Source organism: Agelaius tricolor, unplaced genomic scaffold (genome assembly GCF_023055355.1).
Source record: "Agelaius tricolor isolate 1412-34295 unplaced genomic scaffold, bAgeTri1.0.p SCAF_5, whole genome shotgun sequence".
NCBI lineage: Eukaryota > Metazoa > Chordata > Aves > Passeriformes > Icteridae > Agelaius > Agelaius tricolor.
In genome coordinates, this window is record NW_027269265.1 from 43,498,670 (window position 1) to 43,570,343 (window position 71,674).

Genomic DNA, 71,674 nt, shown 5'->3' on the forward strand with positions numbered 1-71,674 from the left:
TGCCAAGCCAGAGGAGGAGTGGAGAGAGGCTGCTGCTGCCCTCTGAAGGCATCACCAGCTCTGTGAGTCAATCAGCTAACCACCACAGTTAATCAGGAAAAAAAAAAAGAAAAGAGATGAGAGAGGTCCAGATCTTGAACAATTTCCTCTCTTGTAAACCCCAGGCAAGGAAGGACAGCTATGTTGATGCAGACAAACAGTGGATTAGATTAAGCATTGGATAAAGCCAAAGAAATAAGCTTTTGAAAATGGGCTTTTTTGTTTGTTTGCCTGATAAGTGTGGGTGTCTTGTTCACAGCAGCTCATACATTTCAATAAGCTAGGAGGAGGCTCATGAGAAATGCTCTCAGGTCTCATTTACTGCAGCATTTACTTTGATTTCAAAGAGCAGGACTTTTTTAACATCTACAGGACACTCTCTGACAGAGGAATAGCTGAATGGTGGCAACTCCTTTTCCCTGAAGTTGTTAAGGAAACTTTCCTGTCTCACCATTCAGGAGTCACTCTGGCAGTCACACTCCCACCACTCCAGACTGTCCCTGCTGGGAACAAAGTCCCTTCCCAGTGGGTGGCTCCAGTAACCCCGTGGGTGCCCCTCTTGGCTTGCTGCACAGCTCACACTCACAGTCAGAGAAAAGGGTTCCTCACCAGCTCAGGTCTGGGTTTCCCACAGCCCAGGGGATAGGAGTGTGACTGCCAGAGCAGCTCCTGGATGGTCAGACAGGAAAGGTTCCTTGACACAGTGCTGTTGAGGAGGAGCCACTGCATTTAACCAGGACTGTGGGTCCCACATCTCCAGGCTGCTGCAGGGCTTCCAGGGAAGAGAGGTGTTGAACATTTAAGAGCCAGAAGAGACTGATGACATTCAGTGACAGGCTGAATGGAGGAGCTGCATCTGCACTACCAAACACAGCCATGCTCAGCACGTAATCACCATCCACTGCTGTCTTCTGAAAAAAGCAACAGGATGGGGGAAAATCACAAGAAATCCTCTACATTCACTCAAACTTCTAATGGGCAGTGGTTCTGAATCTCTGAGATTCAAAGTTCCAAATGCACATCAGAACTCTTCTCTCATTCCCACAAAAAAAAATATTAGAAGAGTTTTTTTTTGTAGATGTGGTGTGCATATACCACTTAAGAAGCACTTTTCACACATACTGTCAGTTCTCTCCTGCAGAACAGCTTCTCTCATCTCTTATATCCAACCACACAGCAAATACACAATCCATCAGCCTGAGATGTACCTGAAGAAAGACAGGTTTAGCACTTGTCATAGTGAAGCCATGAGACAAATACACAGGGGACAAAAGTGAACAAGTTTCTACTCTAACAACCATTGATATGTTAGTCAATAAGCCTTTCGTGTGAAGAGGATTAAAAATCCCCAGTGGAAAAGAGGGCTGGCTTACTAGGGATGGGTGTAAATCAGTTTCAGAGGCCTGCAGGGCAGGTGATTTGTGGCACAGTCTGTGGTTTCTAACTGACATTTAATATAAATAAATTCTGCCACTTTCTAGGTAGTCCTGTTGCAGTACTGACTTGAAGACTGAGTGTCTTGTAACTGGTCTGTCTTTGAGAAGCCCAAGCAATTCTAACAGAACTCACTCTCTCAGGTTAAAAAAAAAAAAGAAAGAGAAAATAAAAAAGTTTTTTAAAAAGTTTAAAAAAAAACCCAACAAACAGAAACAACTCAACAACCACAGAAAAGTCCTGTGTGTGAGCCAATACAGCTGTCCTCATAAATTTCAAGGTCAGAAAGAATTATTCTCTGACTCCAATCTATTTTCCAATGTAACAGAAGTTGTTAACTGCACAGTCTATAATAATTATGCCACAAGAATTATCAAGTAGCTCTTGGCATAAGTGGGAATTAGCTTTGAAGCCAAATGAGAGACACTTCAAACAGCAACTCCCTGAATACTCTTGGAATTCACAGCTACTGAAAATCTGCTCTGTGCTATGGCAGGAGTTCAGGATAGGTAGGACCCTTCAAGCCATTATCTTTTTGTTTAATGAGTCTGCTTTTCTTTTGCTTATTGCAAAGTCTGGTGATCAAACTACAATTAAGCCTCTACCTTCTGTTATACCAATTATTTAGGTGAAGATTAATCTAGCCAGCTATTTCCTTTACCTGCATATAACTGTTCTTTACTGCTCTCTCCCACACAGGTGAGTCTCCTGTACACAAGTCCATATTTGTGGCCCCAAGAGTGTGTTGCCATGCACAGCAAGCAACTGTTGATAAATAATGACAATTTTCAGTTCACTTACTTATGCACTGGAGTTGTCACTTCTTTTCATCATTTGGTCTGGAGAAATGTATCCAAACTACTCAAACATCTGAGCTGCCACTCCTTGTGGACTTAGGACAGCTTTCACAAGACCTGAAGAAGGGCTTGGGGCAGGATTAGCCCCCTGGAAGGGGGAACTCACACAAAGGAGAGATGTAAACTGGCACAACAGTGATACAGCACTTGCTCTCCCAGGTGGAAATAACTAAGAAGGGTACTCCAGGTAATTTCAGATGCAAGTAATGAATAAAAGGCAGCCAATTCTCAGGTGGCATGTGGCACTTATTTGCAGCATACCATTTCGAGCACCACATTGATGAGAATGAGCTGTACCTTTGCTGGAAAGTTGCTTTAAAAGCTGCTACCTCTGCTTTAAAGCTTTTGTTTATGTAGCTGAATGCTTGGTGCCCTTACCTGGAGCTGTTGGGATAGCAGGGGGAAGAGAAAGCCCTCTCCAAACGTGTGGGCAAGCAAGAATATCCCATTTAACCTATTTTTGTCCTGCCAGTTCCACTTTCCATATTTGAAATATGAACAGGATGACTAATTACCTCCTCTTTGCTCAAGGAAATACCAAATACCCTGCCCTTCACACTTTTAATTAACAGGAAAATTTGCAGTGACTTTCCTACAGAGAATGTTGACCGTGGGCTGAATTTCCAGCTCAGGTACCCCTGGGAAACTCCCTGGGCACTGTGGGGAATCTGTGCCAGGGTGGGTCTCGTTTTCTCACCTGCTTTCCTGAGTGGGAAGTGGTGCTGGCTCTGTGCAGACCTGTCCCAGCTGGGGAAGGGGCAGCCAGGGAAGCAGCCAGCCTGGCACTTTTAGGAGCTCAGACACCCTTTTGGGGGCTTTGTCTAACACACAACTTTCCTTCAGGGTGAGGGAGCTGCACTCTGCCAGGCCCAGGAGTCCTGCTGCTGCCATGGGGAAGGAGCCAGGCTGGGAAGGAACAGGGAATCCAGTTAGGAAGGTTCCCTACTCTGAGACTACAGCAAAATTAAGAAGTTTGCATAACTAAGCACACCATAAATACCACAATTGGTCTCTCACTAGACCTGCAGTTTGTCCTCTGGAGGTCACAGGCTGCCTCTAAAGAGCCAAATATTTTCCATCTGCTGACTCAGTGGCAAATGCCAAAAGGCCTTCCAGGTGAACCTGGACCTAAAAAGAAAAGGCAACCCAAGCCCTGCAGTGTTCACCCTGCTCCCATCAGTGCCAGCAAGATATACTGCAAGTTCTCTGATTGATAAAAAATTAAAAAATAAACCAAGTTGCTGTTCATGTGGCTAGGACCAAAAGCAGCTCTGCTTCCTGACAATAAAACCATGTGCTTGGCTATGGGGAATATCAGGGAAAAGGCCTGTGGTACTAAGAATAGCCCCATCAATAAGTTTATGACAGAATTGCATGGACACAGAATAAATCACTTACCTTAAGAAGGAGACAGAGTGAAAAGGGAAGACAGATTCAGTGTGATGAGAAGTGGCTCAGTCTAGGTCATTACTGAAGTAGAAGGTAACAGACTTCAGAAGGTGGTGAGAGAAATTCCTTCTTCCTGTTCTGACAGCTCCTCCAGGAGGCTTTCTCAAGTTGGTGACCACAAGGGTAGAAAAGATCCACCCTGTGGCCCTGTCACAGCCATGTGACATGGTCAGCAACCACAGTGCAAGCCCAAATCAGAACCCTGTATCCAAAATGCAAGTGTTCCTCATGCTGCAGCTCTGGCATGGGGACAGGGTCTTTGCTTCCAGAGAACTGGAAGCTTCCTCAGCACTGCTCAGCACTGCTCCTCAGAGCTGCTCCCAGGGCCCTTCCAGGCCAGCCTCACACTGCCACCATGGCACAGCTTGCCAGCCACCTTCAGCTTCACCCAGCCTGTAAAAGAAAAGCACTTGCAGAGACTTGGGCAACCTCACATGGCTGTAAATGTGGTGGTCATGACCATAAACTCAGTGTGGTTTACAGAACAGGTTGTGTTTACTTCAGTTCACAAAGTAAAGCCACCAGCTTTAATTCTCCATAAAAACAAAACAATGGGGCAAGTGCATGATTCAGAGGGCTTGGTGCAAATTTTTGCAAAGTAACAGATACAAAACCAAAATAATTAAAATCATACATACGTGTAAAACAAAAGAAATTCAAGTTAAAACCAGGACTAATTCCTATTAGCCCTAGAGATGATCCAAGAATATGTCAGGAAATAAATACATTGTTCTAGTTTTCACCATAAAAGAGGGTGCTGCTCTCTGATCAAAATGGTTTGGGTATTTACAGAAGGCAAATGGGTCACAGGAGAAACAGAAGGAAGAAAAGCATTCATGAGAGTGAACTGAAATACTGCAGGGTGACCACTTCCCCACACACCTCGGTGTGACTAAGAGAAGACTCAGTCCCAGCAAGGGCTGAAGAAATTAACTGTGAGCAGGACATCATCATCTGCCCCACGCTGGAGGGACTGTGCCAAGGTGAGGCCAGCATGGTGTGGCTGCCACCACAGGGATTCTGCAGCTCCACCACAATCCATGGCTGCCCTGGGGCAGATGGCACTAAGCTGGCCTGGTCAGTCCCATTTATGAACAGGAGAGCAATTTATCCTACAATCCACCTGAAGGGAATGCTGCTTAAAGGCATATCTTCCTGGCCTCTGCTGGACTGTGGGTGCTCTGAGGAAGAGGAGGCAGCCAGCACCACTGAACCTCTTCTCCTGATGTGGAAAGCACAGTTGGTGATCCAGCCACTGTTTCTTTCCCCAAAGGCCAAGAGCTCCCGTGACAGAAGGAAAAGGAGGCTCTTCTAAGTACCTGTCTCAACATTGCAAAGCACAGCAGACAAAGCAACAGCCTCGTTTACCAAGGCAGCATGGCTTGTGCTCATAGCTGGTATTTCTGATGCTTTTTGCCATATAATAATCAGCTCTCCTTTTGCTGCATGTGCTACTAATGCCAAATCCTGGCAGGTTCAGAGCTGTGCTCCAGTGCAGCCAGGGGAGCAGAAGATGTTTAATGCCTAACACAAGCATGGAAAATTCTGCAGTTAATGTCATAGCATGCAAAAAAATAACCCAAAGGCTCATCCTAACTTTCTGTTTCCTTGTCAAGACATACTTATTTACCAAGTACCACTTGGAGTAGATTCAAGTGGTAGTTGTGTTGTGTCCATATTTTCAATGGGATTTGACATTTAAGGCAGCACTGCAGTTCACCTCTAAGCCTATAATAACACTTGCAAATCTGCTTAGCAAGACATCAGCAGAGCAGCCCAGGGACAGCTCAAACAGATTGGCTCTGTCCCCAGAGAAGCAGCACTGGAGTACCAAGTGATGCTACAAAGCAGACACTGCAGGCTGCAGTGCCTGACACAAACATCTGCAAACTGGACCCACTCCTAATCTTCACAACAAAAACAAAACCAAAGACTGCAAAGAGCCCTCACTTTATCTTAAAAGCAATACTGCACTGAGTCAGATACCACTGGAGGTCAGGAGCACTTCATGAATACACTGAGCCAGGACTCCTTTCCACACCCTGCTGATTATCCTCAGTCTCATGAAATCCACAAGTGCTACAAGTACCAGGGTAGGCCCAGGATGAAATACTGATCATCACCTCCTGACCTGGAGTCACAATGGCCCAGTGTTGAGAAGCACCTTTACATCTCCTACCCTTTTGATTTTCTCTTTCATCATAGCCCTATCACCACTGAAGTTTTGAGAGCAAATTGATGCCAAATGCCAGGATGCTCAGTATATTTTGCACCCAATTTACACACCCCAGCCATCCTTTGCACTCAATTTATACCAGAACCCCCAGAATATGACTGGAACCAAATAAACTACATATGAAATACTCAGCTCAGATTCCACATGTGCTCGGTTCTCTTCGGGCCTGGGAAAAAAAAGTCTGATCAATTCTGATTTGGACTTTTCATCCATGCCCATGGGAAGCAAAATGAAGGATCTTCTCTCATAAGCCACCTCAGCAGATCCTCCTGCAGGATGCAAATGGCTTCAACCCTGAGTTCAACTTTAAAAGAGAAATGAAGTGCTCAGCATTCACCACAAAGCACCAGAAGCAAAAGGAACACTGAGCACAGAGGCCTCCACTGCAGGGACAAAGAACAAAGAAGCAGCACAATTGGGAAAGATGGAGAAAAGCAGAAAGAACTCAATTTGTATCATACCAAAGAAAAAGAAGGAAACCTGACACAAAAAAAGTTTATACTAATAGAGAGAGAAAGCTTACAGAAGGCAGACTGTGCTGTTCAACAGCAAAACCTTTGCCGCCCTCAGTGGTCACTTGGAGCAGCCTGGTACCTCCATCAACAATGATCCCAGGCTGGTAAAAGAACATATCTAGATACCATTCTCAGCCATATGAACCCTCGAGCTCGTTTCAATGACATGAGCAAAATTCCTATTTTTCTCTTTTTTTCCCAGCAGGGATGACACAGCCCTTTGTCCAGCGTGGTGCACGCAGCTCTCCACCCTCAGGCAGCCTCCTCCTAGCAGACAGAGGTGCAGTTGAGCTCAGCAGGGTCCTGCCTGCCGGCTGCAGGCGCAGCTGCCTCGGGGCCGTCGGCGATGCTGGGCTCGCTGGAGCACTGCCGGTGCCCGAAGCAGCTGGGCTGCAGCAGCAGGCACTTGTCAGGAGTGTCCTGCTCCTCCACCACCATGCCCGTGTGCATCATGGAGGCCATGGCCAGCAGCTGGAGGTCCGAGTGAGCGTTGGCCACCGTGTGCCGACGGATGCTCCCGCACTTCTCCAGGTAAGCCTCGCCCTCCTGCTCCGTCAGTGGGGTCAAGGCCTTAGGGCAGGATCTGGAGTACCTTCTCTCTGGAAGGGAAAGAGGCAGCAGGAATGGTCAACAGCACGCAAACAGAGAGCTGCTCACACTGCCGGGCTGGCCTGGGGAACAGAGAGAATTCAGTGTGCAGCTACAGTGCCCCACTTCATTACCACTGGAAAGCAGTCAGGAGCTCACCAGCTCATACTGCTAGGTGTTGGGAAAGGAGATCTGCCTCTGCCTCAGAGCAGGGAGACTTCCCATCCTGCTACAGGGGCTGCTGCCTGTGAGAGAAGTGAGCCAAAATGTCACCATGCAGCCAAGGGACTCTCTTTAGCTTCCTCAGAGTCTTCCCTTTTATCAAGGGGTGAAGACCAAGTAGGTACTCTCACATGCAGGTTCACTAAAGAAAGTGACACTAAAGTGGCACAAGTCCCCCAAAAAAAACATTCAGTGGGGATTTGAATTGCCATCCCTGTCTCTGAAGAATTTCTCTCAGGAAGTGCCATTAGCTGTTGTCAATGTGAAATTCCTGATGCTTACATTGCACTGTCTCTACATCTGCCTAGGAACAGGCCATTCTGTTGGCATTATCCCACCATATTTTTTAAAGATCATGCCAGAAAAAGGACATTTCATCCACTTTGCAACACATCTGGTTTGGAGGCTGGACACAGAAAACACCTAAGAGTGCACAGGAACAGTCCACGGCAGCCTGGGAAAAGGGGCACAAGGGAAAGGCAGGATTTGTGCTGAGGAGGAGAGGCAGTGGCACAGAATGGCTGGGTGTGGGCTGTACAATCTGCTCAGCAAAATGTTAAGGAGGAAAATTGCCAGGTCTAAAGCACAGCCCCAAGGTGCAGTCCCCAGTGCAGTACCATGAAGCACATGCCAATTCTGACTCTGAAAGCCTGAAGGAAGACAGGGGTCAGAGTTTTGCCTTGGCTCACTGAAATCCCACCCCAGCAGGTTGAATCAGACACTGTTACTGTTCCCCTGCTGGCCTCCACCTCCTGCAATGGTCCATGTGGTTTTGGACACCTCCTGTGGGTCTATCCCTGCAGCAGTTGATGGAGCCATTCCCTATGTGTCCCTCTGTTTCTCACAAACTTCACTGAAGTGCAGGGTTTCATTTCATAAAGTCAGAAGCCTTTGAACCATATAAAAGGCTTCCAACCAAGACTGCAGAAGATAAGAGTAACAAAATGCAAAGCAAAGCACTCATCACTGAAGGTTATAAGAGTTTTGGAAGTTTGTATCAGGAAGAAAAGCAGAAAACAAACTATTTGTTGCAGGGAGGAACAGGTGAGCAGCCTTCACCCTGTTACTGCCAGTAATTCATCAATTCAAAATGGTTCATTCACAATTAAGAGTATGCAAAAATCACTTCTGAGGCTGGTTACAGCAAATACATTCTCTAGGTTTCAGCTGCAGCTCAAGCCACAGCAAGCTGTAGTGTTAAAGGGCATTAGGATATGACTCTTTTGAGAAAAAAATTAGGTGAAATTAGTCTAAACTCTGAACATGCATTTATTGCTTTACTTTTCCCCATTTACTTTCTTGGCCACAAAAGACAGTCTTCTTAAGGGAGTTGTTCTGCATAGCTCAACCAGAAATTTTATTTTTATTTTGGTGCCTTATGACCAGGAATATAAACTGGGAGGAGTTTTTCTGGGACTATTTTGCAAGCAACCTCACATCAGCAGTGATGTGTGGCTGTTTTATCTTCTGTCCTATCCCCAGTATAAACCCTGTTTCTTAGCCAGCTGGATCCCTTTGGCACACTGCATTCTTACCATGCAGGGTATGGCTAATTCACACAGGCAAAGCAAAAGGATGCTAACAGACCAGATGGAAATGCTGCCATCAACAATTCCCCTCTGTGAGGGGTCCTGTCCCTTTCACACCTCTCTGCTTTAAATCAGCTTAAGATACAGCAGCCTTGCAGGCTGAAGCCTTATGCATACTCCCAGCTGGGAGCAGACACCTTCAGGCACATTTCCCAACATTCATTTACCCTGAAGGCTCCAGTCCAGAGGGCAGTCTGGCCTTCAGAGCAGCTGTGTAGAATGCAAGCACATCCAAAGACCAACTGCACCCCTCCCAAAAGCTATTATGGGGAACCTACTGGGCTTCACCATCATTACAGGCTGCCCAGTGAGAGAAGAAACTGGTTCTGAGAAAGCAAAATGATGACTGAGAGAGGGAGAGGGAAGAGAAAGAAGTCTGATTACAAATGAAAGGAAGAGAAGCCCCCTCCACAGCAGCACTGTGAAAATACCAAGATTACTTGTAGAAAAGTGCAGTTTTGCAGTCCCTGTCTTGTACTGCAAACAGAAATTCCTTCTTTCCTCATGATCAGCAAAGGGTGGAGCAAGGGTAAAAGGCCACCTTGGAAATATACACAAATAAATGACAGCTAAAAATCAAAGTAAGTTCAATTATTTTAAGGCATATAAGCTTTCAAGGCCAGCTTTTGTAGGTTTTCTTTTTTTTTTTTTTTTTAATGGCACAAATGCTTTGTTCAGCTGGCAGAAATCCAGGATGGCTAGAAACTTCAGCACAGGTCAGGCAGCTGCCTTTCAAACCATCCCAGCAGCATGCAGCTGTCCATAAACAGCAAAGCAATCAAATCTGTCAAAGTCCAACTTTTACAGGGGATTTTGGTCCACACTGAGCCCTAGGATCAGATCTGCAAATCCATGCTGAACTATACAACCATGCTCACTTGCACAGAAGATATCTGATTGCCCAGCAACCACAAGAACAAAAATCTTGAGCCACAGTTTTCCTAAAGCAATGCTATGGGTTTATTACAGGCATAGGCTGTCTGAGTTCCAATAAGTTCTCCTACCACAAGACCCTCTTTACCCATATGCTCCTAAGTGTACTACAAGGCAGGCTGTGGGTCTCCAGCTTGCTACAATTTTGCATCAAAGCAAAGGCTAAAGGTAGTAAAAGCAGAGGGAGACTGGAGCTTTCTTCACTTGTTCTATTTAAATTTCTTGACCATCAAATCAGTAACACTATGCCCATTAGCTAGCCAACCTCTTCTGGCTGGCCACATGTGTGAGCAGGGCTCCTGCATCATTTGAAGAAGATTATTCCCAGAATAATCATGCTCTTCCTTAAGTGAGGTGCCCATTCTCTCACCTGGACATGTTTATCCATACTTTAAACACAGAATTTTAATTTGGGGGTTTTTTTTAAACAGAATCCTCAGATGGAAGGAAGACTTCATGCAAAATCCCTGTCATCCCTCAGAATTAATATGCAACAGCTCTGCAGTTTGGAAAAGCTGATTGATTCAGCAGCTGATGCATGCTAGCAAGCAGGCAGCAAAGGACCAGGTACTGCTCTCACTGTGGTGAAAGCAGTACACCAAGCATGGACAAAAGGGTTTTAAAATCCATTTCATGTCCAGAGAGAGGGGAGACTTTTTGGGGGTCTGTGTGCAGTGATAGTGAACTAATAGCTCATTAGGTCATGGACAAGAAAAAGCCTGTCACAAAAACTTGTATACAGAAACATTAATCAGGGCCTTTTCAAGGGTGTTTTAGCCTTTGTTTTCTGTCTCTCATGGAGTCATGCACTGTTTCCTTTTCCAGCACAAATGCCCCCCATTACCCAACCTGTGTACCCCAATAATAGCTTCAGTACAACGAGCATGTCTTACCAAGCAAGCAGGTGCTACCAGAGGAGCTGTGATCCTCACACAAACCTAAGAATGGTGATACCACCTGCTTGACCAGCTCTTCCAGCTGTAGATAGCCCTCAGTAGGGCCAGTAGGCTCATGGACACTCTGAAAATCAAACACAAAAGGTCAAATCACCTCTAAAAGATTTTGGAATAAAGCCTGGGGTCTGTCAACTGTGCCAGTAAAGCTTTTGGAGGTGATGGAGGTTTGGTTGCCTTTCAGGTCAATCTCCTTGTTGAAGTTACAGCCACACCCTAGGGCCACATTGGGCAGAGAGTTCTTTTTACTGAGCAAGTGACAGGAAGGTATGAGGTGTGCTCACACTGAGGATGTGCACAGTGCACTGCAGCAGTGTCAGTATGCCAGGGTGGTTGTACCAGAAAACAAACACCACTTTGTAGAAAAGCCTTAACACACCCTGGGCAAAGCACTGCTCTTTCCCTAGGCAGGACTGCAGGCAAAGCACCCTCTGTGGTTCAGCTTATAGCTGTGAAGATGGTAGATAACACCAACCAATTTAACAGCAATTTCAGAAACCATTCAGACTTAACTTCCTGCAAAGCCTCAATAAGCTTTTTTCCTCAAATGCATTGCTTTGAGATTCTCTTTGCTCTCAAGAGTCTTGTATTAAAAACATTCAGGGAAATTGAGCTAGCACTCTAGTATCACCTGCTGTTCCAGTCTGGGTCACTGGAACATCAGAACAGTGAGAGTTCATACAGAACTACCAGCTTAGCCACTTTGCAACTCTGGTTGTGCTTCATAAAGTTTAATTCTCAGACACCCATTATGTAGGAGAAGAAATAAAAGTCACCAGACTGTGTGGTATGTTGAAGGGAAGGGATGCCATCCAGAGAGACTTTGAAAGGCTCAAGATATGGGCCTGTGCAAACCTCATGATAATCAACAAGGTCAAATGAAAGGTCCTGCACATGGTTCAGAGGAAGGCTGGATGGAGCTCTGAACAGCCTGGTCTAGTGGAAGGTGTCCCTGCCCATGGCAGGGAGGCTGGAACTATATGATCCCCTCCAACCCAAACCATTCTATGACTCTATCAACTCTAACATGTTAGATGGCATTTTTCAGCACTGTTGGGCTGGGCAATATGAGAAAAAACCAAAACTGGCTGTATTTGGAATGCTTGGGAAGTATTCTGTTGAGACCTGGATAAAGAGGATAGTCACCACAGATGCTCTAGATCTCTTGGGAGAGGCCTTTGAAAGATGGCCTCTCATTTTGCCTGCTGCCAAAAGGTATTTCTCCTCTAATGGGCATAGTCAGCATCCCAGCCAGCCATGGTGCTGGTGTCAAGCAGCCAGAGCCACAGTCCATTCAAATTCCATTATCTGCTGTGATGGAGACTTGCCCTGTCCTTGCAAAGCTGAGAAATCAGGAAAATTAGGGCACAAAGAGGCATTCAGACAAGCTAGAAGATGAAAATTTGTGTGAAAAAGAGAGTCCTGACATTGTTCCTAGATGGGGAGGAGAGGTATCAAAAAAAAAAAACCAACAAACAAAAAACAACCACAAAACCCAGCCCTTTCAAGGCAACATCTTTACCTGTTCCCAGGAAAGCTCAGGGCATCCAAATTCAGCTCTCATTTTAACACTGACCACTCCCATAAGCACATATCACATCCCCTTCATCACACCCTCTACTCTCCCCAGTGTTTGTATGATTTCAACGATTTTTCCTCCAGTGTTTGTATGATTTCAACGAGGTCAAGATACCCAAGTGAGTCAGATGAAGAAGAGTAGAGGTTCCCCACCTGCAGAATTAACAGCATCTGGACAATGGAAGCTGGAACCTTTGTCTGGACCAGGGGAAGGATTTCTTCCAACTTTACTTTTAGCAAGACCAAGTCTCTGAAGCCAAGAAGAGCAATCTGACGGATAGTCAACTCCTGGCCCTAAAAAAACAAAGGCAAAATCCAAATGTAGATAAAGGGACATGTGAGCATCATACCAGCATGTGGGCACACAGACAGGAGGGTTTATTCTGCCCATTGCTGCTGTGGCAGAACACCCCCAGTCATTCATGCTGAGGATTCATGATACTCTTTAATTTTTTCCCTCTCAGTCTCACACAAATTCTGAAGTGGGCATTGCCTCATCTGTGGCACCACTAGGTTTGGAGTGAAGCCAGAAATGGGCCTGTAGTTCACCAAATGACTGACTATGTATGTATTCATAAAACCTACTTGCCTTCCAATTTGTTCACAAAAAAACCCAGGCTGGATGTAGCTTGTGCTTCTGGCACTTGGAGATGAAAAAGCAGAGAAGATTTGGTAGGGAACAAAGTTGTTTCAGAATATTTCTTAACTAAACCTACCTCTGACCTATACTGTACCCTCTTTTTGCTCAACATCTGCACTTGCTGATATGACAAAAATCTGCAAGTTTGTCCATTACAGATTTTAGGATTTAGGCTAGAGCAAAGCTAGCAAGACTGCTTGAACCAAACATAATTTTAAAAAGCAATAGCTTTAATATCCTCTGCAAGGCATTCCTATTTTACATCAACAACATAAGTGAGCAGGCTTAACAGATGATATAATATTTCTCAGCACTTTTAAACACAGTCTAACTCCATTTGGCATTCTTGTGTTACCATCTTCACCTCTGCTATGTTCAATATCTGCATGACTTTCTCTTGCCCCACTGCAACTCAGTAGCAGAAATTTTTCTCCCAGCTCTGCCTAGCACTTTCCAGCCTGAAAAGTTTGCTTTGTTCTTCTCAGTATGTTAATCTCTGCCCCATGGTCTGCTTGGGAATCATTTTATGATCTCCATAACACACTCATAACATAGCAAATATTTAGCACTCATAACATAGCAAATATTTAGCTAGAAGAAATTAACAGCAGGTAATCATTAATTCATAACAGGTTGCAGGTCATAATTAACAGCATTATCAATATGTAAATATGAATTAAAACCAATAGTATGGAGGAGAGCTTGGCCATAAAAAAACCAGTTTGCTGTTTTAAACCATCATTGTGTAGGGGAAAAAACGTGCAGGAAAGACCAATACCTATCTTGAAACTATATCTCAGCAGCTGCAAACTTTTTATTTATATTATGCAGTTTAGTCCCATTAACTTCATACCCCATTTCAAAATGCAAATACGTTTCTGTGCCAAGCAAAACAAGATTTGCTATTCTTTTTTCCACACCAATAGTCACATCAACAGCTGCAACTATACGAAAGCCAGTGAGTGACCTGTTTACATAGTTTCCCTCTGTACAGCAATTTAACCAACTTGGCTGCTTAAAGGTCATATTTCTGCAAGAGCTACGAGCCTTGGGGTTAAACTTAGCTGAGATACGAGGCTGCGTGAGTTACTGCCTTTGGTAACATACACTCACGCATGTGGCTGACTCAGTTTCATTCTGAATGGGTCATTGCTGGCATCACAGAAGAGCACAACTAAAAAAATCCTGCTGGTATTTGCAGGAAAGGATAGGGAATTGAGAACAAATTGACTTTCCCATCTACCAGAGCAGTGTACAAAGAATTGCAGCGTGATGGAAGGCACTCACTGGATGAGCTCTCCTCTCATGCTGTGACACACCACATCAGTGGTTACATGCAGTTCCCTATTTCTAGGAAAAGCCCAATCTTGTTATTAGGACACTGGCCTGGCATAAGAGCCATTTCTATTTCTTGCTGCACCAGCAACTCTCTCTCTGGTAGCCTAGAGCAGCTCACTCTGAGTTAAATTCTTGGATGTATTTAGGCAGCTTAATCCATCCATAGATACAGTTTAGTACTGAGGTGCCTACAAAGCTTTAAATATCCTGCCTGTTTACCTTTCAGTTCCTCATTCAGAAAGTGGCTATACTTCCCAAATTTTACAACTTTGCTCATATATTTTGGGTGATTCAGATATTGCAATAAGACAAACACAGCTCAATAATTATGCTTTCAAAGAATCTCAACACCCCATAGTCACCCTTTCACCACTAAGTTAATTCCAAAAGCTTTACCCACAGTGGTGTAACTTCTGCCCCATTTCTCATCACAGACATTTAATAGCAGAGCAGTAGATTTTTGTGTTAAGTGGCAGAATTATCAGCATCAGTGGGTATGACACAGTCAGCTCACAGTTTCCACAGTACACAGGTAGCTGCAGTGCAGACAAACCCCTGCCTAAATAGGTCACTCCCTCACTGAGAGTTAGCTGCAAAAGGAGAGAAGGGGAGGGTATTATAGTTGCACAGTTTTACCTGTCAAACACCTACCTCCAAGCATCTGGAGCAAGGAAAGAACAAAAATAAACACAGTAGAAAGGTTAGTGTCTGTCTTTGCAGAAGTCCTTTCTCTTTTAGGAAATGCCAGCTTTAAGAGGATTAGAGGAAAAGGGCAACCTTTGAGCTTTACCTGCTGCCTTTCAAATAATACAAGGGAAAAATAATTTTAAAAGGTTCTGGAAATAATATCTTCCAGAAGAGGCAAAAGTCAAGGGGAGGAGGCTAGCATTTCCAAGAACATCATTCTCCACATGAGGTACATTTTTCTTTTTCTCTGATGGCAGAAAAGTCAAAATAGGCTGGGAAGGTAATTAGACTGCTCATATAGAAACTCTGAGTAAAACTACATTAAAAAATGATACAGCTCAACACTTCTGATGGGATACTCAGCCTTCAAAATACCCAGTGTAAAAGGTTTTGCATAAAATGTTCATTCTTCCTCTACTCATAGACTTACACGTCCCCATACTGAAGCTTCAAAAACCTAACTGAGGATTTCCCAAAGGCACAAATGGGATATAAGCCCTTCAAAAGTCATTAAGGTGAGTTAATCACATTTTCTCCTGAGCTAGTCTTCAGATTTATACCTCTAAGACAAGCTGTCAGTGCTGTCATCTGCACCAACAGTCACAGCTATTTAAAAAAGAATGAATGACAAATACAAATAGCCCAGAGCTTCAGTCTAGACAAGGCACAGTCCAACAGTTTCAGTGTGCAATTTTAGCTAAGCACAGAGAGTAGACAATTGGGAGTAAATTCAGTTAACTCACCAAAACACCATGCTTGTCCAGTAGATTTTAGCAGTCCTTCTTATAGTTAATACTTGGATAAACTCTACTTTCTCCAAGATTTAGTTTAAAGGTTTTGATGTGTATTTAGCCACTGGCCAAACAGTGCTGCTGGCAGAGAAGTTGTAACCTGCCATTAGCAGGCATTGCAGTCACTTTGCTTCACCTGAGTGAACTGTAATTAGGATTACCTGGACTGGGTAGAATATTGCCTGGAGTGTAGGAAGAGTCTCTGTAAAATAGTGATCCCAGATTTCAGACAGGACATCAATGCGATCCTCACCTATGAAAACAGAGATTGGAGCAAGAGCTTTAGTGACAGGGACAATAAAAGCAAGTTGGATTTTCCAAGTACTCCCTAATTCCCCAGGCAAGAGACTTCATTTCTGCAGTTTCTGCCCAAAACTGGACATCACCCAGCTAAGCTTCCCCTTAACCAACAGAGACTGTGACCTTTTCTGTGCAAAACATGAGACCAATTCCAACAAAAGAGGCAAGCCCCTCTTGAACCAGAGGCTTTAACTCTACAGCCCAGGATTGTGCAATGGCACAGCTCACAGTTAACATGCTCAGCTAGCACAGGAGAGACCACACAAAACCAGCTGAATCTGAGAACCAGCAGGTCACAGCCAACAGCAGCTGATACTCCAACATCATCCTGCAACAAGGTCAGGGAGAGCATTCAGAAGACCTGAGCCCCCTCCAGCATCCACTCAGTACCAAGCAGCAGTCAGTACCTGTCAGGAATCCCAACAAAGGCACTAATGACAAATGAGGCACTTGTGAAGGTTCCCAAATGAAATCCACGTGTGGCCAACCCTAATATGACTCTAATTCAAACAAACATCCCCAAATGTAGGTGGGTATTTAAAACCAAGGCAGACTAAGCTATGAATCTTGGGATTCCCATAACAGGAATACAATCGTGACCAAATTATGCTCATAGGTTTGACTTACAGAGCTGGGCACTCCTCAGCATCTGGGCCCAAAGCCTCTAAGTTCTTTAGCTTAAGGTTTGCAATGTTTATTTCAAGTCTTAGAGCAACCCCTGGAAATCTCAGGTGCAAACAGACTCAGGGTTAAAACCACAAGTTTCTGACAAAAGGATTTTCCGGGATACCTCTCAGGAGCTCAGAAGCAGTCTAGACTCAAGGAGCAGTAATGGAAGATGGTCATTCAAGACAGGTTTGAAGACTCATCCTCAAGGTCACTAAAGGCCCAACATGAGGAACTGGAATACATGTAAAATTGCAACTCAAAGGAGCCTTATGACTCTGTACTGAAGTGCTTTCCTCATCTGCAGACTTCCACACAGACTTTCACTCTGCTTGCCCATGGCTTGTGCTTCTTAGGACACAGCCAGAGAGCAGAGAGCCAGCAGGGCTAGATCCTGCAGACATTTCCCTTTGAGCAGAGAGCCAGCCCACTAGCAACCACAGAAAATTTCAAAGAGATGCTTCACTGTGTCAGGTATGACTATGGTTTCAAATCTGGAACTGCAGGCAGACAAGAAAAGACCCAAAACCCCCACAACAGCTACCCATTACCACAACAGCCAAGTGCAAGCGAAAAAGACAACAGGAAACAGATTAATTGAATGTTTAAAATTTTCCCTCCTCTGCCTCCTACCCAGGACTACAATGCTTTGCTGTCTGGAGACACAATGAAATGTCAAAGATCACTTCTCCTTCTGAAGGGGAAGCAGGAATGGTTTGTTTCTTCAAGAAATCATAAATCCTGCAGGCATTGAAAGAGATTCTGACAGACTGTATAAAGAAAAATCACGTTAAAGAGGGTGTGATTGAAAAATAGACACAGATGAAACATTGCCATGCCCTGCAGCCACTCTGTCTGGGTGCAGGGGCAGGGTAAGTTTTCCAGGAAGACAGAACTAACCAGAAGCATGTACAAGAAATCCTCATTGCTGTGACCACAAGACCTGCCACAAGCCCACACATTATAAATGAAAGGTGTCCATGAGTCATCTCCTGCAGTGATGCCAGCCTGCACAGCAAAGTGGCTCCAGTGTCACTTCAAGCTAGGGACAGAAAAATGAGGCATAGAAGGTGTTTTTCTGTCTGCCTGGGAAACTTCATCTGACCCAAACTACCTGAGCACCTGCAACATACTCTTGGGCAGCTCTCAGCTTATTACAGACTCAAACTAAATTTTCATAATGCTAAAGCAAACCCTGGAATAGTGTTATATGAATACAGAAACCAAAGTCTCTGGTAAGCTGTGCAGCATTCACTCTGAAGAGCTGGCAGTGGCAAGGCAGGTACCCACATTTGGAAATGCAGAATTCTGCCTTTTTTCCACATCTTGGAAAATACAGGAGTCTGCCCTTTTTCCTCCCTCACAGGGTCAATGCTGAAGAAGCACACCCCAAGCAGAAGGCTGGCAACCCCTTACTCCTTTGGGGCCCAAATCCTACAGCCTGCCAGCTGGGTGAAGTCACTTGGTGCACGCTGGTGCAGAGGAATCCAGGCCCAGCAATGACGTGAGATTATCAGCATCTATTGGCATTTAATGACCCACATACAACACTCTGGTGATTAGCAAGAGATCTTCCCTGCAGGCTAGAAAACTGGGTCAAACCAAACAGCAGCTTGGTTTTGAATAAAGATGTGCTGGCTTCGCTTGAGCAAACGGTCACTAAATGTGAGCAGCTCCCCACAGGTCCAGCAATGCCTGGCCACACCACACTTACCTTGGCCCACAGGCTCTGCAGCAGTAGTTTGAACACAGCTCCATGTGTGATCAACTTCTTTCCTGAAGGATTTCATTCTCACCCAAAAGACTGTTCTTTTCTTTAAATTTACACAAAGCTTGATAGTTCAGCTCTCAATGGCATGACAGAGAAACCAAAATTACGCTTACATCAAGCTGCAAATCGCATTGAGAAGTGAAAGGCAGAAGGCAGCTCCAAGCAGTTTCACAACAGGATCCATGTCCAGACCAGAAGTGCCATGAGCCCAGGTTCAGCTGCCACAGGAGAGCCACACTGCTGCTTTTGTGGTGCAGTTATGGCTGGTGGGAGCATCGTGGCTCTGGGGCCATCCCAACAGCCCACCCTCTCTTCAGCCTCACAGGGCTCCCAAGGGGCTGTGTGACACCCCAGGACAGCACCAGACAGGGCTGTTTGCTTTTCAGACAGGCAAATCATCTCATCTGACCAAACATCAAAGCACAGCTTCCAGAACAGGTTTCCTACTATACTTACCTTCACACAGCTTGACCTTCTCCTCCATAAACAGCAAGCCTTTCGCAAGGAGCTGGTTCTGACAAGGGAAAAGAGAGACGTGCATTTGCCTTTTATTTATTTATAATGAACATGGAAGAATGCATTTTTGTCAGATACTACCCACTTTGCATGCATTAATCTTCAGATTAGTCATGTTGCAGTACCTTTTTCCAGCACTGGTCTCAGTGTGAGTGCTAGGCATTCCTTAACCCCTTCTTGTTCAGCTAGACATGAGAATGCAACAGACACAGCAGTTGAAACATCTCCCAGAAATGGGAAGGGTCACAGGGAGGGAGTCAAGAAAATAAAATGGTTCTTACCATAATGGTGCACCCACATATGCTATAACTCAATTACAGGATGGAGGTGATCAAAGAGTCAAATGCCATGAAAAGGTCCCACTCTCTTCTTCTTTTTGCACTTGCTTATTGCTTGTCTAACTGCACAGCAGGCCAAGTTCAGCTTCCTAACATCTACTTCTCTACTCCTACCTATTGTCTTTCCATGAGGTCATTCTTTTTGTATTGAGAAGCTGGATGATCTCAGTGTGCAGTGTCAAGCTGCAGAAGAACTGGCAGGACCTGGTCTTTCTAGATAAACTTAACTCTCATGGACCAGACAGATCAAGATATCAATAAGCCTGTTTGCAGTCCATGACATCCAAATACCTGATTAGCTTTTTGTTCCCACTTCCCCAAATGTAAGAATGGTGCAAAAACAACACCTATCTTTTTGTTCTCCCACCAGCACCAGGTGAATCAGTTATTCTGAAAAGCTTTGAGAATGCCAGAGAAAGGCACTGCAATCCCACATAACACAATATTACTGCATCCTAAAAAAGGTACAGAGATCACACTGATAGAGAATATAGGCCTTCTGCCTCTCTGAAAGGATTCACTATCAGGGTAGCCCACAACAGTCAGAGATGACTCCCCCACTGTTCAGTTTCTGGTTTTAATGGGAACCAGGTCAAGGCTGCACTTTTGAACCTTCCATCAGCCAAGGAGCAAGGCACATCTCTGTCATTCCCAGTGGACACCACCACAGCCTCCTGATGAGCTGCCATAGTGCATCCTGCCCTGGTGCTCCTGCTCTGCATTGCAAGCCTGCCTCTGGAACCACACGCCAGCCTGGCTCAGCCCTGACACAGAGACAGGCATCTCTGGAAGCACCCCAAGCCAAGAGAGCAGCACACCTCTGCATCCTCCCTCCAACAAGAAGCTATCACAAAGCTGGGTATAAAAAGGAGGAGACAATCCTCTGTGACATCCTCAGGATGGGAGATATTTCTCACTTGGGCACCGACAACAGGAATTAGCAATCTGGATAAATATGGTCACATAATAAAAAAAACCTACAACATCTCCAAATGTTAGCAAAGAGTGGAAGGTGACAGTTTTATGAAGATCCTCTAGCAGGAACATGGGCTTTGGAGGGAAATACCAAGTTGCCAGGCTGTCCATTCAAATTTTAGATTTATTCAACAGAAATAAATGGCTAGACATATCATGATATGGACAACAACAAAAAAACTTTCCAGGAAAAACCAACAGTGTGAAAAAGGAGGGAGAAAGAAATCTGTAATGAAAAAAACCATAAGGGGAAATAAGTGAAACCCACTTACACTAGAAATATTTTTCTGCTTGAACAATAGATGTTGGAGTGATATGGCACGTTAATCCTGCTTTCAGTTCATTTAAAAAAGTACTGAACTTCTTTATTTTTCAACCTGTAGCTCAAGGCAATTACTTCTCATATACTGCAGGGGAAATTTAGAGCTGGTCTTTAATACTGTATTATTTTAAACTGCTTTGTAATATAAAGGTGTGTATATATACATATATACACACATGAGGACGTGATTCTTGTTTTCTTGTGTTTCTCTCAAGAAATATGAATTCCTTCTCTATCTGCCATAGAATGTTAGATTTCATTTTACATATGTTTCCCACTCTGGATACAATTTTCCAGGTACTTTGCCTCAAAGTTAATATTATTGATATTTTTTGCTTCCAGGGGTTGTTTGGTTCTTTTTGCAACTCAGTCAGCAACAAAAGAACACATTTGTACATGCTAGTGGACAGCACAGCTGTATCTATTGCAAAATAGATATATAAATCATTACTCTGTGGTAACAAATTTATAATGCTCCTATGAATGTACTATAGCAATTCCATGTGCTAAAGAGATTGCATAATCTCACTCTAAAGGTTTCCTTAAAGAAGAGATTAGGGCTATATAGTTACTGTAGTTAGTGCAGACTTTTCACTTATCCTCTCAGATTTTTCCTTTTCCTGTGGAAGAGACTTAAAAAAAAAAAAAAGTAAAAATCAACCACACTTTATTTCCTTTCTCCCTGTCCTGAAAATATCTGGAAATATTACTTTTTCCTAATTTTCTGCAAGAAGTCACAGGCTTAGGAATTCATTCAATCCAAATATTAATCCCACAGAGCAAGCTGGACAGGCAAATTGTCCTTACCAAACCCTACAGGCTCTGCTGACAAATCAATACAAGCTACTCCAGCTGCAGTGGAGGTCTGTTTCAGACCTTGTCTAGATTATAAATCTCATTTTGCTGCTGCATCCCTTGCATGCTTGCCAGAAGCATAGAGCTAAGAGGAAAAATAAATCTTCTATTTAAAGCAAGACCAGATAGAGACTCATACCAAGTAAGCTTGAAAGGTACATTTATTTGAAAAAGTTCAGCTGCCACCTTCCATCTCTTTGCAATTACAGCTGAGCAGGGATGGGAGCTTGGGGGAGCAGGGATTCCCTTCCCTCCCCAAATGAGCTTTTCCTGGTTCCCCAGGCTGTTCTCCTCACCCTCTGCTGGGACACCACGGGATGCTTAATGCTCATTGTGGGAGGTGCAAACCTGCCTTTACTCTTTGCTACTCTGCTGTGCAGAGAAACAAAGTCCCAACTTCAAAACATGTACATGCAGTTGAGAAATCTGGAGAGAGATCTGTTTTGCAGCAGATAGAAGTGACCTTGTGAAATCTCACAGGCTGACCCCTTTTCTGAGAGCAGAAAACCAAAATAGCTGACTCAGATACACCGGTAAGAAAGGCAGCTAAAAGAAAGCTCTTAAGTAAATTTTTAGATGCCCTAAGTTTCTAAAGGCAGGATTCAAAGGGAAAATAATCACTTTTCATTTGTTCCTCAGTGAAGAGCTTCTCACAACATGTCTGTATTTGCTACTCTTTAAAGTCATCCTCAAACCATTTGGAATAAAAAAAAAAATTGAAGGCAGTCAGCCACCACCTTATAAAACCCATACAATTCCTTCCTTTTTTCTGGCACAGGTATTTTCCTCTTTGCCTTCCCCGATAGAGAAATTGAGGCAAATGTCTCCATGCACGCCCAATGGAGTAATACCAGCGCCACCATCCTCCCAGGAGGTGAAAGCTGTCCCAGGCACAACAGCTGGGGCTCCCCTCTCAAACCAGCAGAGCCTGCAGTGCCCAGCACCTTCTCCCTCCCTCCCTCCCTCCCACTGCAGGATCTGGGCATTCCCTTCCTGTGCACAGCCCCAGTTCCCCTGGGCAGAATGGTGCCCATCGGACTGTGCCCGAGGCAAATCAGATGCTGCCCGTCAGAAGCACTCAGCCAGCACCCTGGGTGTGGTGCCAGCCCCCAGACAGAGCCAACAGGAAGGATTTCGGGGTGACAGCCATGCCACCAGCACAGCTTGCTCGGCTGTGAGTGCTACATGCAAGCAGAAGGCTGGTGGAAAACAGCTGAGTAACTTTGGCTGCAACTCCACAGAAATCATCAAGGAGGCTCAAGGCATCCCAGGCAACTTCACATCTTGCCTAAATGCCATGTCTGCAGTACAGCAAAGTACAAATTAATCCCCCTGCTAATAACAAATAAGTCATTACCTTTGAGGGAAAAAGGTTTACACAAACATCCATTTAATTATGGATAAATTCTGCTTTCCCTTAATGTCTCCAAGCCAAACATGGCTAGTATGCCTTTTAAAAGCCACCTTCAAATTAACAAATTAATATTAGTTCATCAAACAACATAAGCTTGAAACAGAAGTAAACTGATCCAGAACATACTCAAATTAATTGACCTCATTTTGCTGGGCAGAAAAAAAAATTTTCTACAGAAAGCTACAGCGTTTCTTAAATGCACCCTGTTTTATAGGCAGCTGGGGCTTTGTGTTCTAGTGCTAAACCACACTTTTACAGGCTCTACAAGCACATAGCCACTGCTTTGTGGATAATCTGATGCAAATTTGAGAGAAAAAGCATCACCCAAACTTACTTGCCAAGTATTTTCTACAAAGTTATTGCCAGCTGCACACAAACACCTACCTAATTCTTGGCAGTGTTTCACAAAATACAAATTTGTGTGAGCTGCAGCATCTCATATCTAGAGCACCCTCCCACCCCCAGCTTTTTTTCTTTAACAGGAGGGGAAACACTGACAGAAGCAGAGAGATCACTTCGATCCTACACAGGGGAGAAACTGCAAGATAAATATGAAATCACATCCTAAAATGACTCTTCCTAGAGCTGGTTTTGTTCACAACAGATAAAAGAGAAAGCCCACTGGAAGAGATGGAAGTGAGGCAAGGAGGGTAAGAAGGGGAGCAGACCAAGTAGGCAGCACTGCAATGATCCAGACCACAAGGAGGCAGGCAGCAGCTCTGGGAAAACCCCACAGCCAGGGCCCCTGGCTTCACCCTGGTTATCCCTGCTCCAGGGGGGATCCTGCTCAGCCAGGCCAGGGCACCCTGACCATGCTCTGAGTGGGAGCAACTTGGCTCCCTTTGGAAGGATTTACACACATCTACAGTCCTGGGGCCTGAAAGGAGGTGTCCCTGCTGCCACCCAGGACTAGTGCTGAGCTGCTGAGGGATTCCATCCATGATAACAAACTTGGACAGTTGCCATAGAGTCTCTGGAGCTGCTCCATCAAAGCTGCTCTAGAAAGTGCCGGATGAAGCAGAAATAATTAGCAGACCTGCAAGAACAGAGGTTCCCAGCCAAACAGAGGTTCCCAGACAAATACAATAATAAAGCCCAGCTTGACCCAAAAGAGTATTGCAGACACACAGCTGAGCTCTGCAAATCACACAAGTGTGAATTCTGTTCCCTGTGCAGCAGCCGAGCTGCTGCAGCCCCTGGCAGCAGGCACAAGACAGCACTTGGCCAGAGAAAAGCTGGTGCTGCCTGTATCCAGCAGTAACCATCACTGCAAGAGCCTACACAATTATTTCCTTGCCTTGCTGTGAAACAGGTAGACAGAGAAACCTGGCATCACACCCCCTGTATTTTTCTCTTTGGCTAAGCAGCCACATGGCCTTTTCAGCTGTTAGCTAGGCTTCACAAAGCAGCCTTTCAAAGGAGCGAGCAAACATCATGAGAGATGCTGGAGTCATCTCTCCAGGCTGGAGTTCCAGGAAAACATGCAGTGGGGACCTTAAAAAAAGATCTTTATGGTGCCACAAGAGAGGGAGGGGAGCAGGTTTCCCCCTATCACTGCAGCCACCGTGCACAGCTGCGGAGCCTACAGCGAGAGAAACTCTGACCACAGAAAGGTTCCCCAGCACCACTACTGACTGCTCTAAAGGCAGAAGATAAAATCAGTTTTGGTTGGGACCCAGGCTCGCCTCATTGCTGACACCACTTGCTTTTCAGCTATTTATTATCATCTTGCTGCCTGGACTTAGCTTGACACCTCAGCAATGCGTGCTCTCACAAGCTGCAGCCTCTGCAGCTTCGCACAAACAGAAAGCTGGGTCTAATTCTGAGTCAGGACTTGCCACCTGCGGCGGCTCTCCATTGCAGCAGGCTGGAAATTATGTAACAGCGGCCCTCTGGTTTTGAGACATCAAAGATCTCATTGGATTAGATGAGGAAACACAGTCCACTTGCCATTCCCAGTGCAGGAGTGGACATCAGGCATCAGTTCTGGGCATTTGACTTTCTGCATTTGCAGCCTATGGGTTCTGGGAGAGGTTACAGTGCCTGGGAAGGGACCAGGTCTCTCTGCCTTGGGAGGAGACAGTTTGGAGTTAACAGACACAAATGCATTTCCATTTTGCCCCCCATGAGTTTCAAGATTAACAAGACTATACAGAGCAAAAAGACACAATTCATCCCTTCCAGAGGTTTTGTTTCAGGCTGTTGCAGAATGAGGCAGATAATGCATCAATTTATCAACACTTGCTGATTTTATATTTAAAATTTTTTCTCCACCAACACGAGGGCCAGACAGTAGGAAAATGAAGGCAGCTTATCTGAAAAATCACAGAGCTGCACCAGAGAAGTCCCAACTGCCAGTACACTCTGTTTCTCCAAATCCCAGCCTCTTACCTTCCATGGTCATAGGATTTCCACCCTATTGTAGTTCAGCTGACCACCAGCAAACCAACCCAGCAGTGAGAGCAAATGGTGCCCTGCTCTGTTATTGAGCAGAGAGGTAGGTACAAATGCCCCTTTTCAGGAAATTCTAGAATCAGTTCATGGGCAAAGTCAGTCCTGAAAAGCCTGAGCATGAAGCACTGCTTTAAGGTAGATCTGCAGCAAACTCTGCAAACCCCAACTATCTGGCATTTTCCCTCAGGCTTCAATCCAAGGAGAGGGGTTGTATATACAGTAGGATTGCTAAAGCGGCAGATTTATAAACACAACTTTCCTTCAGAATCAAACATCTGAGTTTGCACTGCAGCCCTTATGGGAATTATATTTCTCTTTCAAAGACAAAACAGACTCATTAACTCTGGTATGATGATGGCTTGGTAGCAGAAAAAGACTGCGTAAACTCCAAGCATTTCCTAAACATTCCTTCAGCAATTTCAGGAGCTAAAAACTGTTAATTTGCATGAGTGCTGATGAAAAGGACTTGTGAGTAATTAAGTCAAGTTGATCACAAAGGTAGCTTTGTCTCACTATAAAAGCTCTGTTCCATTTTAGTCTTGAATATTCAATGCTTATAAAAAAGTGTGCATGTGTGAGTGTATAAAATTTACATAATGTAAAATCCCCAACTCTTACAACAAGTGTGATTTTAAAGTTCCTCTTAGTGGCTCCAGTTATAAGTGCCATGGCATAAGAAATGGAAAACGTTCAAGTCAGTTTATCATATCTAAATATTACATGATCCCGTTAGTTGCTCTAATTGCTGCTAGGATATTTAAAACTGCCTGGCTACACAGAGAGCATATTCTTCAGGGTCCATTTCAATGCAGGAGGACAGAAAACGTGGTTCTTGGAATAGTTTTCAATGAGCTTTAACAGATGTCAGGGGAAGTCATTGCCAAAAGATGCACTTCCACTCCGCTCCGCATCCTGGTGACCCACTCCCAGCACCTCCCCCATGTCAGAGGTGATGACCACAACACGTCAAAGGAAGTAGTTGGAAACATTGGTTTTTTTCTTTCAAGGTTATTTTTCAGCCAAATCAGCAGCTTGATTCAACTCTGCTCATCTTGGTGGCACCAGTACTGCCATAATTCAGCTGGCATCAGCAGTGAAACAGAACCCACAGACAAATGAAATAATGCTGTCAGCCCTTCTTTGGCACATGAACAGTCTTTCCCCACTCCATGGCCCTAGGATTTCTGAGGAAAGAGGATTTCTGAGGAAAGACATTCAGGAGGGAGTGGTAACTTTTATCATGGCCATATGCCGTTAGTCTAGAATCAGAAATAAGTCTGCATCTTAGCTCACAGAGGGAAAAGTATCACTTCTGACAATAGCCTTTATCTCACAGTTTGTCCCACAACTTGCCTGCACCAAGAGTTTTACCTCAGGCTAAGTCTGACAGATGCCAAGTTGCTCCTTTTGACACTGAGCAAAAATACCCCAGAAATTAAATGTGAGTGCTGGTGGCTGCCACCCCACTCAGGGTCTAGGAAACATCCTGCCTTGTGCCGCCAGCAGCTGCCTCTGCAGTAAACAACTTGTGCAGAGAGGGGCTGAGGAAGTGAAACATAACTACCCCTGGGGCAGGAGTTTTCTTCTCACTTGATAGCACAGCAGGGGGATTTTTTAAAGCCATGTAATCTAATAAATCACGTAATCTGATAGGAAACAACACTAGTCTTCTTTTTCCTCTTTCAAGCTGTTAGCACGCACACAGCAGCATCAGCCGCTTCAGAAAGTACAGAATTTTTCTCTCCCTTACTCAAAGGGAAGAAAACCCTCTTGTTTCCAGCAGCCCTTTTTTTTTTTTTTTTAATAATCAACAAATTAAACTGAACAAATTAAAACATTGAAAGCCATCAGTGCCTTCTAAAAATCAACCAGCAGGCTTTCACGTGGTTACATGTGAACCTCTGTCTATCTGGCCAGTGTCAATAAAACACAGCAACACGTATTCACATTTGTGACTGCTCAAGTCTGTCATGGTTACTTCATCTTGCACATTTTCCTTTTTCAGAAGCTGCATTTATATTTGTGGGACTAAAAGGCAAACAGCACCCAGGTTGATTTCCTGCTGATAGAAACTTCCTTCTCTTTGCCCCCTCCTGCCTCCAGGCAGTTGTCATTATCTCTCCTCTTTCCCTTTGCTGGCCCCTGTTGCAGAAAACCTTTTGATTTCTCTACACTCAAGAAAAGGCATCCCATCTTCTTTAAAAACTTCAAGTGAATTCCTTGTTGATCTTGGCAGACTACTAGCAGCATTTCTTAAGTGCAAAGGAAGATTATCCTTAATTCTGTACTCACATCAATAAAAATAATTACTCCCAGGACTATATAGCCCACATTTTAAAAGTCCAGTACCTCCATCATCTTCCTCAGTAAAACAAAAGCAAAACTTGTAGGCTACACACATGTAAAAAGGGATCCTAATTTTGTTATAGGCTAAAAAGCTGAAGGGAACAAACCTCAAAATAAAGCAAGCAAGTCATGCAATACCTGAAAGTAATCTGTGATGAAGGATCCAAGTTCACTCTTCAGCAGCCGTCTGTAGACAGAAGGAATGGAGCCATGAAGTAGCAGCCACTGCTGGTCATTTCTTACAGCTATACCTGCACTTTACTACCAGGCATACCAAAGATACAGGAATGTATGGGAATGGGTCCTTTTGGACACAGATTTCTCTTACATACGTATTTTACAAAGGCTATTCTCAAATTATAAAGGAATTAAACAGTTTCTCTGAAGTCTTCGATATTATAAACCATACACCTAGAACAAGCGAAAAAAGAAATTACCTCCCTGAATGAACAGAAAGCTGGGAAGAAAATCTGGAGTTATTTAGATTGAAATCCATTATTTTTTCTGCTTTCTTGTTTAAACAAAGATGCCTTTCATGTCATTGAAGATAGTACATCTCCCTAATATTGTACTTCCTTTTCTTTTGGAAGTAGAAGGAGAGGAGAAATGAAACAGAAGTTGCACCCACATTTTAACTGCCACATTTCAAACAATAAAAAACAAGACATATTTTCCAAGGAAGAAATTCTAGAAACTTAACAAGAGGTGTTTTAAATACATACAGGCAAAAACCACTCTAAAGAAGTCTTTCTGATGAAAACTATTGGCTTTTAAATTAGGCTGTGATAAAAGTTTTAAATTCTAATACATATTTGTGTTTTTTTAAAAAATTATATAAAAATCAGGATTGTTTTACATCAGAGGCAGCATCAAAAAAACAACTCAGGATATTCAGTGCATTTTCACTTTAAGCTTTCAGTGACTGAGAATAAATTCTGTAGCAGTAAATTCTGCCTAAAATTTAAAGGTTGCCCAACACTTTCCAATGCCAAACACTGCAATTTCTTTTCTGTTCTAAGAGTTCTGCTTTTTACCAATGTAAAGTACAGTCAAGAGTTCTTGAAAACAGCATTTGAATCAGCAACCATCCAGTTCTTAGGCTGGGTTTTTACCACCAAACTATGCCACTTTACCTCATCTCTGCTCAAAGTCAAATTTGACAGCCTTCCTCTCTAACCACTTTACAATGCTTCTGCATTTATTTGCATGCCTACATGCCATTACTCTTTCTCCCTCTGAGTATTTGTATTCACCCACCCAAATCAAAGCCCATGTCCATATCTATGAGATCAGTAAATCAGGTAAGTCTTTGGGGACTGATTTGCCAGAAGCTTTTCCACTGGCTTCAGCCAATCAAGGGAGGGGTCTCTTCCTAAGCATGGCCAGGTCATCTCCCACTTACAGAAATTCCATTTGCCAAAGGCATTTATTCATTTCCTCTTGCTATGACAACTGACTTTCAGAGCAGGTAAAAAATAAATTAAAATTAGCCAGTGAAATGGTATCAAATCACAGCAAGATAAAATCTAGGTGGCAGCAATCCAGAACAAAATGTTACCACCTGCTCATCTCCTGGTCCTGTCATTACCATCCTCCTTTAAGACTGTCCCATGTTTCCGCTCTGCCAAATGATGAAGCATTGTGCAGAACCTGAGAGCCTCTTACTGCATTTGCAAACTACAACCCAGGAGCTGAGTGGAGAGCTACAAACAAGGGCAAGGGAAATGCACCAGCTCAACTTCATGGCCCACAAGAGTTGTCTGTCTCAGAGGTCTGGCTTTTCTCCAGTGTCAAGCTAGGGATTCACCTTGTGCACAGAGCTCACCCTGTGCTGGGAGCTCCATCCAGAACCACAGGTGTGAGGCTGCAGGTGCTCATGCAGACACATGCAGAGGCCTGTCCTTTGCTCCTTAGATGGGCATTAATGTGGATGTGAAATGGTCTATTTAAAGAGTGACATTTGGAGATGTAACCAATGCTCAGGGCACCTGCAGGAACATTAATCATGTAATTCAAGGTGAGTGCTTCCAAGTACAGCCTGGCAGTGCATGTCTGTGGAAAAGGGCATTTCCCCTCCCACCATGAGCACTGCCCTCAAAGCATACATAGTTTATAAAGAATTTCCTGTTCTTTGCCTGGTTTTCACCACTCTGCATTCACTTCAGCAACCAGCATGAAGAGAGCATGGTCCAGCCCCTGGGGCCAAGCCCAGACCCCACAGCAGTTCTGCCCAGTTCTGCCTCCCTGGAAGGGTGGGAAGGAGCACCTGCTTGCCCTTCAGGGGAAAAGCAGGATACTGCCACTGCCATGGGCAACAGGCAAGTCACAAAGCCCAAAGCCACTCCCCAAGTCTGCTAACAAGCTGGGGCTTTAGGTATTTCCCAAGCCTTATGACATCTGGTTTTATTTTCTTGTCCACAAATACTCATCCCGTGGAGAATTAAGACTGCTCCAAGTGCTTAAACCTAACTTGAAGACTTCTGACCTGAACACACTAAAATATCATTAAAGTGCAAGATGCTGTCCTTGCTCAACTCTCAAAAGGAATTATATTAAACTTTTTGGGTTTGGGACTAGACCAAATTGGACAGAGTCTCCTGCCCTGATAGCTGCATTTATTTTGAAAGTGGGGAAAGGGGTAATTTAGACTGCTGTTTAGTACATACTTAGCTCAAACTGTCATTTGAATCTTTTGGAGCTCAAAAAAAATGCAATAGGAATGAGGGGAGGGCATACAAAAGAAGTAGAGACACATGTTACAGCACTCTTAATGAACTAATATGGATACACTAGTAAATAGAGAAGGAGGAACCTACATCCATTAGCCCTGACAATACTTCTCTCAGCAGTACTTGGAAACCAAGGCAAGAATAAATAGTTCTTTATATACTCCACAGTCCTATCTATTGCTAATCAAACTTTCCAACTAATCAGAATGAAACCACAGATAATCATGAAAGCTGCTTTTAAAAGAAAACGATACTTTTAACCATCACTAGCATCAGCGACAAAAAATGTTAGCTAGGCTTTTAGTTGTTTTTATCTTTACTGTTCATATTTTCAGGTTTTGCTCTGCAATTATCATGTGAAGATTAAGCTTTTAAACAAAATGCTGTGGTTTGCTTTAAACACTCCACAGTTCTGAGAAGTTTGGTTTAAGAAAAGAGATGCCAATATTATTATGTATAAAACACATTCAAAAGAGGCATAGCTCCTAGGAGGGAACAAAATCCTTACAATCCAAGCCAATACACAACCTGTCCTTATCAAAGCTACACAAGTTGGAGAAAAATTATCCAAATTATCCCATGCCATTCATGTCACTCAATAGCAAGAAAGAAGTAACTTAGCCAGAAATCCCAAAGCTGTGCTTAAATTTGCTTTCATCCCTTCTCCTCCCACCGATACCTTTACATGTGGTTCTGAAGGCAACAGATCCAGCAAACACCAAACAAGCAGCAACAAAAATCCATTTTTGTGCATTTCAGTGACCTACCTGATATTTTCATTGAGGGTGTAAAGTTCATTGTTCTGCAAGCCTCCCCCTTTGAACACATTTATCACTGCTGTTTGTACGCTGCCAAAAAAAAAGAAATGAGACAGGACAACATCCATGAATAACAGTGTGATTTACCACAGAGCACACCATGAACAAGGCACCAAAAGCAGAGAGATTACAACCAGGTGGAGATAATTGCCCTTAAATAGTTCCACTCTTTCTCACCTTGAAATTGTTACTTTTAATTACCTACATCGCCCCTGGGAGACGGAGCAGAACCAACCTCAAGTTCTGCGTAGGGGTAAGCAAGGGAAATCTGTCACATGGGTCCTGCTCATGCCAGATGTCTCTTGACCACAACTGTTTGGGGGATCTTTGCTGGGTGCTGCAGGCTAGTTGCTATGAGGAGACATAGGTTTTTTGGTAATATCTGCCAAACACATCACACTGCATTATCCAGTGATCGTACTATGAGCCACCCACTCTGCATCATCTGGCAAGACCCTGGCCGTGCTGGAAGATGTTCTGCAGCCAGCATCACCTCAGTCAGATCCGAGTTTGAGCACTGTTAATGCCTGTAAGATGCTGTTGGAGTATCTTCTAATTCTCTCACCAGCACAGAGGAAGCCATAAAGTGACAGCAGACAAGAAGGTTTAGCAGTTCTAAATCTTGCCATGGCTAACAAGGGCATATGTCATTTCCTAAGCAGACATTCCCTTCTGCGGGCCAGTTATGGCATCTGCATGCTTCACAGACCTCAGCTCACCATCATGGCACAAAACTGCAGTGTTTTTGCCAGGCTACTTTTGTGTGACATTGGTAAACTGAGCTAGGTCAGCAAGCAAGAACAGTTTGCAGAGCACAGAGCTGGTGCCATATGGCAGAAGGGATGGTGGGAACACCCACTTCTGGTAGCAGCAGATCAAGACACAGGACATCTCACTCTTCACCTTTCACACTGTTTTTTCAGTTGCCATTGCTGCATGACACACACAGCAGACAAGATTTAGCTATCAGTAGGAAATGCTGATTGAAGCCACAAACTTAATACTTGACTGTGATAAAAGCTTCATAATATGCAAATACATGCCTTTGTGAATTAATAAACTGGCATTTATTACAGTACTAGGATTGTGTTTTCCTAAACGGTACTTAACAGATGCAAGTGTTTACAAAAAACAATTTTGCTTTTCAAGACAGTACAGCTGAAAAACATTGTCCAAAACCAACTGAGCACTAGTAGGTCTAAATTTTTCAACTCCACAGATGCTTTCAATGCCAGCAAAGCCTGGACATGCCAAAAATTTGTGCATGCTTATAAACAGATGAGCTTAGTCTTAAATGGTGTGAAGCACAAGCGTAAGATACACATAACCCTCGCTGAGGAGCTGCTGCAGGGCAAGAGCTCAGGCAGGTGGGTCCTGCTGACCTGTTCCAGGCAGAGTTGGAGCTGAGCTGCATGGCCTGCCGGGCTGCCTGGAAGCGAGGCAGATCGCTGAGGACAGGGGAGCTCATGAAGCGAGGCCGGGGCCTTCTGAACGAGCCCATCTTGTGGAGCTGGAGCGCAAAGGACAGAGCTACGGTGAACCCTCCTTTCATAGGGTCAGGTACAGCACAGCAGGACCATCAGAAAGGCTCTTGTCTCCAAGGTTCAAGCATCAATCTCAGCAATGTCCATGAGTCTTCAAGCCCAAGGACTCAGCCAAAACCAAAGGGTCAGCCCTGGACTAGCAATTCCCCACCGTGCCGGGCTGTGACATGCGCTGCATGATGAAGGAACTGAAGCAGTCCTGCAACAAAAAGAGAAAAGAAAAGAGTAAGGAACAAAAGGGAGGGATGAACATATCCTGTGCCATTAACAGCAGCTTGGGAAGACTCTGGAATTCCAGAGTTCTTCAACAGCCCTGTTTCCCATCTTGCCCCTTAAACAATGACCCAAGAGAGCCAGTCAGAAATGCAAACATGGTCTCTCTTTTGGCTTCAATTAGCAGAGCTGCAAGATGCCTCAACTCTTCTGCCAGAGGCACTTGCAAGTACCTTTAAATACAGTTAGTCACTCAGCTTGTATATAAAATAGTAGAACTGGAGAAAGAGAAAACTATTCCACTAGAGAGGTACAAAAGATGAACAACAGAAAAAAAGGCAAATAGACTAACACAGTGCTGTTTTTTTGAGAAGTGTTGTGCAAGGGAATAAACCCACTTGCTATCAGTTCACTACAAGAAGAACGTAATAAGGAGCTTCTTCAAAAGAGTTCTACCATGCAGATATTTTGAGCATAAGCAGGGCTTTTATGTTTCTGGTTTTTCTACAGCATGAGAAGTAATTGTTAGGCCAATTACGAAATGCCCGTATTTTCCACTCTGATCACCATCTCCGTGTAGATGACTGTGTAGCCCCAAGTAAACCACAGAAATAGAAGAAGCGAGCTTGAATAAAAGCCACAAAAAAACTTTGGCAAAGCTTCTGTTCTTTGAAATCCTCCCACTTTAGCTGAATACAAGCAATAGATGTAGTTGGCAGTTTTGCGAATGAGATGTGGGACACAGGAGAGCAGAGGGGAAAAGAAACAAACAAAAGAGTTGTGTAACTGAACTGCACATGAAAGATGTAAAGCAAAATCTCCTTTCTACTACATCTACAGCACGAGGTGAAAAGAGAGATGGTCAGACAAAAACAATGCTGTGTGTCTGTACTAATTTGACTGGTGTTCAGCCCCAGGAAAATCTTTCCACTGCCCAAACTATAATTAACTCTTACATATAAGAAAACATCTTTCTTCCCACTTGGCCAGCCCCATTTTATGCTGAGCTCACTTTGTTACCCCAGTTCTGCACAGCCTTGGCAGATTCTGATCAATCACCATGAACCCCTTGCAAGGCCCTTGCTGTGCCATGGACACCCCATGCCCTGCCAATGAGGAAGCTAATGGAGAAAACACTCCACTTTTTAGGCACTGAAACACACAGGACTACCATTCTTGGTGCTATTCAAGAAATAAATACCATTGTTTCACTCTCACAAGCTAAATACAGTTTGCAGAGATCTCTGTGGAACTGGAACATGACTACAAGTGCAACTTTTTCCTGCCTTTAGACAATTCCTGGCTGTCTTCAGAGATGACAAAGCCCAGACAGTCTTTTTTGACATAAGCTTAGCCTTAACTGCTGTTGCTTGAAAGGGCAGCAGTCTGTTGATCCTTTGCCTGCTCTGTTACAATTAAAATAAAAACAAAAACAAAGTCATAACTTTTAGACATTAAGACTAAATGTAAACTAGTACAACCACATCGGCAGGATCTTTTGTGTGCATTTTACAGCACCAGTTCATTTGACATTGCCCACACATTTTCAATCTGCCAGCAATTTCTCCATTGACAACTGTAACCACATCAGAAAGCACCAGAGGAAAAAGCTACAGCACCTTGGAGAGCCGAGGCAGGTTCTTTTCATAGCAGACCAAAGGGTGGCCACAAGGCAAAGCCCAAGTATAGAGGCTGCTTCTCTTGCAAAACAAGAGCTCCTGCCAATGTTTGTCTACAAGTTCCAAAGCTGACAGCATGAGGAGCTGAACGAGTGACAGATCACTTCTCCCAGCAGCACTGTAAAAATTCTCACTTAACAATCTTTACACATAGAAACACAAAATTATTTGGGTTGGAAGAGACCTTAGAGACCATCTGGTTCCAGCCCCCCTGCCACAGGCAGAGACACCTTTCGCTTTCAGAGGTATAAAATGCAATATAAGGATTATTTCTAGCAGGCATTTAACAGGGCTAGAAAGCAGTGGTTAAGATGTGCTAACCCACAAGCCTCCTCTTACCACTACCCCAGGTGCCACAAAGGCATGCAAGCACCCTTCTCCCCAACAATGAAATCATTTCATAGGATGCATTCATATTCATTTGAATTAAATTAAGTTTCAAGGGGAAAGCTTAAATTCAGAAATGTAAAACAATATAACAACCTCTGTGCCTTAACATATATAAATTCAGGTATGGGTAGGAAATTCTTTGGCCCGTTCTGTGCAAACAATAAAACAGCACAATGAGGAAGGTCTCTTCTGACCTTGGGCTAGGGATTTACAAGACTGATTCCACACAGCAGAACCATGGCATTACACTGGGCCCCATGATGAATTTCCTGAGCACTGCTTACCTAGGGAATGTGCTTAAAGTCATTGAAACATACATGCCGTTTTCCTTAATCTCTGTTAAAAGTCACCAGGACAGATAAAAACAAGCTCTTGCCTGGGAGGAGCAGATAAGACACCCCAACCCTTCCTTTCCCAACCCAGCCTGCAATCTATGTTACTGTCAAGTCAACCTTACTTTAGAATCTCATTAGGAATTTAAAGCAAGATCTTCAGCTTTAGGACTTGATTCATGGTCTTATTTCTTCAGGACTCAAAGACTCAAATCTCTCCTATCTTATCTAAACCCAGTAACTATTAAATGGCAGGCACACCAAACTCTTACTCTGAAGGCAGGCTAACCCTAAATGGTATCCAAGCATAACTGACCTTCATGTTACCAGAACTGGAAATGCCAGTGTGTGAGAAGGACCATTCTCTCCCCATGCCCACAGCCCATTTAAACTGTTTTCAGAGGCACAAAAAGCTCAAAGTAATAGTGTTTACTAGAAAAACTGACTTTTGTAATATGTACTCTGCAGATCCTGTGTACCTACCTGAAGGTACAACAAAGCACCTGAACCCAATCAAACACTTCCATCACTCCAGATTTTCCTTTCACAGCAACTGGCTTCCACTGAATGTTTTCCCCAAAGCAAGGAAGCCTTGTAAATAATGCTTCATTTTCACAGGGAGGTTGCAGCAGCAGTTTCTTGGCAATATCTGTGGTGTGCATTCTGCAGTGTGCAATTTTTTGGCTTTCTACTGGGAGAAACTACCCCTGTGGCAAGAAAGGCATTAACATAGTTATAGGTTAGTAAGAAGCCCTCATGGTATTCAGGCTATTTGAGCTATTGGGAACAAACAGCATTTAGCAAAATGCTGAGCAAGGAACAATTTCATCTTGCTGTGAAAACTCTCACAGAATTAAGCAGAAATGTTCAGAAATACACTGTTCTTTTAGAGGCTTTCACTATAAACTCCTTCACATCTGCATTTTCTTCTTGCTAGGATTAAAGTGGTTTAGAAGGCTACAAAATAAAACAATTTCTAATAACCACAGTCCTATTAGCAATCACAGAACTTGAAAAAGCTTTACAGAGAAGCAAATACTTTTCCCCTTTTACACAGAATGATAGGAGACACCAGGCTGCAGCATGTTCCAGGCACCAAGCAACATTCTCTCCATCAATTATAAAAGACATTAAGAGTCAGAGACTGAAGTGTGGTGACTGCATAAGACATACAGCCACACCAGATAATTTCTCACTGTCACGTGGTTCAGCTGCTGGGATAATGCTTTACATGGCATCAGGGGATTTCAGACTGTTTGCCAGCTGATATATCCTAAAACATTCCCCACTCTCCTCATCTTGCTTAGTGACCCTGCACACCTTTTTTGGCAAGACACTTGTCATAACTAAGTCAGAGAGAGTAGGTACTGCTCTTCCTTCCCTTCCAGATGTCCTACCCCCCAGTCCTTTTGTTTTCCTTAGCCTTGATTATCATCTCAAAGTCCAGCTACCAAAACCCTCTAGAGCTCTAACAAGGCAGAAATGTCATCTGTGTAAAACTCAGGTCTCCAAGGGAGCTAACTCTGCAAAGATGAAAGTCAATGTCCCCAACTGAGGCAGCACAGCAGGACCATGAGTCAATCTGACAACAATGTAATTTCATCCACTTGTAATTCATCACATCTGAGTAAACACTTTTAGGATTAATATGAATCTTCAAAGAAAATAATTGAGCATCGAGACAAATCCTTTTCCAACACACATAGATACGGACATTTATAAAAACATTACAGTCATGAAGCTGGGAAACTTTTATTATTTGTTTTCTGTTAGCCATGAGAAACAACAGAGAAATCATTATAAAATGATTTCATGAATTGACCTTTCCCTCCCAACAGACCATAATACATCTGACTGTCTGGAGGAAAAGCAAGATCAGGAGCCACCCCTACTTGAACATCTCTCTCTACTAAAGAAAGAAGAACCCAAAGTAAAAAATTGGCACCAAGGTCTCCAAATTACGAATCTTCATGATAATCTTGGGCCAAACAAACAAAAGGCCCATAGTAACTGAGATTTAACAGAACAGACCTTTTAAAATTCCTCTGATGTCTTCTCTGTGAAACTCAGAGCAACAACTGCTAACAGAAGTGACATGGCAGAAAAATCTGCAACTGTTTTTGCTTCTTAGAAGAAAACTTTCACCAATATTACTTCACAACAAATTCACACCAAAAAGCTACAGGTCCAAAAGTAACTTTAAAACAGGAGGGAAAGAAATAGTGGAGAATGAAACAGAGCAATAGAGAATGATGGGTTATCCTGACATAACTGATGTTTTGCCATTTAATTATTTTTAGTGTTAAAAATAGCCCCTTCATGAAGAAAAATATACACTTGCTTATATTTGCCTTTTATATGCTTCATGCAGTTGTGACATTGATGACCTATGATCATAAAATACACAAACTGGACACTGCAACATGCACTTAAGTGTTTTGTAATCATTTTGAGTGTAGAAGACACATAATCTTTAGAAAAATGCCCCACTGTACTAAGCCTACAGTGCTTAATGAGCAGTCCCATCCTGCCTCAGACACAAAAAGTATGCAGAAAGCTAACCAGATTCTTGTTAGCTGATTCTTCTTCCAGCCCAATAAATCTTTAACAAAGTATGTGATTGGCAAAACCCTTGATGAGAGTTCAACTGACAAGATCTGAAGACACCACTTCTAACAAAAATCCCTCATTTACCTGCTATGCAGCCCCACTGAGAAGTGGAAAAGCAGATCACAACCTGTAACTGGGAGCCTTGTAGCTCATCATAATTACACATGGCACATGCATGAACTTCATTTATATTCTTACACAGGCAGTATTTGCCAATACATTAACAGCACATTCAGTTCCTCTTATAGCTCCCAATTGCTCAGTTTCTTAAACAAGGTTTGATCATCATCTCACCTACTTTTCAGGAGAGAAGATGATAAAATTGAGATTCACTCAATAACTAACAGAGGTTATTTCTGGTCAACAATGATCAGAAGCTGTGTCTTAGATACACCTCAGAAGCTACTGAAAGAGTTTCAAAAATGTTCAAGCAGTCTAGGGTCCAGTTTCAAAAAATATTCCTTCCTACACCCTCGTGCTTTCATGCCTTCATACCTTTGGCTATCTGATGCATGAAAAGTTTAGTGCTTAATCTACAGCCCATAAAACAACAGCAATTGAACTAAACATTGATCTTAATATGGTTTGAATCAAGTCCTGAATCAGCATGGAAAAGTGGTGCCACTTTGTCTTGTGAGCAGCTCCTCAAATAGGGAAAAGTTTATCTCCAGGTGTGCTCATGCCAGCACCAGGAGCACAGCCCATGCCAGGAGACATTCCCAGTTCAGGAAGGTAAGTGGAAGAGTGTGAGACCAGACTTCAGGTCTTTCAGTCTTGTCAATAGGATTGATCCAAGTCACAAACTTTAAAAGACAGCTTCTTCCACCCATAAATTAATGGCATTTGTTTCTGAATCCCAAAAATCATCACCCCTCCCTGCACCATGGGAAAGCCCTGAGGGATCCCAGGGAGGCTCAGCCCCAGGCAGATGGGCCACTCAGTCCTGCAAATCACTCCTTTCATCAAGAGCTCTTGGAGGCATGCTAATAAGAGTAAAAATAATTAGCTCAATTTTCTGGCTGAGGAAATAAAAGTTGCTAAGCCAGTGAAGCGACTTCGCCTGGTCTTCAACCTTCCAAGCCAGGATCCTATTCATCAAACAAAAATATCCCTCTAAGCTGCTTTAATGAACCTTTCAAATTATTTGACAAGGTTGGAGAGAAAAGGATGAATCTGATCTACCTCTCCTTACCTCTCCCTTCCTAAGCTGATAGAATACCAAAAGGTGTCTTTTTTTTTTTTCCTGGCTTCACCACCACAAAGGCAGCAACTTGATGTCCCATAAATAGTCCTGAGGTGTTCCACTGGCCTCATATATCTGTAATTAAAATGGATAGATTTTAACTATTGAGCTTAAATATGTTATCAAAGTGGCATCAACAGAACTGGGGAAAACAGCCCTCTTGATACAAAGTTCACACTCTGGTATGCAATCATATAATCAACAATTTTACTGCCACAAAACACTGGCTACCCAAAACAAGATTTCCCCTTCCTTATCTTCCTAGTACACACCCATCTCCACAACAGAGACAACAGCATCCCTCTTTTCCATCCCCACCTTTTGCATATTCCTTCTTCCAATTTGACCCACACGATGCCTTTATTCACCATACATCTCAAACAACTTCACAAACAGATCTAAATTGGCTTTGATAACAGAACCATTTATGAAGAAATTTAGTGGTATTCTCTCAGTTGTGCTCTGAGTTTCTGAGGTTAAATCAAACCTGAAACTCAAAGTGAAACTCTGCTTAAGAGTGAGAGTAAATATATGAGGAGGGGAAAAAACCTTTGTGCGTATCCCACCATGGTCTGAGAACCTTCTCTGTAGCAGAGAGACCCCTGCAGTCCCCTTGGAGTTTACAGCCAGTTCAAAGCAAGACTGCTACTTCACATCTATATACATGATAGTACAAGTACTCATTTAAAAATGTAAGAAATCAATAATAACACAGAGCAAGCCAGTTCAATGTGAACTAAGAGATCTGCTCAGAGTAAAGAACACACAGAAAAATAAGTATCTTATATAGGAGTAGCATCTAAGACAACAAAGTCATTTTGCTTTCTACCATAGATGTTCGCTGTTATTTCAAACAAACTTTTTAATTCCTAGGGCTTACATCATTCAAAAATTGGAGAAAATTTTTATGGCTATTAAAAGGCATGATATGGTTGCAAAACACTCTGACGTGCCTGGGTGAGAATAAGAATCACTTAGCTGACCAGAATGAAGGTAGAGACAAATTTGAATTAGATGCACTAACAGATTATTTAATCTGGTTGAAATAAATTGCATCTCCCTAATAAGCAATTACCACACCAAAATCCAGCTATGAAAGGCAAGCAAAAATGTCACACAGGCTCAGAAAATAAAACTGTTGGAGTGGTTTGAGAATGAAAAAATATATTTACCTCTTTGGTACAATGAAAAAACAATCCAACAGAGATGAGGAATGGATAAGAAGGGGGGAAGATAAGATCTATCATCATTTTGTGATCAACTGAAAGCTTTAGGGTATTTTAGGCATTCCATAAAGTTGCATCCACAACAGCTGGAGCAACAGTCCTTTCAAAATGGATCACTGAGGTGCTATCGTAATCCACAGCACCAAACTTACCTGCAACTGTTTTTTGAGTTTCACCCACCAACACATGGCAAATGTAAAATCACCACTGCTTCATCTCCAATTCTATAGCAAGGCTTTACTCAAGCTGTTAACACTCCAAAAACCACAGCTGATTTAATAGCAAAGCAGTGCTCCAAGGATCTTAGGCCCCCTCATGCTGTTCCTACCAGTCTTAAACTAATTTGATTAGCAGGTGACTTTCAAGGAATACAGCTAAACGGGAACACACATGAAAACAAGGAAGATGAAACAAACACAGTTGTTTGCTTCCACTGGCAGTATTCCTGCATTCAACAGATGCCCTAGTAAATGCACCCCTACTGGAGAAAAACAGCCCAAGAATGTATCTATCACTTGAGTGACACAAGTATGAGTAAGCTATCAAACTCCTTCTGTAGAAAAGGCCTTTGGACTGAATTGACAAATATGTTTTCAAACCCAGAAACTAACTTAGCATTGCTCTCCCTTCTGAATTTCACCCACGTGGGAAGTGAAGAGCCATTCCTTCAGCACAGGCTCTAAAAATATTTTCACAAATCTCAGAGAAACTTTGACCATTTAGACCATTTGACCTTTTGACATTCCTTCCTTGATCAAATGTGGTGAAATTCACAAACAAATTCCTAAGGGAATTCACAAGAGAGGAACAGACAAGCCACAGGATGCTCTCCTAAAGGTGGCCACACTCAAGGAGTTGCAGTGAATGGCTCTGTATCCAAGTGGAGAGCAGTGGTCAGTTCTGGGATAGGCACCATTTGACATCTTTGTCAGTGACAAGGACAGTGGCACTGGGCACATCCTCAGCAAATTCACTGATGACACCAAGCTTGTGGTTTAATCAACACACTGGAGGGAAGGGATGCCATCCAGTGGGACCTAGACAGGTTTAGAGCCTGAACATGAAGCTGAACAAGGCAAAGAGCAGAGTTCTGCACCTGGATCAAAGAAATCCCAGGTACAAATACAGGCTGGGCCAGGAATGGATTGAGAGCATCTCTGAGGAGAAGGACTTGGGGTGCTGGTGAACAAGAAGCTTGACATGACCAGCAATGTGCAGTTGCAGCCCAGAAAGACAACCACATCCTGGGCTGCACCCAAAGCAGCGTGGCCTGCAGGCCAGTGGGGGGGATTCTCCCCCTGCACTCTGCTCTCCTGAGACCCCCACCTGCAGTGCTGCATCCAGCTCTGGAGCCCCCAGCGCAATAAGGACCAGAGGAGGACCATGAAGATGATCAGAGCAGTGGACCAGGCTGGCAGAGTTAGGGGTGTTCATCCTGGGGAAGAGACGGCTCCAGGGAGAGCTAGAGCACCTTCCAGAACTTAAAGGTGGCTTTACAAGAGAGCTGGAGAGGAATTGTGTTCAAGGGCATGCAGTGATAGGAGAAGGGGGAATGGCTTTGAAGAAAATAGCTTTAGATTAGACATTAGGAAGAAACTTTGTTCTGTGAGGGTGATGAAACACTGAACAGGTTGCCTAGAGAAGCTGGAATTGTTCAAGGCCAGGTTGCATAGGGCTCTGAGCAACCTGGTCTACTGAAAGGCATAATTGCCCATGCCTGGGGCTTGGAACGAGATGATCTTTAAGGCCCCTTCTAATCCAATGTTTCTAGTCCTATGTTTCTATGATTGTATGCCAGGCAAAAGTATGGAGTGAGTGAAAAATGTCATTTCAGAAGCAAAAAGGTCATTATCACTCTAAATGTAATGACAAGTTTAATTTTCTAGGAATGTTAATCAGAAGCATGCAAGATATACTTTAATCAAACAATAAGTCAGCCACCAAAATGACTTCAGAACTATCTCTACTGTAACTAGAATGAGTATCTATTATCTTTGTGCTTTCTTGCACTTCATTCTTACTCCTTTTTGTTTGAGTTTTGTTTTCAAATTCCTGTTGTTGTTATTAAAAACCTAAGTATGCCCCACATTTTTAACCCTGGGGCTAAAAAACGTGGCAGCCTAAGTAGCTGCTTATACATCACAGCCCATCCTCAGCCAGCTGTAGTGTAACTGGGGTTTTGCTAAAATCCTCAGTCCATCTTCTGAGCTGCACTTAAACTCATCTTGTGCAGTAAAAACAGGTTGTTATGCCCTACTGAATAGGCCCTGGAACCCAGCACATATTTAGTCAGTGTATATTTATGCTTGAACTCACTTCAGCAGAAACAATGAATACAAAAGGCCATACATTATGGGCAAAAAAATCCACAAACACTACAGGCGCCTAAAAAAGTCACATGAAAACTGAAGTCACTGAATATGACTTACAAGAAGGATAAAGTTCTAGTACTTATGTGTGTGCTACTTTTAAATCCTTGCTGATGCATGCAAGTCCCATCCCTCCACTCTTTTCAGAAGAACGGAAGCTACATCAAAGAAAAGGTTAAATATCTCACCTATTCTGTCTTTGGTTGCTGGAAATTTAAGGAATTGAAATTCTTCCAAAAGGGAGTAAGGACTCAGTAAACACTACCTGTGTTCCTGCTGAACTTTGAAAGGGAACGTTGAAAGCCTTATCAGAGTTTCAGGTGATATCAGAGAACCCATAAACACACTGCATGAAGTTATTACAAAGAATTTTATCTTGAAGGCGGAAGACAAATGTGAAACTGTCACCTTAACTGTGCTGTAAAACTGCCAAAAGGAGATATTACTATTAAGCTGACATATCAAAAAAGACTCCCAATAAGGGCCTGAGTGCACTCATACTTCCCTGCCCACCCCTGTCACTGCCAGCTTGCCAGTGCCATCCATGCAGAACCCAGCGCAGCACACCATATCTGACATGACAGCTACTTCAGCCAGAGATTTAGGACACCCCCCTCATGGACAACCAAGAATAATCCACCTCTGGAAAAGTTTCTTCCTAGCTTCATCAAAATGCACATGTTTTTTGACCCAAGCCCAAGAACTTTGCTCCCTCAGATGTTGTATCTTAGCAAGAATGCCATTCTGAATGCTAATGAATTGTGCATGAAGAGCATACCTCGTCCTCGATTGCTGTGAAATTTGCATTTACTTGAGATTTGAAGTCTACTTCTTCTTGTGTTTTGGAGCACAAGATAATAACCTTTTCATTTTTTAAGTTCAGAACTTTGGTAGCACCCCTAAGTTCATTAATCTCTTCTGTTACAGCTAAGAGAAAAGCTGCATACCTTCTGCAGGAATTTCTTAGCACTCCTCACCTTTGTGACCGGTCCATCAATCACAGTCACGGACCTGTCTCTTGGCTATAAAAAGTATATGTAGCTTTAATAGGAGAACTTTAATCTAAGCAGCAAAAAAAGAATGCCAGTGCTTTTACATCACAATTCTCCACTTACCTACACAGACATGCCATTAAGTTTTGGGTTGCTACCACAGATCACATTCTCAAATCTAACATCCTTGTCATGGCTGTAAAACAGCCGACATAATTTACTGCACAGATTTTCAACTGTAGGTCATTTTTTGTCATCAAAATTTTTGCTAACAAAGTTCTTCACAGAGGTAAGAGGATAGGATTTTACTTGCAGCTAGGGGGTTTTCAGGACAGTCAGTTCATTAGTAGACCACACTGTTGTCTCCTCTGATTTAGAGCTATCCGGTCAGGAGCTAATGCACAGCTGGACTGTGGCATCTGTTTAAGAAAAAGAAATATGCAACCTGTGTGCCAGTTCCTGTGTTTTGTGCATGCTGCCTCACCATGAAATACGATCTGAGGGTATATACATGAAATATGCACAGACAGAGAGCACTATAGGCAAGATGTAAACAGGTCCTGCGTGCTGATCCAGGTACCAGCGAGTTCTGCATAACCGAGGTCTTTCACAGCACAAAATTGCAGCACTGCCTATAAATACGCTCAGGACTTGTTTTTGACAAATGAAACATCCCTCTAGTCAAGACAGCTCACTTACATGAACAAATCATCATATGACTGGAAAAGGCGGAAAAAAATAGCTGTGCTTTGGACTACTGTCTTTAGCATAGACAGCCAGGAGCTGCATTGACTGGGGGACTGCTGGAATGATGTGTGGCTGTGGCTGATGCCCCATGGAGCAGACGGTGGCAGTGAGTGTGTTTGGCAGTGGAAGGAACTGGAAAGTAGATTATGCCCACGAAATTGGAAAGCACTGTAAATATTCCTAGGGCAGAGGGGCTCCGAGTGCACGTTGGGGAAAGATGGGCAGCAACAGCACGGGAGAGGTACAAGGGAAGTGAGAAAGGGATGGAGCTACGCTTCACTTTGCTAAACAGGTGGCCAGCTACTCTTTTGGCTTTTGTCTCCTCTACGTGCTAATTTAATTTATTTAGAGAGAGACGGGAGAAGAATCTCTTTCCCTCTGCCCCGGTTTCAGAATTATTGCATCTCCTGGGGGGAAGGGTTAGACTAAGGCATTTGGTTTGGAAATGACTCACTCGGCAGCGCTATGGAGCCGGAGGGTCTATTTTTAATATTTTTAAATGGAGAACTTACCCAGGTCTCATGCCTGCACGGAGGCACTGCGGAGCGCGGGGAGCCGGCCCAGCCCGCTGCCTTCCGCAGCCGCCCCCCGGTAAACATCCATCCCCCGCGGCACCGCCGCCGGCCCGGCCGCCCGAGCCCCCCCGCCCGAGCGGGGCCGGCGCCGGAGGTCGCGGCTCGCACTCACCTCGGGCCGGGCTGCCGCTGCCCGCGCCCGCACGGACGGACGCACGGACGGACGGACGCGCTGCCTCCTCGTCGCGATCTGGCGAAATTTGCCACCCACCGGCCAGGATTTTACACTTCCTGGCGGCCGGCCAGCCCTTGCTGCTACAGCCTGCCCCGGGCTGGCTCCTCCCCGCCGAGACAAGAGCCGGCCGGGCCGGGCCGGGCCGGGCCGGGCGGAGCGGGGCCAGCCGCGCCTGCCTTCCCCGGCTCCCGGCCCGCTCCGCCCGGGGGTACCCCTCCCGTCCCGCCGGAGTCAGGAAGTTTAAATTCTTCTGACCTTAAGCGAAAGAAAGGGAATGGGAAGGATGGAGGAGCTCGGGAGGCCCTTGCTGGGGAAGGGCGGCCGGCCCGGGTCCCGCGGGGCGCTCCCGGCCCCGGGTCCCGGCTCGGCGGGGAGATGCTGGACCTCCGCCGGCTTCTCGCTGGCCCGGCTCGGGGCGCACCCAGCCAAAACAACGGGTCGTGCAGCACGGGGGAAGGGATGTGCCGTTTAAAGTTAGGGTTTATTTTATTTTGATCTCATGGTTCAAGGTTCCTCTGGCAGCCGCAGTGCCGTGCAGTTTGCTCTGTTCTGCTGTCACAGCCTACAGCAGGTATGAGACAGGAAACTGCTGAAAAAAACACGTGTAATTCGTGGTCCTTAAAGAGATTAAAAGCCGCAATTAGTTGCAATCAGGGAGCAGTCGCATGGAACATGCAAGTCAAATAGTTACGCTGACTTTTGGAGAGCTATTCATTAATTGAAAACACTTGGGACTTTTAAGTGCTTAAAGGAGACAAACCAAATTGGTAAAATAGTGTCATTTTCTCGAACTTTTCAAGAGCGTTTTGTGAATTATGCAGTATACTGGTGAAGCTCGGTAACCTGATGCACTCCTTGTTAAGAGAATTCAAATCGTAACTTTACAACTGAGTTGTATCTGGTCTCAGAATGGAAAAAGCTGATGCTACTCTGAAACCAATATGTAAATCCATTAGCTCATGCTGGGATCCTTTTAACACTTTTAAGTTTTTTAAGTTGTGTCAATATCCATAGTAAGCTTAGGTAAGAACACCTGCCATATGTGTTTGTAGGAGAGGTATTCTCGTGACTCTTTTTTCTATCTCTAGATGTTTAAAACAAAGACTCACTGGGGTACTGCGAACCTTACCTGCTGCCCAATGCTTCTACTAGTTTGGGTTTACTATTATGGACATGAAATCATTACCTACCAAGAGATTGCAGACAAGACTTTACTGCAAGCTTATGAACACATACAAAAACATATTTCCTGTGCCAGACTCATGTGTCGTATGATGAGAGTTGATACCTACCCAGAATATAAAATTGGTTAATCTACTAATAATTAAAAGTGCATATTGCCATTCATTCTGCACCTGCTTTTCAAGCCAACAGTTACTTATTTTTCAGAGAGAGCATTGCTGAAGTGGAGTTTGAGTGGTGATCCCAATCTATGACTCATGGTATAGCTGGGCAGAGACCATCACTGCAGGTAGATGGGCTGCAAAGCAAGGATGGGACTTACTGTACTTCAACTGTTCTCCATGGGCCAGCAAAAATCCTAAGGAATTTTCAGGTGAAGGGTCTGGTGACCTGACATATTTGTTCAGGTGGCATGCTCCGTTTAAGAGAAATTCCCAGGTTTTCTAAAAAAAACCAAAACGCCATCCTACAAGCTGGCATCTTTCCCCAAATTTTTACTCATATATTTATGAATCAATATTTGACAAGACATTTCAGGTGTGGGACAAAGTCCTGCATAAGATTTTTGAAAGAAAAGGTCATTGTCGTACCCATGTGGTCGTAGCTTCAGGACTACCACTGAGGGACATCACTGCCACAGCACAGACACTGTGACCATCCTGATATATGGCTGGACTCTCACTTGTGGAAGAAGAGGAAGGAAAGAGCTGAAAAGACCCCTGCCACCACACCAGAAGGAAAAGGGAGGTCCTCTTTAATTTCCTCATTAGGAAGAAGTGAGGATTCTGTGGAAAGAAAATAGTCTTTGTCTCTGAGAGTGAGGGCCTCCAGATATGTTATGCAGGAGCACAGGTACTGGGAAGACTTTAATATATGGCAAGGGCAGACAAAAAAAGACAACTAGAAATATTAGCCCAGCAGAAAGAGATAAACGAATTAGATGGGATTAATTTTACCTAACTTTAGCTATCTGAGTCCATGCAAAACACACCTAGCTTTCAAAATTAGAGGTAAGGTAAATCTTGCCCTACAGCTTGCCCAAGTGGAATAAGGTAGCAGTAAAAGGGATCTGAAGAGAAAAGACTTGTGTTCAGGTTGACAGATGAGAAAATTGAATTGCTCCTTTTCCACTTTTAGCTGTGGTTTGAGCAAGAAGAGAAGAACATGGTTTTCAAAGAAAACTCTTTGCCTTACACAGACAATGCTAATTCACAGGTGTCTGTTCTCTGCCCCAAAGACAATGTGTGGTGCAGATGCACTGCTGTGTGCTTTCTGTGAGAGGCACGGGCTCTTCTATGGCCTTGTCCTACAGCATCGTCTCAGAGAGCTGAAAAGCAGGCAAACTGACAGCATCAACAATGTTGCCACAGATATTTCTATAATGAACAGCCATGTGGAAAATAGCTACACCTTAATTTTGTTTTTGCCACTCTGCCTTAACACCACGCATCCTCTCTGCAGCACGCTCTATAGCAGGACTGAGCGCACACACGCCCTGCTGTCACACAGCCTGCTGTTCAATAGGAGCCTAACCACAAGAGGTGTGACTAACAGATGTGACCTTTTATTGCTTTGCTTATAATGCACTTGATGATGGGATGAACCCACAATGTATCGCCTTCGCTTTGGCTGTGTGATCCAACAGGTCTTCAGCATCATGTGCTTCCCAGAAAAGAATCCTGGGAAAAGACCCACGAGTAGTCTGTGAGGAAGGCAGAGAGCAGAGTCATCATTTCTGAAGAGCATTACCAATCCTGGCACTAGTTTCAAATAGCTGAGGCTTGCAGCTAAAACAAGCTAAGAAGTCACCAACCTATCAACCTACATTTTATTCTTATCCTATCCACAAGCATCTCTTGCCCATTCCATCTGCAAGGACAGTAGGTCCTGCATCTGTCCAATGTGTGGTGGGGAGGAGGGGCCAGCAAAAAAAAAAAATACTTCAACTAAAGTAGATGATTTTGGCAACAAAGGATTAGGGAATAGCTACATTTGAAGTTGCCTTGCAGATTCTTGCAAGCACTATGGGGCAGACAAATGGGGATAAGCTGGGAGCAGCAAGCTCCTATCACATCTCAGACAGGGAGGACATGTCTGGTAATCCTCAGTGAAACTGGAAATTATTTAACAAACAATTAATGTTTCTCTTGGGACTGTAGTGAGAAAATTTCATGTATCAGGGATGCCATGAAGCTTAAACAACTCTTTCAAAGAGAATAAAAAAGTTATTTTTTCTTTAGTTGCAATTTAATGTTCATTTTTATGATTTCAAGCTTGGGGATGGAAGGGGAATGGAAGGAAACACCTCTAAGCTGTAGGGTTGAGGGTATGCTATTCTATTAATTTTACAAGTCAAAGCTCTGGCACAAATTATATTCAGGAAACAAAATGTAGTTCCACAGGGGATACTACTACATCTGTCAAAAAATAATTCAACTCACAGATACTCATTGAGATGAATTCTCAGAAGCTGTAATGCTGAGAGAGACCCAAAATAGCAGGAAAGCAGACAGTAAATTAGACAGGCCCATAATTTGAGATGATGGGAGGGGAAAAAAAACCAGAAACAAGAAAACAATGGGATAGTAGAGTTCATAAACAGAAACTGTAACAAAAGCCTCTCTTACTGGTAGTGTTGTGGAAACTCTTTGGAATACTGCATTCAGTCCTGACTACCTTCTCATCGAAAAGACATCAATAAACATAAATGAATTATTTTTTAAAAAGCAGAAGTGATGAGGATTGATTTAGAGACCCTGTCACGTGAGTTGAAAGAACTAAATACAGCTGTGCATGGCGTGTAGGACACAATGCTGCAAAAAAATAAACACAGTTGTGGGAGAAGAGCTATTTTGATTTACAGAAGTGAGAGCATTTTTATTGTGAGGAGGGAGAAACTAGGATGAAACAAGGCAAAAAGATTAGGATGAGTACTGTCACAATGGCTTGGCTGTAAGATCCACTGCCTGGTGGAGCAGTTGCTGTGAGAGACTTCTTGCGGTATTTTAAATAAGCACAACACAGTGTTTATCCCTTGGCCTACCAAGCACAGTGGGCTAGTTGATCTTTTACAGAGGAATTTTCCATCTTTAATTTCTGTGTTTCTAGAGCTTCCTCCTCTGTAGAGCGCTGTTTGTCACGCCAGTGGCAAACCTCAAGGAGACAAACAAAATAGCCCACGGGCAGAGACCTACACGGAGAAAATAACTGAAGTGTGTTTGTGTTTGATGCTTTACAGTCACACCGCAAATCAGAACCAGGCAAAGGCAGTGGCAACCAGTATTCCTTACGCTAAGCCCTGCTAGACACCGTAATATAAATTTCCAAAGGTCACAAACAAGTGTAACAAACCATTCTTTCCATCCTCCTGCTTTAAGTCTTCCCATCCCACTCCTGACTTCATTTGTCTCTCCAACACCTCCATCTGCTCCATCTCCCTCTTGGCCTTTCATCCCTGAGGTCAGTAAATTGAATCCTTGAATTCATTACTTGGAATCTTACACATCCACCTAAACCCTCTCCAATCTGGTTTCTATACCTCCCACATCAGAGTGGTGTGTCCCATTTCCTAAGTACCATGATTCAGAGCAGTTCCCATCTTCTCAGACGTGTCAGCAATCTTTGAAACACATGGCAGTCCTTTTGCCTTTCATTTTCCATCTTACAGTTTCCTTTTCCTCCTTAATTGCTTCATCAGTGTATCAGCCTTTGGCTTCCTCTGGGAGGGCTTTTTTCTTTTGGTCACTTCTATTCTTCTTCATCTTGACTTCAGGTAATTTCACACACACAGACCAATTAAGTTACTGGTGCATGGTTGCCTTTTCTGCCTCAGTCCCTTCTCTTCCTTTTTGAGCTTACTATACTAACTATAAATACACACACACACACATTTATTTGGGCATTGTTTTTAAGTCAGACTATTATTTCTCTAGGTTCCCATTTTCAGGCAATGTCTAAATTTTCCTGATATTCTCTAGATGTCTTCTTTCAAATAATGTCCTTTCTTACCCACAGAGTAATATATCTTAGCCTGACCTTAGTCACTTCTTATCAAGATGACTGTGATATCTTTTCCTCCAGCTTTCAAAAATATAATCTTCACTCATATTTATGCAAAACAGTGCTACAAATGTCATTGCACTCACCTCTCACGTTGAAAGCAAAACCTTTTACTTTCCTTCCCTCTCTAGGCCTGTCCTTCTCTACTTATCACCACAGTTCCTCTCCTGTCTTCGTGTTACTGCAGTTTCTTACATCTTAGTTGCACCGAAGTCAGCTGTGATTGCCACTGAAAAAAGCAATCTCACACTGGCTTTGGCTGTTGGCTCTGCCCAGCACTGCCCCTCCCTTGTGCCATCAATTTCTCTGTGACTGCACAGCAAATTGGGCCAGGAAGATGAGCTGGGTTACAAAGATGACACTGCCTTCACTGCTCACAGGGAGCTTGACCTTGCTTTGTGCTGTTGGTGGCATCTCAAAAAGACAATTGGACCCAGTGCTGTGTGAGGTCCACCACAACACCAGGCTAAAAGGCCAGGAAAACCTTGCTGTGTTCTCTCAGTGTAAGGACAGGCCTGGAAGTAGAGCTGCAAGCTTCTCTGACACGTGTGCTGTCCAGCTGTGAGCCAGCTCCATGGCCATTTAGGATCTGTAGGCTGTGCCAGTAAAGAGCTCACCACAGGGGGCAATTTGGGTAATTTTGGCAAGCTGGCCAAGGGCTCAGTTACCTGCTGCAGAGAGGTTTGGTATTTCATATATCAGCTGTCTGCTGGCACCAGCTTTGGGTTATATTGTCTTTGAAAGCTGGCATCGTTCTTAAGGTGAAATGAGCGAACACTGCCGAACAGATACCAAATCACACTGTTCTAATTGCAGGAGGTTTCTAAGGTGTCTTCCTTTACTCATTCTTGACTTGGTGTGATTCATCTCTTGGTTTTCAGTCTGTCTTTTTTTCACTTTCTACACCTCATTTGTAGACCATGCTGTGCTCTGCAGAACAGAAGCACTCCAACACAGTGAAAGTCACTACTGGGGGTAGACTTCTCTTAGTGAGAACAAAACAGGCTGTCCTCCTTAAAACTCCTAAATGCCTTTGGAACCGTCACTTTGCTGTAGCTCTCAGAGCCAGCTGAAAACAAATCTGTGTGCACACAGCAGAAGGACATGCTCACCTCCTGAGCTGACTGGCACAAGAATCAGTTTAGTCAGGGGCCATGAGGAAATCATGTGCTGTACCAAAAGGGATCAGAGTAGCTCTGCCTATATTTATATTGAGAGAGAATGTGGGAGAAACTTGAAGCCTCATCCATCCCACAGTTGGTGGGATGATGGGCAGACATGCCTTTTCCTCTAGGTGCAAGATTCTTACTTGTTGTTTTGTGGTTTATGTTGTTGATTTGGCACAGCTGCTGACAACTTTTCCTCACCTCCCTGAGGTGACCCTGCCTTCCTTGATAAATGGAGGAATGATAGAATGCAGCCAGGTGCCATGGACAGAATGTACACGTTTACAGCTTGGTGCTTTTTTACTCATCTGCTCTTGACTTCCACTGTAATTGCCAGGTCATCTTTTCCAGACATAGCAGTGCTGAGCACACTGGAAGATGCCTTTACTGGCTAAGGGATCTTATTTTGTCTGCCCAGGAATGGGGCTGTGCTGTGGGGAAGATGGCTGGAGGCTGTGTGGGGCGAGAAGAAAACCCTTGGCCATTCTGTGTTTAACTGCACAGAGAAAGGCCTGGCAGAATGAGTGAGTCACAACTCAGTAACTACATGCCTCTTTCTTGACCAACTCTTGTCTCACAGAGGAGTGTCAGTGACCTCTGGCATAGAAGTGATGGATACATTAAACTAGGGAGGATGAGAAGGCTTGGAGAACAAGTAGAGGCATTTGAAATGTGAACTGCATTTCAATAGGCAGAGCAAGATGCAAACACCTATAGCATGCACAGCTTGTGGGAGGGATGTGGATGGTAACATGAAGGACAGCTTCATAGAATTCCTCCATGTTATCAGATGCCTCTGATCCCAAATTATCTATTGTCATCACACAGAGCCTTTGTCCCAGAACACACAATAAAGCAGGAGGAAGGGTACAAGATGCTAAAAGCATGCATAAAGGAAGATGCAGACTGCATATCGACCTACTGCATAGGATGAGTCTTTGCAAGCCAGAAGGGCGTGTGGACCTGTGGAATTCAGCTTGTGATTGTCAGAATAAATGCAATTAACTCAACAATCCCATATGCACATGTTCATATGTCTTATGAGTAAGACTTTATGGTGGCCACATGGCTGTGTGTACAGACACACTTCTCCAGTGAGCTAACACAGGTTTTTGAACACCAGGTGTGGAATCTGTGTCTAAGGCTCTGCATTTTTGTGGGGGGCAGTCATATCCCAACTGTGCCAATTTGAAGCTGAGTAAATCAGTTTGACACATCACCAGTTTTCAGAATTTTTCTCAGTCTCACAGGTTTTTAATTTATTTTCAAAAACTCTCCATGGAGACTGCTCTTTATGTGGAATTTACCCTTCTGCCAGGCCAGACTGGAATTTCAGCCGTTTAAAGGAAATATGAAATTTTTGTGTGTGTATGTGGTGCCAACTCACTAGAAAGGACACAGGAACAACACTTGGGCTTTGCAACCAATAAAATTCAGCAAATAAACCAGCTTGCCTCTTCTCCTTCATTTCCTCTCTCCCTCCCCCCTTGCCTTCCTTCCCCACTATTTTTGCACCTTGCTGAAACATACGAAATCAAAATGGTAAAAACATTCCAAGGAAACAGTCATTTACTCTGGATTATTATTCACTGGATTCATGCCCACCATGCCCTGAGCAGGCAGTCTCCCATCCTTCCCTTGCACCAGCAAGTGCCTCTGCTTGGTCATGGCTAAGGAGAGGCACAGTCCTGAGCTGTGGAGATGAGCAGCTCTGGTGACAGCGCAGTGAAGCAAAACCTGGCTGGCACTGTGTCACCTCCCGGGCCAGGAGCTCTGCCCAGCAAGGTACAAATGCAGAGAGTGACAGGGACAGACTGCAGTGTTCTCCTGCAGCTGGGACATGTGCTTCATTAAGGGACTCTGCATTAGGCTGCACCCAGCACAGGGAGAGGTGATGTTCAGGACTAGGCAGGGGAATTTGGAAGTGAGCTGCACAAGCAAGGGCACCTACATGTTGTCTGACAGATCCATTATCACCATGAATTATCAGCCTGTTTAAAAATTGGTAGTTCTACCACTAAGAGAGGCTTGCTTAGTCCAATTATACAATTGTTGCAAGCAACTGGAAAAAGGAAACGTGTCTGATTGCATAAATCTGGCTCAGGTAGGCTAGCAGGGATCCCAGCCAGCTTGCATTTGGTTATTAGGCAATGTAACACACTGAGGGCCAGAATGGGTCCCTTTAGCTCAGATTTCTGTCTCTGACAGTAGCTAAACACAGATGCCTTAGGTGGACCATAGGAACAGGAAAAGCATATGGAAAGATAACTTTTCTCAGTCATCTCCACCAATATTTTAACCTGTATTAGCTAAGTTGAAGCTAGCACGAGGTGCTCCCTGCAGTTCAATCACTTTTCCTCTATAATTGCAGGTACCTTTGAATTTATTTTCACGTCTGTGTTTTCCAAAGTCTGTGCAGGACAGGTGTTTTGCTGGAGCAAACTCCATGGCATATGTTCCTGATAGGAGGCAAAGAGAGAGAACAGTGTTAACAGGAGTTAAGTTGCTGCCAAATGACTTTGCAGTTCAGCCACAGCGTGAACTGCAAAGTCAATGAAGTTAATTTCAACCAGCCTTAATGTGATTCTACATTGTCCCATTCTCTACACACAGTGGTCACAAAATTAACCAAATAAAAGCTTTCCTCTCTTGGAAATACAGAAATCTAAGCAACAAAATTTCTGTCACCTCCATAAGCCTTGAAAAAGACATTTTGCTGGCATGCATGTACTTTTCTCATCTGATGAAAGTTGCAGTGTGCAGCAGTGCTCAGGATATGCAGAGGATACACACTGCCTGCACCTACCTTCTTGCAGGAGCCTGCCTGCAGGGACAAGAGGGGAGAAAGAACCAAGGTCAGCAGCTAACCCAGGAAGATTGGGATTCTCATAGCTGCAATGCCTTATTACCACTACAATGAGCTTCCAGTGTTTACTGTACACACACAGACCCGTATGCAGGGAGATGGGCTGTCTGAGTGAGTAAACAGAGAAGACCAGGGTCCAAGTCAGACTGAACAATAGACTGAGGAGAATGCAAGACTCCTCTTTAGCTGGACTTCCCTCCAGGAAACCCAACTCATACTAAAATCCTCCTGTATCCTGTGCCCTGGCCTGGGGGTGTTGACTCAGTTCCAGCTAATCATGTAAATCGTATTTGCAGAAGGAGGTGAGTGCAGGCTGCTGGATGCTCCCAAGAAAGTATTCTGGAAGAAACCTCCCTGCTCTAAGATGGGAGGAGAGTTGGCCTCAGCATTTTGAGAGAGGTTTGTCTGTTCAAGTGCCCCCAAACACAACTGCTTCTCTAGTGAAGTAGCTGCCCATGCATCAGACCTCAGAAACATTAAAGCTCCTCTCCTGCCTCCTTATCTTGAGAAATGGGAATGGTTGTTCAAACACAGTGATTCTCATGACTCCAGCAGAAGGAGATTTTTAGACTCTGAGGCTCTCATTTCAAGATGACTGGGGTTGGAATTGTGCAGTATTTGAGGCTTACTGTGGTTTTAAACTGACTGAGTCAAAGAGAGAACTGGGACAGAAAGTTTCTAGCTAAGGATTAATATCCAAGCCCAAACCTGGATTGTAACAAAACTGTTTCTCAACCTTTTGTAATTAACAAACCAAATAGTGTTTGAGGGGAAAAAAAAAAAAAAGAAAGAAAATGAAAGTGGGAGTCTCTGGAGCATTCTACATACTAATAGTGTTTGTCAATTTGCTCAATAAATAAAGCACCTAATATCTAATTAATAAAGTGTTGTGATTTTTACAAAAATTAAATTACATGTTATAATCACAGCCATTTTGACTGTGATTTTGAGTGGAATATTGATATTGCTCTCTTCCAACAGAGAGAAATCAGCAAGTATTCCATTGTCTGGACTCCTACATTTTATGGATCAATAATGGTTCATAGTTCACAGAGATTAAATTGATTGATACTGGCTTGGAGCTTGTAATAGTGATGTTGAAAACCAAGGAAGCTGGGATTTCTGTGTGCTTTTATGTTTTCTGTCAGTTCTTTTAATATGCTGCATATTCATATATGAAGCTGGTTAGGTCACTGTACTTGCTTTTTTAAAAGCACTGTAAAGTGGTTTTTTTATGGAATGAGCGACACATTTTCACCTCTTTTAGAAGAATTTGGAAGTAGACTAATCCTATTTTTACATTTCCTGTTCCAGGAAGGAAACAGGGTTTTAAAATTTTTGTTACTATAGACTTTTCTTTCCTAGTTGAATCAAATCTGAATCAGTGGTGATACTGAAAGAGTTATGCTTCCTGTTTGCTTCTGCTTAAAAAAGTTCTAGTAAGAACTGCTGAAAATGCAGCTGTAACTAATTAACATCCAGCTTTCTCCAAACACTGTTTAACATTTACTTATCAATTTAAGTCCTTACATTAAACAGTATCTCAAATGCCTTTCCATTTAGAAATGCTCAGGAAAATTCTCAAGGGTGCTGTCAGTACTCCTTATGTTCTACCATAGAAAACATGTTTTCTCTAGGACTTCTGCCTCAGTTTATGGAATTAGAGCATTTCCAGACTGAGCTAATGTTTCCCAATAAAATGTAGCTGGTAGGATCCTGACCACTTAAAAATCACATTGACTCTTACAATAAAAGCAGAGGCAAATACTAGTCCAAATCCAATTTAGGTTGCAATATGCTGATTGTCACCTAGGACATGAGATTCTTTATGCAATTTCCCCTTTTACCCCCCAACTTCCTGTAGTTACATTGTAATTTTGTGTGCTGATTCAGCTGGAACATTCCACTCTTGAAGGGAGTCCATTTTCAGCAAAAACTGAAATATTTACCACTTGTATAAGTTGTGAAATATTAGAGAATATTATAGAATAAACTAGTAATCTTCCTCCCCACTACCAGCACATTTACAGAAATGACAAATCACTTTCAGAGTTATTATATAAGCACTAATTCACTAACGATCATAGTGTATGGAAAAGTAAGAATTTCACATGGTCAATTTCATTTATGGGGAAAATGAAATGAAAAATTTGGAGCCTAATTTTCACTAGGTGTTGTCATCTCATTGCAGGGGTTCCATACTGTTGTCTCCTTATCACAAAGGTTTCACACCTTCTTAGTGTTTCTCTTGGGCATCTCCTCAGAGCACTGACTCTTTCTTCTTCACAAAGCAGCCACTGACTCCAGTTCCCCTCTCACCCAGCCACCCCACTCTTTTATAGCATCTTCATCTCACTGGTTACAGCTGTGGCCTGTTAAAGTCAGGCCTGTTCCTAATCTTTGATAATTGGCCCAGCTGCAACTCCTTAGGGGTAAGATGACTTTCTACACTACCTTTATTTTCTTCTATTCTATCCCCCTACAACTACGTTCTCTCAACTACTCTTAAACATCAGATCAAGTTCCATCTGCATGGTAAGGTCAAGCAGACAAAGAACATGTAGAATAGATGCTCTACACAAACAGCTGCTGCTGAGGATGTGACATGCCCACTATGCATATTCCAGGGATTTTTTTTCAATTCAAATCACCTTCATTTGGATCCCCCAGAGTGAATGCCTTATGAGGTCTGAGCATGTTGGGTACACTTCTGGAGAATATTTTTCAGTTTAATTTCACTCAACAGAACCTAACTCCTGCACTCAAAATTCAGCCCCGATGCAAAATGAAGCACAGGCAATAAAGATGTTCAGAAGATTTGCAAGAAAAATACAGTCCTGATCCAAACTAAAACACCAGTGGAGCCACATCACAAGCATTGCTGGCAGGACTGCTGCAATGGCTGTGCTCTATCCCACACTTTTGTCCCTTCACTGCACACTAGAGCCACAGTGCAGAGAAAAGGCACAACAGGCTGACACATGGCTCTGTTTCCAGGCTGGTATACAAGCTCCTACTTTTAGACACATTTTCTGAGGTGTAAAGCATCTACACTTCTCTAAACTCTGACAGCTTGTATCTGAAGGTATGAGAATTCATTCTGCTTCATTTCAAGACATGCTGATTCAGATCAGTTGGTGACCCACAGCTGCTTTACTACCAAAACCCTGTGTTTGTGTTGATTTAAACATTTTTTTTACTGCTGGAATAAATTTTTCTTGAAAGTAATGCTTCAGCTCCATGGTATTTGTGTCACTGCATAATGAAGTTGCATAACATCACTGTGCATTGGCAAGATGCTGCAACAGGAGGATTCAGACAGCAGTGCTCCTGTGTAGCACTGGCACAAAGAGTTACAGGTGAGAGTGGAGAAACCTTTAAGGCCCTGTTTACACCACTGTATTTACATTTTATATATTATATGCATTTCATAATCACAGGTTTGCATTGTGTGTGGACACACTGAAATTACAAAGTCAGCTACCAATGTCCAGCCTCTCTGTTGCATGCACAGATTCTCTTCCTGAGCTGACACAAATCCTCAGCAAACATATTGTTGTCACAGGAAAACACTTGACCAGTAAAACCCTGCCTGCAGCTGTCTTCCCTGAGCTCTGTTTCCCCAGGCAGGGCTCTTCTGCTGATACAACCTGTGAGAGTGGGGTTGCACAGCCTGGGTAAAAACAACCAAGCACCCCAGTGACAGGGCAGCATCAGTAGCTATTAGCTAGGGAATTACTTCCTAGGGTTGATGTTAGAGTTGTGATCATTTGGTTTACCCTTCAACTAAGGTAATTTTAAGGTAATTTTAGCCACGTCAAAAGATCTTTTTAACAGAAAATATACTGGGGACCCTGGTCTAAACAACAGCTATCAAAACAAAACAAATTCTAGGTTCAGCTATGTCATTTTTTTAAAGCTGTGGCACTCTTCAGTAGCCCTTTGATTCCGTCTCTGGTACGATGAGGCACCGTGCATCACACATCAGTTGATGCTGATCTGTTGCACTGTACAATGCTGTCATTGTGGGGACAAGGAATGAAGTTGGATTGTTTGCAGGATGTATCAGTCAGGAGGAAACAGAACAACAAGCACACCAATGCTTAGGTGCTCTTTTCAGCACAGCAAAACACTCAGCTAACTCATCAAACTGCGTACCTTGGGATGGCAGGGCTAAACACAGCCTGTCCTAAGAGGCTGGAGGTTTTGCAAGCTCCATTCTGCAGTTTACTGAGAGGAAAAAAACATAAAACACCACAGCCATAAAATGTTCTGAATTAAGAAAAAAACCCTCATTAAATTAGTAACAGCCAACAGGACATGCACTCTATAAACACCAGAACTTTCTGCTTTCAGAAGTAAGCACCCAATACACAGTTCCCATCTTTGACAAACCAGACCTGCCAAAGTTCACATGTTGAGTGTGAGAGTCACACCACTGACAGCTCCCTCCTGTCACACCACAGCTTGGTTTGCACCTCGTGTGCTCACAGAGTCACAGCTGCTGCTCTGCATCACAGAGCTACAGGGCACAGCACAGTGTGAGTGCATGACCTGCAGAACTGCAATTTTTTGTTTGTTTTCACCTCCAAACAGCACCTCTCTCTTGCTTCCCCCTTTGTGAGTTAGGATGAATGCACACAAAATGGTTAAATGTATTTTTTCTAGAGAAAGTATTAATTTCTGTTACACATGCTGCATTTACTATGTAACAGATGATAGGCATTGGGGATGAAGTCTGTTTTGGTGTATTTTACATAATCTGCTTGAAGAGCTTCCCTTAAAAAAAAGTAATTAGTTTGTACTGTTTTGCATACCATTCTTATCCTATTGGTAAGAGCCCAGCAGACTGGATTCAATTTACTTGTGGCATAATGTTTCACATAAACATAGGATGAAGTCTTAATGTAATGAGATAATTTCTGCTGTTCTGACGTTGCCTCACACACCCTTGTTACTAACACTGAGATTTTGCAAAACTCCAGAGAAGACAACATAATCTGCCAAGTGGAAACTTCTTCAAGAGGCTGGCTCATGTCCTGAAATTATAGATGCATAAACACAGCTGCATTTGTGCTATTTCTAAAATGCCAGAGGCAAAGCATTTAATATACATTTATACAGATATGAAACACCCCTCTGGGGATTTGCTACTTACACACATGGAAGTGAACAACGGCAGCAGCAGATAAATAATGAAAAAGTCAATTACGTTTTAAAGAGCCTTTTAATTTTAATAGTCCATAGTGATGTTAATAATACTGGGAAGGACATTTTCAAAGCATTTATCCTGACATTTACCCTTATGATGGCTTGGTAACTTAAGGACGTGGTCGTGGAGAGGTAGAGCTAAAGCTCTACCTCTCTAGAGAAAGAGAAATCGTTTATATTCCAGTTTGTTAGTTTTTACAATTCTGCTCTTCTGTTTTGAGGCATTAATAGAGGCTTTTCTGAGTGTTTGTGTTATACCTCCTCTTTTCAGAGTTTAAAGCCATATAAAATGGAGAAAGAAACTGCTTTTTGTTGAAAACTACTGTTGAAACTGTTTTCTGTTGCAATTATATGTGTGATCAAGGCATTGTTGAAATAACCTGCGCCTTTATGATTTTATTGCTATTTCTTAGCACCTTAATCTGGAGTTCTTTGAGCTAGCCAGCATATTAACACCGAATGAAAAGACAATCATAGCTAGTAAGGCAGAAATAAGCCCTCCAAAAGTGTCATTTCAAACCAATAAAAGGCAGCAATCGCAACAAAAGGGGCCTGAATGACTCCAGTATTTCCTTGATAATGGGATATGAATCCCTTTGCCTTACTGAGATGTAACTTAAACTAACGGTGGCTGTTCTCTCTCTGTGAGCTATTCCCATACGAAATGAACCGATGGGGTTCTTGTTGCGGTTTTGGGCCACAGCCACGACCTTACAGCTTTCCTTACCTCCCTCTCCGCAGGCAGCCTGAGCTGCAGGAGCAGAGACAATGCGATTTCTTGAAGCGCCTAGGTGCCCGGGGCTGTCTTGATCTGCCACTGGCTGTTTCACACACCTGCCCTCACCACAAATGTAAACTGAGCACACGCACAGCTGGGTGAAGTGGTTCGAGGCTGGTGCTTCTCCTCCTGAAGCAGGAGAACGAGCCCGTGTGTGAGTGGCTCCCTGCTGGGAGGCACCTGGCACCCAGTGGTTAAAGGCAGGCAGTGCAGAGGACAGTGCTCAGTGGGATCTAGGCTGTGGAACAGTGGAAGGGCAGCAAGACCACGTAGCAGACTGAGAATGGTTAGGCAGAGTTCATAGGTTGTGTCACAGCAACGTTGCAGACTGCAATGGGCTGGGGTATAGTGAGACTCTGTAATGAGAACAGAACATTAAACTGAAATGAGCCTACAGCTGGCTTGTTGATACTTGGCATCACTGCAGCTCCAGAGCTGGCACTTGATGCTTCACTCTACAGGCTAAACTGCCACAAATCACCAAGGTGGCCTGAGGCTCCACAGATGTGCAGAAACTGCTCTCCTACCAGCAGTGGTTCCCAGTAACAGATGTCATCAACTAATTGCCATGGCAGGTCACCTCCTCTGCTGGAAGAGACAAGCCATGCAACTGAACCAGGCACATCTGAGGCTTGCTGGTTACACACCTTGTCTCACAGGACACACTTCTGGCAGCTGCTGTTGACCAGTTTACCTGTGAGCCCCAGCATGTTTGAGCTTTCCCTTGCTGCCTTCCCCTCCATATTTGCACAGCTGCTTGCACAGAGTGGTGGTCGCCTCCAGCAGCCAAAAGGGAGAGCTGGGAGCCCATGCTGGTGCTGGCCTCTGCCTCCTTGTTCAGCTTCAGCATGATCACATCATGCTAAGGGACACTGACATTCAAAAGGAGAGTGGGGAGGAAAGGCTGGTTTACTTTTTTGCTTTTATAAGAGCTTTTAAATGTCTTGCTTTTGTCTGTGCTGGCTTGCTCCTCCTGTCTTGTCAGAACTGATTCTGTTATGCCATTGGGGCTGCAAATACCTCATGGAAAATGTTTTGTTGCATGATTTAATTTGCTTAATAAAACCAGATGCAGTTCCATTGATTCTTATACAGAATTTTTTCCCAGGAGTTTCATGAGCATCAATGAATGGTTGTAAAATCTTGAATAAAGACAATGGCTTGGTATGATGCTTAGGCCAAATAGCTTTTTGAGTGTTTTCCAGCCAAATGTTTTTTTTTTTGTCCCAATGATGCTTTGCAGTTTGAACACATTCATGATCTCATGAGCAGTCTCAGCTGCCTATCAAATTTTATAGGGATTGTCTTGCAGCAAAGGGCAAAGAAAATTACCTTAGATGAGCTGTTAATGTGCAATGTCCTCTTTACAAGTGTGAGGCTGCTCACTTTCCAGTTTTAATACAGATTTACAGCAGTGTGAGGCTGCTCATTTTCCAGCTGCAATGCAGGCAACTGTCCACAGACTTAGAGAGCACACAGAGTATCTGCTGGCACGAGCCTTAAGGATCACATCTGTCAGCAGTGGTCTTACCCTCCAACTTGCAGTCCCATTTGAAGAGTCTCAAGTATCAGCAATCCAAACTGAAAAGGAAGTGCAGCTGTTTCAGCTGAGAGGCCAGGGAGGAAGGAATACTGTCATCTGAAAGGTGATTGAAAACTGACATGAAAGAGTACAAACCCGAATGTTAACAACATGGTTTGGCTCCATTTCTTAAAAAACCCTAACAATATAAAAGCCTGTCAAGATGACAAGTCCTTAGTGAGTAGAGATTGGGCCAAATAGTGGGTGTTGATTGTACATTACATGCACTTTGTTGGGCCACTGCAAGAGGCAACAGACTGGCAATGAAGAGGGTGCACAGCCATGCAGAGCCAGGCCAGCACTGCTAATCATGGCCATAGTGTATCCCCAGTACTTCTGGCCTGTTCTCTGTCACATAGTTAATGGGTTTCACCAACAGGAATAAATGTAGGAAACTGGAAGATGAAAACAACCTGACTTGCCTAAGTCTGTTTAAACAAGGATTACCTGTCAAGTTCAGTGATCAGATCAGAAACTTTCCCCAATAACACACACCAATCAGTCTTTCTGAATTCCAGCAAAAAGTAATATGTGTCAAAATACTAATTACGGGTGACTCTTTGGAAATCCTGGTTCTCTGAAGCTCAGCAGGGCTTAGCCACAGACTGGCTGGGACATAGAGCATTCCTCTCTTACACAGTCTACATCCAGGCCCATGAACACACTTGATGCCATCTCTCTAATGCATTCCCTTGGAGCTAAATCCTGCATTTCTAATTTGAAAAGGATAGGCAACTTTCTTACTAAAATTGCACCCATCCAGCAGGGAGCAGTTACAGAGCAGAGCCTTGCCTTGCAGCTGGAAGCCCTTAAGGAAGAGACCACTCCTCTGCTAGGCATGCTCCAGTGAATACAGGCTATTCTGAGGGGAAAAAATAATAGTTCTTCTCATCAAATCCTTGATATCCCAAGGATTTCTCTCCCAGAGACCCTTAAATGGACAAAGTGAGCTAAAACTGTTGGTTCTTTCCCTGGAGTGTAAAAGATTACAGTTCTCCAGGTAAGAATTGTAGGCAAGCTAAATTTAGTATTTCCCAGTTTTACTTCTCAAGGAGAAAAAAAATACCTATAGTACTTTAGGGAGAATGATTTGCAGATACCCTAGGCTGGTTCAGCCAAGAGAGAATCACATCAGTCAGTACTCCAGCTGTATCACCCAAGACTGGGTGCAGGCAAATTTGCCAGCCCAGAGGCAAAATTTAATTCTCAGACTCAATGACTGGACAATTTGGTTCATGAGATCTAACCCAATTCCTGCAGACAGTGCTGTGACTCATCTGCAGGCTCAGAACTCACAGCTGAGTCCCCTTGGGTGATACAGACATGAAATCATGGTAAAAAAAGGGCTGTGAGAAAACACTTCTGGAGGACATCCAATCCATCTCACTCCCCTAAATGGGTTTCTTTTTTCAAACTCAGAGAGAAGTGCCTCTTGCACAGCAGATAATTGAACTGGTGTTTCTCAAACCTTCCTGACAATCACACTGATCACAGGGCCAGCCTTCCTTACAGGATGCAGTCTCCCACTTCATGCCTGATGATAATTTAATTTTGGAGGCCTTGACCTTGAAGAAAGAGGAAGGAAGGAGGGAAAGAAGAATGGAAGAAGGGAAGGAAGGAAGGAGGAGAGGAAGGAAGGCAGGGAAGGAAGAAGAAAAGATCAAACCAAATAAAGCATTTTACTAAGCACTTCTGTTGGCTTCAGCTATTTCAAGTTTGATATTAAACAATAGCATTTCAATTTTGATATTAAATCAAACCTGTCATTATTTCTTCATAATTATAAGGCTCTCAGAGTGAGGAAATGGCAGCAATAGGAGGTGGACTGGAGAACAAATTCAGTGGGATGTCAGCTGTGCTTACTGGCAGGCAGCATCTTTGTTCTGTGACTCACAGGTAAATGTTCTCTTGCCACACACTCCTGTGAGAGCTGGCAGAGACAGTTATCTACACTCCCCACCCTACACCTCCCATCCTTTCCATTTCTCCACCTACTTGTCTGACAAAGTTACTCTGTACTATTAAGTCCTTAACCCAGGTGTGGTGGTTTGATCTTGGCTGGATACCCAGTGCCCACCAAAGCCACTCTATCACCCCCTTCCTCAACTGGACAGGGGAGAAAAAATGTAACAAAAGGCTCATGAGTTAAGGACATGGACGATCACTCACATTACCATCAAGGGCAGAACAGCCTTGACTCAGAGAAATTAACTGAATTTATCACCAGTCAAAAATCAGAGCAGGATAATGAAAAAACAAATCCTAAAAGCACCTTCCCCCACCCCTTCCTGCTGGATTTAATTCCAGCTGGACAAATTACTTTTGCAATAACTTTTGTTTTTTCTTCTTAGCCCTGCTATCCCAGAGGTGTTCCCACCATCACTGACGGGCTTGGCCTTGGCCAGTGGCAGGTCCATCTTGGAGCCAGTTAGTTCAGGCTCTGTTGGAGATGAGGGAAGTTTCTAACAACTTGCCAAAAAAGCCATCCTTGTAGCCTCCCACTACCAGAACCTTGCCACAGAAACCCAATAAGCTAGGCATGGATCAACCTGATTTTATTGAATTGTTGTAAAATTGTTGCTTTAGAAAGGTTCTGAAAAAATGTAAGTGTCCCTCTCCCCCAGTTAGATAGGGCATTTCAGAAGTGTTACTGCTTAGAAAAATTCTGCTTACCTCTTAGAAAAAGTTAGCCTTATTGGTTTGGGAGCAAGACAAGCAGGCAGATTATAAGAGGTCAACGATGCAAGGACAAGTATATCCTGTGAACAATCCCTGTTTCCTTTAGGCATACTTCCTCAGATTGTAACACAGTGTTGTTTTTTCACAGTGCCTCCATTCTGTTTATCCCTTCACAACCGCCACGCTTACTGCTGATGTTAATAAATGCCCACACTTACCACTGCAGGACATTATGTGTTATACAGAGAGTGCCATTACCTTCCTGGCACTCGGGACAAACTGACCTACCTTGATTCATCTAAAGACTGAAGCAGGGTCAAGAGAATGTGATTCTGGTTTCCTAGCTCTTAAACCCCAACCTCTAACCACTACCCCATGCTTTTTCCCCACTGGGGTGCTATTGTTTAAACCACTAGCTGCAAACCTTTCATTTTGGAAATAAAAAATTAATATTTCACCATCCTTCCCTTCACTTTCTGTTCTATCCTTGTGTGTGTAGTAAGAATCTGCTTCTCTACAAGAGTAAACCCTGTTTCCTGCCAGGCTTGTGAAGCCCGATGGAAGAAGCATTTATGTTTGCATTTCTCACTGTGCAAAATTCTGCTTACAAACCAACAGAGATGGAAATAAGGATGAGGACGTGACAGGGGCAGTGACGGGGAAAGACCATAGATTAGTGATGCCCTGGACCCAGATGTGCTGGAAGCCACGCAAGGCAAAGAGAAGACATTCTCTCTCAGAAAGAGGACTTATTTAAATGCCTCACAAATTGAAAGGCACAGCTTGCAAGGATAATGGTGCGTATCGCCATCACAGTGCCGTGATAAATCCTTCGCCTCCCGTTTCCGCTGGCTGAAAGCAGCGCGTTTACAGCTCAACTCCGAGGCAGAGCTTTGCACTCAGAGTAGAAAACGCCCCGAGTGGAGCGGCAGGGGCAGTGCCACACACCGAGAGCGTCCCTGTCCCTATCCGTGTGCCTGTCCCTGCCCCCCGTCCCGTCCGTGTCCGTGTCCCTTCTCCGTGCGCCGTTCCCTGTCCGTGTCCCGGTCTCTGTCCGTGTCCCCATCCCTGTCCCCGGCCCCGCCCCGGTGACGGGCGCGTGATGGCGGCGGGCGGAGCGCGGCCGCGCTGACGGCGCCAAGATGGCGGCGCTGCGGGACGGGGACTTTGCGGCTCTGCAGATCCTGCTGAAGGTGAGCGGGGCCGGGCCGCGGGGGCCGGGGCCGCCGCTGCCGGGCCGCGGCTGAGCGCCCCCGCTTTGCTCCCCGCCAGGCGCCGTCGAAGGACGCTGTGCGGCAGCTGTGCCAGGAGTGCTTCTCCAGCCCGCCCGCCGCGCTCGGCCCGCTGGCGCAGCGCGCCGGCCCCGGGCTCGCCGTCAGCGCCGAGGAAGCGGAGCAGGTAGGGCCGGGCAGGGCAGCCGCGGGCCCCGGCGGGAGGGAACGAGCGGGACTGTGCCGGTGCCAGCACGGGGCTGGCCCAGGCCCTCGGGAAGGTGCGGGAAACGAGACGTGCGCGGGAACAGCGACCCTCGCCCGCGGCAGAAGGGAGCGGGCTGAGGCTGCGAACCGGGGGGCGCTGAGGAGCTCGGCCCCGTCCTGCTGAGGCCGTCGGGCCGTACTTGGATGCTCAGGGCTCTGGTGGTGAGGGTCTCCAGCATAAGCTGTGTCTCCTGGCTAAGAGGGCCCGTCCTGTGCTGTATGTAATGCTTCTCAGCGCAGCCCTTCTCTTGTCTCCTGACAGCTGGTGTCTGCTCTGCACAACCTCACCAGGCACGTGGTGTACCGCGGCTTGACCGGGGCAGAAGACATCCTCCGTCTCTTCCCAGAACACTTCCACCAAAACCTGAAAAACCTCTTAACTAAGATAATCTTGGAGAATATGTAAGTGCTACCCACTTGCCATTTGCTTTCAGCTGGAGATTTAAAGCCTGTGTATGTCGTTTGATATGTGGATATTTGGCAACGTGAATATTTGTCTTGTTTCTGTAAATGGCCAATGAAACAGCCATGGGCACACAGAGTTTTCCCATGACTTCTGAAACAGACGTGGGCCACATTTCTAATATGCAAAGCCCCTTTTATCTTAACAGCTGTGTGGTGAGGAAAATGCTACTGTTGATGATAAAACTTAGAAGGCTGGATTTCAGCTCTAGAAGATCTAGGTGGTACCTATATATCCATCCACTTGTCACCATGGCTCAGGTGCAGAGGCACTGTATGTGATAGAGCATACATGAGGTGGTGGCAGGGGAGGGGACTTGTGCTTGCACATCTCAGTGCTTGGAGCCCACGGCTTTGATTAGACCAGGGAGGAAGGTGTGGGCTTTAAACGAGCTGCCCTTCCAGAAGAACCCATGGTTGGTCACCAGTTTGCCTGCCACTAGCCACCAGTCCCAGCCTTTCCATGGCACTCAGTAGCATAGGCAGTCTCTGTCTCCTGCTTACTGCTGGTGACCCTTCAGTCAGGGATAAGCCATGCTAAATGCTTACCTCTTTTTTTTTTTCTAAAAGCACTTTTGATACTGTTTTCTCCACTTTTTTCACAGCTCTGCTTGGAGGAATGAAGCACAAGCCAGTCAGAGTAAGTAGTAATCTCAGGAATGAGATTGTCTGCTAGGAAATAATGGATTAACTTAGTATTGGATTTATAAAAGTATCTTGACATGCATTACATAGGGACCAAGGCAGTGGTCCAAGGCAGACATTCCAACAGATTGATCTGTGTTAACATAAAAAAGTGAATGGTTTCCTGCCCCTCCCAAGCCACCAGCAATCAATCTTTGCAAATTAACATACAAGGCTTAACAGATGTATTTTGTGCTGTTGCAACTGCTGCCAAGTGCTGGCCCTGACAGACTGTGAACTGGAATTTGTTCCAAAAGCAGGAGCAAGGCAGCCAGTTGTGCACTGCCCCCTGGAGCTCTGTGCAAGGAAGCAGGAGGGGCATGGAGAGAGAGCCTTTCCCCAGACAGAAAAAAAATTCAGTTAGACAATAAAGCACAGAGAGAAAGTGACTTGAGTGTCTGTAGTGAGTAGGAAGGCTGGCAATCAACCCCTGGGGAAGACACTAAGCATCTCAAAACAGGCTGCAATTGCCTACTGAGACAGCTCTTTCCTTAGCAGCCAAGTTAGACTGGTGTTTCTTTCCTTGGGTAGCCCCAGGAGGTCTCCAGCTCTGAGCTATTGATGTCCGTAAAGCACCTGTTAAATGGTTTCTGCTAGGCTGCATGTAATTAGGGTGATATTTGAAATACTTTTAAGGAATGTGAGGGTTGCAGTTTGTCAGTATATTTGCTGTACTGCAGGATGCTTTGGTTGGGGAACTTGAAATAACATGTTTGATACTGCCAGATTTTACAAGCTTTCCTGAGTGCTTTCGTACCAGTTTCAGAGCAGAGCAGTAAGCATGCAGGTGCCAGAGCAACTCACAATGAAACACCAGTTGAGTGTAGCAGGCAGCAAGGCAGGGCATAAAGATGGGGAGAAGAATCTTACTGCTCTCCTTCTCCCAGCTACTTTGGAAATTTATCTCTGCTTCTTGCACTGCACTGTCATTGCATGTAATGATGGGAGAACCCTTTTTGCCCTTCCAGTGTCATGAGGAGGTCTTCAGAGACTGGCTTATTCCAGAGTAAAATGATGGGAAACCACGTAGTAGGAACTAAACTTGTACGCTTCCCAGGGCCAGAAGTGGAGAAGCCTGTGCATGGTGGTGGTCACAGGTTGCAGGCTGTGGTATCACCATGATACCACATGAGCTGAGCCTAACAGAGCCATTTTTAATCTCCCAGTCTCCCTGCCTCGGCTGGTGGACATGGACTGGAGGGTGGACATCAAGACATCTTCAGACAGCATCGTAAGAATGGCAGTCCCTACCTGCCTGCTGCAGTTAAAGGTAATGGCAGTGGCTGTGAAGGACCCAAATAACAAAGTCCAACACCTGACTTGCCAGGGAAAACCAGTTCAGACAGGCATCTGGTGCTTGCCTCATGCCTGGTGGGCCATTGGACTTTCTCAGAGATGATACCTGAAATGCCACAGAGCATGGGAACGGTGTCTCTGATGAAAGCTCTCTTGCACAGAAGTTTTGTGTGCATGAGGATGTGAGAAGTCACCATGTTTGTTCCTAGTCACCATTGTTTTCTACAGAAAAAAAGAAGATAAATCATGAAGCCATCATCCTTTAATTTTAAGCACTCTATCAAGCATGCTTAGCTGACTTCATTAGTTGGGAAATTGCTTGAGATAACTAATAACTTTGTTCACTAGCTGCATCTGTCATTTGGGGAGTATACCTAACTTACTGCTTGTGTTCTGCTTGTGTTCTGCAGAGTTTTGGATCCCCCCCAACCAATAAAAATCAGATGAGTGGGATTCAGAGGAGGAATTAAAATCTAATTTCTGTATGTGGGGTGGGGTTAATGTGGTACCTCTGTGGTATCTGCTGAGATGCTTTCGATACAGATGTGGCTTCCTACCACAACTATCTTCAAAATATCCCAATACTCATGGCAGTAGATGCTCACTTGCACTCTGTCAATGGGAGTGCACTTCACTAGTGAGGCACACAGCTTAGAAAATGTGCCATGGTTCTTCAGGATGGAGCTGGATTCCAAATTCAGACCATTTTGTTTAATCCATGTATTAAACACTACATTTTGTAGCGGCTCTGGAAGAACACATAAATTAATTTTTCATACAACTAACATCTGCATTCCTATTTTAAGATTCAGGAAGATGCTGCCTTATGTGGAAATAATCCTGTTGTTTCTGCACTGACTGTGGAACTGAGCAAAGAAACCCTGGATACTATGTTAGAAGGTCTGGGAAGGATTCGGGACCAGCTTTCTGCCGTTGCAAACAAATGAATGCTCAGGGCATGGATGCCAGCAGCAAGGAAGGGAAGTATTCTCTACCTACAGCTGTCAGAAGCTGCAGCCTAGTGTAACACGTTGTCTATTTCAGCAAAACAAATCTAAAGAGGTTTTTTTCTTGAATTAATGAGATAGCTTTTGAAAAGCTAATACTCAAATACTTATTTGGTTGGATGCCAAGAAATGGTTTCCTATTATGTTGTTGAACAAAAGCTGTTCGCCGTTTCAGACGAGGATTTCAGGGCTCGGAGCTTGGCTTAATCACAAGGGTCATAACTGGAAACAGCAAATAGCTGCAGCCAATGAAGCAAGTTCTATCTCTGTCCTGAAATGAGAATCTGAAAGGCTCAAGCTAGGTAATGGCTGCCTTCCAACAAAGGGAGGGTGCTTCTCTCTGGGATGTGCATGTACTGAGGTGCCTGCTGGATGTAGCACTCTCTCCCTCTCAGTGAAGCAGAGCCATGCTGCACATTGTTATTAGAGGATGATGCACTGAAATAGGGCAGTTATGCTACAACACCTTCCCTTCTGATCAGCTTCACAGCATCATTTGCAAAATGACTGTTCTCATCATCTTTAGCAGAACTAATTTCCTCCTTCTGTTTGAAAAGTAAAAAAGGAGTTCAGGTAATTCATGTTTGGGGTTTATTGGACTCTGGGCTTTGTCTTTGTTGCACAAAAACCAAACTGGGAGAATAAAGAATTGAAGGCTGTTTTCTGTGCTGTAGGAAACCCCTCTGTGGCAATATGTGCCTATACTTCTTCTAAGTGTTCTGTTGTTTGTGTAAATCTTCATTCAATTAAAGAATGAACTGCTAATTGATTCTGTGAATCCTTTTCAGTCTGGAAGAGATGTTGTCCTGGGTTACCTCAGCCTCTTTGTGATGGTGCCAAGTTTCTAGGCTGGTTTAATGGATGTTCCTGTTTGTTGCTGAAGAAGGTTCTTTTGTTTCCTATTCAAATTGATTCATGTTTGAAACTTCCTTCTCTTCATTGTAATACAGTTTCAGGGCACCTTCTTCCATGGGCATCACCTCTGTACGATATTAGAGGATTACCCTGATCTAGAAGTTTATAAATATGTGTGCATTGCGAGTGTGGAGGAGTTAAATGCAGAAAATCAACAAAATTCAGATTCTTCTTTCTAATGAGCTTCTATAGAAGTCTATATCCAAATGTGTTTATGGCAAAAGCCAATCTCTCCTGCAACACTGGGTTCTCCTTCAAGACACAAACATTGTTTGTTGCGTTTGGAAACACAGAATCATTCAAGAAGTGTGCATAACTACAAGAACTTTGTTAATTAATTCTACACATACCCCCAAAGTGCAGGCTAGAATATAAGTGTAAGTGAAGGCTGTGCCTTTAAAAGATAATGGAGCTCATGAAATGCAGCTCATGCATCAAGATCAACTGAGAGGCAAGTCCCTTGTTAATGTCTTGAGCAAAGATTATAATGCTTAGTATAGTATCAAGGCAAACTGGTACATTTCATGTATAATTTGGACATCTCAAATGGAGGAGATGGATATTTAAGAGTAGGTTCTGTAAGACTCAAGTTGTGAAAGACATCTCTAACAGTACTTCAGTTTGAGGAAATTTTGTTGCCTTTGCATCCTAGCCTTAAAAAAAAGCCCCAAAAATGAATAGTTTATATAGTAGTGTCTTAGAAGGTAAGAATCACTGAGGAGGTAAATAATTCAGGATGAAGTACTGTAGTGCTAGAGGAGCTGAGGAAGTCAAAACACAGAGGAAATTCTTGAGGTAAATACTAAAGTTATAGTCAAAATGTAAGGGTCCAATGCAATGAAGAACTGATAGTTCTCATGT

The 71,674-nt window shown here is 43.9% G+C and overlaps 2 protein-coding genes across 5 annotated transcripts; one reads left to right on the forward strand and one right to left on the reverse strand.

The window, feature by feature from the left end:
- Positions 1-4,250: 4,250 nt before the first annotated feature.
- Positions 4,251-45,796, reverse strand: PRR5L (proline rich 5 like). 4 transcript variants are annotated; one of them, XM_071427606.1, is made up of 10 exons: positions 45,386-45,796; positions 35,995-36,218; positions 32,736-33,096; positions 31,303-31,383; positions 27,945-27,993; positions 19,043-19,100; positions 16,011-16,102; positions 12,547-12,687; positions 10,756-10,882; positions 4,251-7,129 (listed from the first exon to the last, which is right to left on the reverse strand). In XM_071427606.1, exons 3-10 carry the CDS (start codon positions 32,903-32,905, stop codon positions 6,798-6,800), a joined length of 1,050 nt encoding a protein of 349 aa, XP_071283707.1. In that variant the 5' UTR covers positions 32,906-33,096; positions 35,995-36,218; positions 45,386-45,796; the 3' UTR covers positions 4,251-6,797. The 4 variants fall into 4 exon arrangements, with proteins under 4 accessions (XP_071283707.1, XP_071283709.1, XP_071283706.1 ...); XM_071427608.1 differs by lacking the exon at positions 35,995-36,218 and adding an exon at positions 39,314-39,439; XM_071427605.1 differs by lacking the exon at positions 35,995-36,218.
- Positions 45,797-66,049: 20,253 nt separating this feature from the next.
- COMMD9 (COMM domain containing 9) lies at positions 66,050-71,455 on the forward strand. Its single transcript, XM_071427609.1, has 6 exons — positions 66,050-66,164; positions 66,244-66,369; positions 66,712-66,851; positions 67,517-67,551; positions 68,762-68,865; positions 69,698-71,455. Exons 1-6 carry the CDS (start codon positions 66,114-66,116, stop codon positions 69,836-69,838), a joined length of 597 nt encoding a protein of 198 aa, XP_071283710.1. The 5' UTR covers positions 66,050-66,113; the 3' UTR covers positions 69,839-71,455.
- The last annotated feature ends 219 nt before the right edge of the window (positions 71,456-71,674 follow it).

Excerpts from the sequence above, each read along its gene's own strand:
- PRR5L (XM_071427605.1), bottom strand. The coding sequence starts at position 32,905 with ATGAAAGGAGGGTTCACCGTAGCTCTGTCCTTTGCGCTCCAGCTCCAC. Across the intron at positions 27,994-31,302 it reads ACCCTCAATGAAAATATCAG|ACGGCTGCTGAAGAGTGAAC; the intron begins GTAGGTCACTGA and ends TTCTGTCTACAG. Across the intron at positions 12,688-16,010 it reads CAATATTCTACCCAGTCCAG|GGCCAGGAGTTGACTATCCG; the intron begins GTAATCCTAATT and ends TTGTTTTTTTAG.
- COMMD9 (XM_071427609.1), top strand. The coding sequence starts at position 66,114 with ATGGCGGCGCTGCGGGACGGGGACTTTGCGGCTCTGCAGATCCTGCTG. Across the intron at positions 66,165-66,243 it reads CTCTGCAGATCCTGCTGAAG|GCGCCGTCGAAGGACGCTGT; the intron begins GTGAGCGGGGCC and ends GCTCCCCGCCAG. Across the intron at positions 68,866-69,697 it reads CCTGCCTGCTGCAGTTAAAG|ATTCAGGAAGATGCTGCCTT; the intron begins GTAATGGCAGTG and ends TCCTATTTTAAG.